The 65721-nt window shown below is 42.6% G+C and overlaps 1 protein-coding gene across 2 annotated transcripts; it reads left to right on the forward strand.

The window, feature by feature from the left end:
- The first annotated feature begins 4786 nt into the window (after positions 1-4786).
- LOC111155860 (carbohydrate sulfotransferase 10) lies at positions 4787-38291 on the forward strand. Of its 2 annotated transcripts, none has more exons than XM_022516281.1 (8): positions 4787-4986; positions 6953-7038; positions 15732-15826; positions 16374-16505; positions 24634-24725; positions 30520-30754; positions 33718-33823; positions 35330-38291. In XM_022516281.1, the coding sequence occupies exons 3-8, from the start codon at positions 15784-15786 to the stop codon at positions 35865-35867; spliced, it is 1146 nt and encodes a 381-aa protein (XP_022371989.1). In that variant the 5' UTR covers positions 4787-4986; positions 6953-7038; positions 15732-15783; the 3' UTR covers positions 35868-38291. The 2 variants fall into 2 exon arrangements, with proteins under 2 accessions (XP_022371989.1, XP_022371988.1); XM_022516280.1 differs by having other exon boundaries at positions 4827-4986; positions 6953-7022.
- Positions 38292-65721: the final 27430 nt, after the last annotated feature.

Consider the following 65721-nt stretch of genomic DNA (forward strand, 5'->3'; position numbering starts at 1 on the left):
TCACTCCACTGCCTCCTGGTAAACAGACAAACGAATGAAAAACTTTTGAATTACAGGGCCATCTATAAATTGGAAAGGGACACCAACTTCTGGGGGTCTGTATAATCCCTACCTCTCTGCAACATGTCTACTGAGAAGAACCCTCTAAGTAATTGAACATTTCGCAGTTCTAGGGCTACATAAAGATGCCTGGTTGTGGCCACTACAGCTCTTCTAAAGCCTCAGCCTGGGGGGAAAAAAATCTCACTTCGACTCCATTTTAAAACATCTCATTTTGACTCTCCTCATATACCCACCAAGGAGCCAAGTGCAATTTTTCATTGCCTTTACAGTCCAGGGTGGCTGAGAAAGAATATCCAAACACATTCTTTAAAAGAAAACCCCAGGAAGCCTGTGAGTGGCTGGTGTCAGTTGTGAACACTGAGATAAGAGCTCAGGAAGGGGACAGCCAGTATTGTGGGAACTGTCTCCTGCCTGGGCTGACATGGACAATGCCTGTGGCATAGTGAGAAGATGGGAAAGTGGTAAGAAGAAAAACAATGTACCTGACATTTGGACCCCAAGTCCACTTGTGCTTAGGCCAAAACAAAGTACTGGAGAGAAATTTATAAAATCTTATTACCATAGAATGCTTAGAGGAACTGGCAAATTCTTACTTTCATAGGATGTTTCTTCATATATAACCCGTATCCCAACAAGGACACCTAGGTTTCTCTAGATGTATCTATTTGCTTATTTCACTGATTTGATTCAAACAGATGGCAATATTTTGGGTCAGTGGTTAACGTCCCTTATTTCATAGTATCATCTCCAGCTTTGACTTTAAAGATATATACTTGGTAGTTGTGGAAGGTGAAAGAATCTGGTACATTTTTCTTTTACCATTAAGAATCTGGGTTTCTTTTAGTACAGCAGTTCTCAAATATTTTGGTCTAAGGATTCATTTACAGTCTTAAAAATTATCAAGGAATGCAAAGAGCTTTTGTTCATCTGGATATCTATCTTAACTTACAGATTCAGAAATTAAAACTGAGAAATTTAAAACATTTATTTATTAATTCACTTGAAAATAATAACATTCCCATTATATGGTACCATAAATAACATACTTTAAGGAAAAATAGCTATATTTTCTAAACCAAAAATTTAGCATTATCTTTTTGCAAATATCTTTAATGCCTTGCTTACTAGATTTCTGGATTCATATACTTTTTTCTGCATCTATCTGTTGCAATGTTATTTTGGTCAAAGCATATGAAGAAAATCCTTCTTCATGCAGATAAGTAGAAAAGGAAGAAGTATTTTAATCTTTCAGATAATTTTGAGTGTTTTTAATACTAAACCTGAACTCAGCAAGTCATAGTTTCTTAAAGTTCAGTATGATGTGGAATCTAAAACCCTGTCAATGAACTTTCACACTCTGTGACATTAAAATTCATCAGCCTAGGTGTTTTCTAACACCAAAAACCAATTCTCTGATTCTCCAGACACTAACTGAATGTCCTACAATTCAATTCTATTCAGACACTCCCTGGAGTTAGCGTCAAACTCCACAAGATTAAGGGCTCAGTCCCACAAGGATGTTCCCATTTCAGACGCTAGACACAAATATTGGGTCCCCAATTTAGGACTACAAATCAGAGGTTCCCACAACACCCTCTTCTCACTTTTGATTATACTAGAATAGCTCACAAAACACAGGGGAACTGTTTACTTATTATTACTGATTTATTATAAAGGACACAACTCAGGAACAGCCAAATGGAAGAGATTCCTAGGCCAGGTTATGGGGGGCTGTGAGCACAGAGCTTCCAGGCCCTTTCTATATATAGGGCCACTCTTCCAGCACCTCAATGAGCTTACCAATGTGGAAGCTCTCTAAATCCTGTCATTTAAGTGTTTTTATGGAGGTTTCATCACATCAGCAGGATCGATTATTAACTTATTCTCCAGCCCCTCACCTCTTCCCACAGGTTGGGAAAGGTGGGGCTGAAAGTCCTTGGCTTCTAATCAAGGTTTGGTCCTTGCAGTGACCAGTCCCCATCTGCAGCTAGCTAGAGTTGCCTCATTAGAACAAAAGATGCTCCTATCACCCAGGAAATTCCAAGAGTTTTAGGAGCTTTGCGTCAGGAACCAGAAACAAAGGCTACCTATTACAACAAAAAATGCTCCTTTCACTCCATCATTCAGGAAATTACAAAAGTTTCAGAAGCTCTGCCTCAGGAACCCTGGAAAAGGACAAATATTTCTTACTGAGCCACAATCTACCAGCATACAATATACCAAGAAAGAAAGAAAAAAAGAATGAAAGAAAAGGTTGTTAGCATCACCACTGATTTTATCAGAAAAACTGTTAAATATTGGGATGCTGTCAAACTCCTAGTGGCGGACACGGGTTTTCCAAAAGCTTGAATTTTCACTTGAAAGCCTGAATTTTTATCACTGGTAACAGATACCATCAGTTGTTTTGCTGAAGTGACAGGCTCATTTAATTCATTTTGGAGAAAATGTCTGCCAAATACCCAAGTCTGTGTAACCACAGTTTGTCTGTCAGTTCTTCTTTCAAGAAAAAATGGTGTTCCGTGGGAAAAAAAAAAAAAGGCATTGCAAACCATCACCCAAGAGCTCTGCCTCCAGACAACCACCAAACTTTTGGTATGCAGCAGGAGGCCTTGTGTGTACTTCCCATCCTGTACCAAAGGGTATGACTGCTTCATGGAGGACATTCTTCAGTGACACTTTTTTGTTTGTTTTTATTGTAAGTGTTTGGTGGTGACAAATGCAATGCCCACCAATCCCATTTTATTCCATTGCCTAGATTCATGTTAACTGTCATCAATTTCACCCACCATTAGTTTTGTGCCATCAGGACAAATGTCTAAATAGTGAAGACAACCAAGGTCATAGCATTACTGGGAAAACAGTCTTGACATTATAGACCAAAGGGTCCAAGGATCACACTTTGAGAACCACTACATTACAAACTATCCTCCGGTAATAAAGACTAAATATTAATACTTTCCTGAAGTCCATTTATAGAAACAAACAAACAAAAAACTAAAATAATTTGGGAAATACCCTAAGAAAAATACTCTGTTAGGGGTGCCTGAGTGGCTCAGTCAGTTAAGGAGCTGCCTTCCACTCAGGTCATGATCCCAGGGTCCTGAGCTCCTTGCTCAGCAGGGAGCCTGCTTCTCCCCTGCCTGCCTCTCCCCCTGCTTGTGCTTGCGCTGAGTCAAATAAACAAATAAAATCTTTTTAAAAAGAGAGAAAAATACTCAGTTACTTTAGTCACCAATGTGGAAGCCCTAAAAAGAACTGTATTTTTTAATATTTGAACAGCACCTTAGGAATGCAATAAATAAATAATAACAATAAAAGTAGTTTATCATAATATTTGCCACTGGGAGAGAACTATGCTATGCATTTTTCAATGCATTATCTCCAATATTCTCTAGTACCATATCCTCACTTCATAGCTGAAGAAAATGGGGCAAAGAACAATAAAAGAATTTGACAGGGTCACAATCTGTATGTGGTGCGGTAAAGATTTGAATCTGCAAGGCCTAATTCCCAGAGCCTGGACCCTTCAACCCTGCATTATGTTCTGTCTCATCTGAGCTCCAAACTTACTAATTATGTTTCTCCCGTGTCTGTGTGTCCATTCAAATCCTCAAGGAAAAAGGAAACGGTCTCATGTCACCATAGCGCCCAGAGAAAGGGCTGAATAAATACCGGGATGAATGAGCAAAAGACCAAGTAAACCACCTTGCCATCCTGAAGCCACAAGGGTCAGTAACCATGTTAAAAGTGAAATTCTGAAATAGGGTGCCCCATCCATAGTACGTTTAACTTCTTGAGAAGGGAACCAACAGGGTAGGCAAAGAACAACACAACACACACACACACACACACACACACACACACACACACACATACACACAGAAAACAAAAACACCTGGTACCTTGAAAGCTTGACAAGTTTTATGTGTGCATTCACATATCTATACTACTTCGTTTGCTAAATGGATACAACTAGGGAGTTAACAAGCATGCAGGTTAGATCAAAACAAAACTAGTTTACGTTTTCCAGGGCAATAACCTCTCCCCCTCCCCCCCCCGCCCCCGCACCCAGCTTTGGGACCGCCTTCTCTACCAGGCTCTAAAACCTCAACGTCTTACTTCTGCAGGTTAAGAAGGCACAGCGCTATAGGGCAGGGGACTGCTCTGGCCTCTCTCAGCTGTGCATTAACCAACTACAGACCCAGACAACAGTTAACATCCCCTAGACTGTCAGCTGAGGGGGGGTCTGCAAAGAACAGAAGGTCCTGCTTTTACTAGGAAGGGTGATCAGAAAATGCTGGGATGTACCCCAAACTCAAGCAGTTTTGTCTTTTTCAAGTTTGGATTTTTTTTTTTCCTTCATTTTTCCAAGTTTGGGCTTTTTTTTTTTTTCTTCTTCTCAAACATCATACCTGTGTTCTGAATGGAGACCCGGCGGGATCTGGTTCGGCCGCACATCTCTCTCTAATTTCCCGGGATGGAGTTTCTTTCCGACGGGGAAGACGAGAGGCACAAGGACTGGGCGCACGATCGACCGCGGATACGCGCGGGGGTAAACCGGGTCCTGGAGCCCCTGGGCCGCGTCTCCCCGCGCGGCCTCGGGCGGCGCGCGCGCGGTGGGGGGAGGGGGCGGGGGGGGGGGGCGGCGGCGCCCCCCCCCCCCCCCCCGACCCCGAGGGGACCTCGCGCGCCGGGCTTTCTCCTTCCGGCGCGCCGCCGCCACATCCCGGGCCGGGCGGGCCGCGGCGCGGAGGCCGCCGGTGGCGGCGCCGAGGCCTCCGGGCGGCGGGGCGGGCCTCCAGCGCTCCCGGGACGCCAGGACCCCGCGCGCTTCGCCCCCGGGCCCGCGAGGTCCGGGCAGAGCTTCGCCGCCAGCGGCGCGGAAGGGCTAGAGGACCCCGGCGAGCTCGGGCTCCGCAGTGGGTGAGCTCTGGGACTGGCGGGTGTGGGTTTCGTGGACCCCGGGGCCCCGGCCCCTACCCCATCCCGGGTGGATGAGAAAACGGGGCGAACCAGCGTTTCTTTGTGAGCACCATCCTTGTGTGTTTTGGTGACTTGAGCACCTCTCTAGTTGGTGGGATTAATGAGAAGAACCTCCATCACGTTAATTATGCAATAAGGCGGCGTCCTTGTTGCGGGGTGGTGTGACCGGTGAAATGATAGATACTTGGTGATCTGTAATTTACTTCTTTCATTTTTGGCTGAGAATTTGCATTTGTGATTCGGTGCAGAGAGGAAGAAAATGTTCCCCTTGGGTGCAAAGAACATGCAGAGAGAGAGAGAGGGCAGGGAAGAAGGAACATGCACACCCTTTCCTAAGTGCACTGTTAAGTATGTCTTTGGTGGGTGACAGGGGAAAGGATGGTCGGAAATGCTTGTTTCCTGCCAGATAGGCTGCAAAGTGCCCTCAGCCCTGATTTTGACAGTCGAGAGGCTGGTCAGAAGTTGGAGGTTCAAGTATAAATTTCTGCACTTCTGGCTGGGAAGATGAACCAGGTTTTCCAAAAGCTGTCGTTTTTGTTTTCCAAGTCTCTGAAGGCAGGAAAGGGCCGGGCAGTGAATAGAAAGCAGTGCAGCCAGGTTCTGTCTGGTTAGCTAAGGGGGAGGACTGTCATAAAGGGCTTTTTTGTCTGAAACACTCAGAGAGTCTGGTGCTTTGGGCCATGAAGAGTTGGGTATTGGTCAGTTTTAACTGCCAGGATGAGAAATGTCTCAGACATTCTTAAAATTAGGCAGCTCAGTTTCGGTCCCCTTGCTGATCTCCAGTATCTATTCGCTGTGAAATTTTCAGGGTCGGGGTGAAAAAGAAAAGATACAAGGAGAGAAAATAGTCTTCTCTCTTTTCTACCACTGTAATGATGAGTCCATCTTGGCTCAAAATTGGAATTTCAAGATGGAAAGAAAAATCTTTCCATCTTTGCTCTTGACCCCAAAGAAGAGAATCTCAAAGAAATACCTGAGAGAAAAATCCTTTCCTTGCCCAAGATGAAAACTGGAGGGTTTGCAAAATTGAACAAAGGAGAGAATGAATCAGGCAATCTCTCAGGCAGTTTGCAGGTATATTCAGATCAGTATTCAAATGCTTGAGGTTAGACAATAAAAAGGTGGGAGAGAGCCAGAATAGAAACGAGAGGGATGAATTCAGGACCTTCAAGACTGCAGAAATGAAGAGTCTTTTCTTCTGATACAGGTCTGGAAGAATCTGAATGTTGAGTACATAAAGCTTAATCTTTCCATTTGCATAACATGAAATTGCTTTTAGTTTTAACACTGAGCTCTTCAGAGTAAAAGGAAACACAGCTAGACTGTGCTACATGTATCCCAGGCAGTTTGGGCTATATTATGTGTTAAATGAGTTGTATGTTTATTTTGCTAGCCGACTCTATTAAATCTGTAATCTCTCTAATTCCACAAGTTCGGCTTGTTTCCAGTTATTCATTCATGATGTGTCATTTGGCTAGAATTTGCCAGGGTGTTACAGCCTAAAGAAATTCAAAATCCAGAGAACATCTTGCATTGGAAGATTTCATCATCCCATCATCCTGCACAGGAATTCTTTACCCAATGTCAAATATATTTGATTCTTTTTGCTACAAAACTTATTTTTCCTTTGAAGTTACAGGGAACAGTCTTTTAAACATTTATCTCTTTTGGCACTTTTAGAATATTTATTCATTTGCCAGGAATTCTAGGTATAACCCACCTCTGTAAGAGACCTGTTGTACAAAATGCACTTGAATAATCAAAGTGGTTAGTTAACCACTTATACTATTATAAGTGGTAAAAACCACTTATACTATCTCCCAAGTATAAACCAAGTTGTACTAAGTAGGTCAATCTTATCACTTCTAATGGTGCTTTTTTTTTTTTTTTTAATTTTCCTGTACAGTGACAGGAGGAACTAGGAATCTCAGGCAAAGCAAATTCTGCAAGCAAATGTGGATCCCAGGCCTCAGAAGGTATGTGAAGGAGAATGTGAGCTCACTAGTTATTTGAGATTCATGTCATTTACTGATCTCACTTGCTTTTAAGGAGATTTTATGAAATTTAAAGTTCTTAAATAGGAGTGTGTACACTTAGAAATGTTTTCTTAAATATAATAGTAGAAGCATCCTCCCAGGCTGGGGATTAGGTGTCTTTGGTTTGCTAAGAGCAGTGCCTGACATGTAGTTACCCCGGGAAGTTTATTATTGTTCATTATTGTTACTCATGAGAATCTTTTTTTTTTTTTTAAGATTTTATTTATTCATTTGAGAGAGAGAGCAGAAAGAGAGACAGAGAACATGAGTGGGGGGGGCAGTAGGAGAGGGACAAGGAGACTCCCCACTGAGCACGGATCCTGACCCAAGGCCCCTGAGATCACGACCTGAGCTGAAGGCAGAGGCTCAACCAACTGAGCCATCCAGGCACTTGCATGAGAATGTGTCTTAATCTCAGATACAACCTTCAGCTGGACAGAGTAAGGAGTGTGTTTCCATGCTGATAACTAAGGAGGATCAGTTATTCTAAGACAGTAAGTTGTAATGATTATGACCAAGTAGACGAAGTTCCTGAACTTAGATCGCAGAAACCCTATGAATTTAAAAATCACCACGAGTGTCATAGCACTTTACATATTTTATAAATTCACATGCAGTGTTCTATCACGTTGTAATCTAGTAATTTTATTGATTAGGTGGTAACATTTTAGTTCAAAATCCAAAGATACGGAAAGTTTGATTGTAGAATGTCTCTGGTTGCTCTAGCCCTTAACTACCGAGTTTCCCTTCTTGTTAATCCCCCACCCCAGGGCTACCAACTCCTTGTGCATTACCAGGCTTTTTTTGTGAAGTTTCCTTTAGTGCCTGGCTGTATTTTGAATGAATATTAAAAACTGAACACCAGACACGTGGTCCTTTCCCTGGGTTATGTATGTGTGGGGGTGGGGGATCCAGGAGTTTCCAGCTCAGTAAAGGACCCTTGACAGGATTCTTTATCTGGGCTACTCGGCATGAGGGTCACTGTCTCCTTGCTGCTTTTGGGACCCTGGGACACAGACCAAGCTGCTGCATGATTTCCCTCACTCTGTTCAGTCTCTTCTCAAGATTCCCCTTAACCGTGGCCCTTCTCACTTTGTGTAATCTTATATATTAACAGCTCTGTTTATTTCCCTGTCTGCTTCTATAGAAGTACCATGAGAGCAGGGCGTATATATGTTGCCATATCCCCAGGGCCTAGAACAACTCCTAGCTTAAAGTGGGCCCTTGGTCAATAATGCTGAATGAATGACAGACATTTGGAGAAAAGCTATTTAAACAGTTAAATGAGCTTATTTACCACAGAACTTTGCAGAACCTTTAATAAGTGAGTATGCATAGCAAAAGTAGAACAAGGCAGGTGGAAGTCAAGCTCTTCAGCAAAAACCCAAAAAGGTTTTGTTTTGTGCTTTTGGAGGACAGCTCAAACACAAGGAAAAGCCACTGCCAGAAATATTATTGGCAGCTGACCAATGTGGATTTACAAGCATCTTTTTGAAAATGTAGAGGAGAGAGAATTTGCACCAGAAGATGGTAACAATACCAAACCAAACCCATTGGTAGTCATTACAAACATGAAAATGTGTGCTGTCTTTCTTTTAGTTTAGAGGACAAAAAAAAAAAAAAAAAAAAAGATTTCTGGTAGGTTCAGCTATGTTTTTGCTTCCCTAACCCTGCTTTCCCCGTAAGAAGGGAAACCACCTTAACCATCATTTCTGACTTGTGGGTTTTCTAAGAGTCCAGCCCTCTGGCTTGGTTTCAGAACCTGACATCTCCAAGTGAAAAATCTCATTTAATGACTGGACATAGGAAAGCTCAGAAGACGGGTATGCTGTCTCCTGGGGGCCCCAGGGGCTCAGTTCAGGGCAGCACACCATGACCAACAGGGGGCCTGGGCACAGTCAGGTTTGCCACCATTAGCTGCAAGAGGCAACTTGGGAGTTGTCTTGGCTCCTTGAACAAAGGAGAGTTAATTACAGAAAATATCAAGCTTTTTAGAGGCCATTTGTCACTGGGCTGCAGAGAGAGCAGTGGCCCTTGGCAGAGCCATGTTGGAAGGACTGTTCATTTCAGGTCCCAGTCTCTGCACACAGAAATCATGAGCCTTGAGGGTGTCATCTTTGTATAGGAGGCAAACCCCATGGAGAACTGGTATATTCAGGCAAACAATGCAGTTAGTGGGGTGGGTTTAGAGGGGCTGGGCCTAAGGGAATTTGAAATGCCTTTCATTTTGTTCAAATAAATAGGGCAAATTATTATGATTTTTCCAAGGTCAGACCAAATCCTAATTCTACAGAATCTAGTTACCTATAGGTAGGAGGGCTAGAAAGAAGAGTAAGTAGGCATGGTGATGGAGGTCTTTGATTCTAATTAAACCTCTTTAACCTGTTTTATCATAGCATCAAAGGACGCTCCTTGACAGATATTCTTTTGCTACTAGTTTTCATTCTTATAAAGGAAGGAGGTGGAAGGAGAATGGTTCCTATGTCAGAAGGCCTAGAATCTGCATTTTAAAGGGCTGGGGGCTTGGACCAGCAGTTCTCAGCCCTGGCTGCTCATTAGAATCCTGTGCAGAGCTTATAAAACAAGCCCTGGATCCATCTCCAGCAATATGTGTTGTCTTGGGTTCAGTGTTCTTGGGGCCCAGCACATTGCTATATTTTTTTAAAGCTACGCAGGTGATTCTAATGTACACCCAGGGCTGGAACCACGGGCCTACACATAAAGTTAGCCACTGTTAGGTAGATACCTAGGTTCAGAGTACATGAATTTATAAAGCAGAAGCATGCTATGGCTAACTGGAACCCCTAGTCCTCAGGATTTGTGAAAACCCAACCTGTCAGATATTGTGGATCTTACAAGTTTACATGCTAATTTTTAGAGACCTTGATGGAGATGATGATGATGATGATGATTGTGGCAGCGGTGGTGGTGGTCGTCATCATCTAGGAGGTTAGGTCCAGGTGGTGATGTGGAACACTTAGCTGTGTTAGAACACTCCTGCTGCACTAATGGAAATGATGTTGAGGCTGGGGAATGGCCAAGTGGATAGTGCTTTACATTTTTGACTGTGCTGTTGGAAAAATACCTTCAAAATTTAAATCAGAATCATGACACTACTATCACTCTTCTCACAGAAAACTCTTCACTGGCTTTCTATTGCTCACAAGGTGAAACTAAACTCCATAAATGCTCTATAGGAATCAGTGTTTTCTGACCAGAGCTGCTTTGGCTCATCTCTGACGTTGACCTGGAAACTCCAGCCACTGGGGATTTCTTTGGTTACTCAAGGGCCCCTGACTTCTCCTGCCCAACACCCAGGCCTCCATTCCCTGCTGGTCCCCTGGTCTGGGTACCTCCTTACATAACTGCTGTCCCTGACCTCTCCACCCAGGTTCTGTCCTTTCTTCCCTCTCATAGAGCCATATGTCCGCCTCACACCACTTCTGGGATAGACTCTTTGATGCATGTGGGTTCTCTCTGTCAGACAGCAGGCTATGTAAGGACATAAACTGCATATGTGTTTGGTTTGGAACAGGGTCGTATCCCTGGCACCTGTTTTGTGTGGTGGATGAATAAAACTTTTCATGATGAATTTGGCAAATAATTATTTTTTTAATTGTGTCCTTAAAAGTATATGCAGATATACATCTACTTGTGTTTGTGTGTCATATGTTATGAACTGTAGCAATATTGGGCCTAAGGGGAGGGGTACTTGAGAGGGACCAGGCTTTATTCTTACTGGTTCTGGTTGGGGCACGTAGTATATGACTCCGTGAACAAGTCCTGGTTTATTTAAATTTTGGCCTCAGCAGCTTTTTTCTCTTAATTCTCTGTGTAATGTGTGAATTTTTTCACTATAGACCATGAGGGGGAAAAGGTAGGCACTTAAAAATAGTGCATCTCTCCACCCCAGGCTTTATTCGCCCAGCAGGAGCCTCCTAGAAAGCACCCAGGCCCTGGGTGAACATGCTTTCCCAGCTTCTGCAGCTGGCCCTGCCTTTCTCTCTGCAGGGAAGACCATCTTCCAAACCCCTGCTGCTGCTTCTGTCAGAGGACTTGAGTCTGACAAAGTGAAAAGCCTTTATGGAGGAGTAGGTCTGGGGTGCAAGGAGATTAGAGCCAGGTGGGGGGCAGAGAGGGGCTCCAACCTTCTTTTCTTAACACTTCCTTTCCTTTAAAAAAATCACTCAAGTAAGTACAGCAAAACTATTGAGCCAAGAATCTGTTTTTGTTACAGTAGTCTCTGCACTTTATGTTTTAAATGTTAGATTATTTTTAAAAGCTAAATAAAAACTAATGAAGACAGGGGTGCCTGGGTGGCTCAGTTGGTTAAGCAGCTGCCTTTGGCTCAGGTCATGATCCTGGGGATCAAGCCAGAAATCGGGCTCCCTGCTCAGTGGGGGTCTGCTTCTCCCTCAGCCTCTCACCCTGCTTATATTCTCCCTCTCTTTCCCTCTCTCTCAAATAAATAAAATCTTAAAAAAAAAAAACAACTAATGAAGACAGAGATGTGTTTACTAAATATTCAGATACATGTTGATTTTGTCACTTAACCACATTTTCTCCCAGCTAGGAAAGTATTTACCATCCTTTCCCACACTTTACCAAGTGGTAAGGAAACTGCAGTCGGTAGTGATCAGGTAGGAAAAATAAACAGCAGAAATAAAACACCAGGGGACATGTATATGAGTGGCATCTTTTATATTTTATTAGTTTCTACTATAAAATGGAAACACGTTTGTTGCAAATTTTTTTTAATATGTAAGTGTACAAAGCAAAAAATAACTGCTTTCATTGTCTCAAGATTTTATTCTGTGCATTATATGCATGTATGTGTTTGGATATGTATATAATCACATACATTCACAAATATAACTTTTACAGAGAGGCTCATACGTCCAATTTTGCAAGTTGCCCTTTTCGTTTATGGATATAAGTTGACATTTTGGATCTCTGTAATTGGCTTGCCCTTCAGCACATGGTTTTATTTAAAATTAAAAAAAAATTTTTTTTGGACTCCAGTGAGATTTCTTAACCACCCCTCCAGTCAGTATATTTTAGTTGTATATCTGTTCAAATGCATGTTAAGTGCTGTGATTTATAAAATGTAATTTTATTTCCAAGTAATGCTGAAGTCCTAGTAGCTTTTAATTGTTTTCTAGTCTCAGATAATAGGTATTAAATATGTAACTACTTTCATGTGGATACTGGAGAAATATTTTGAGGTTGTTGAAATTGGGGGCCTCATCCTTTAAAGAGTTTGGGAACTCTCAGATAGAAGGTTGGAAAAGGTGCCTTCAGAAGTACCTTTCAGCTCCCCTGAGTTTTCCTAATAAGTTTCTAGGTGGATATAGGCATTCAGCAAATAATGGTTGTTGTTTTAATGAGTTCCGGGCACTATTTTAGTCCTTGGTGTACGCGGGGGCATTTAACATTCTAGGGGGGTGGTGAGGGCACAGATGGTGAACAAGTGAAAACAGGCTGTGGTAGGTACAGTGCAGGATGTGAAACTAGGTAGGGTGATGGAGAGAGGCTTTGGGGGTTCCAACAGAGTGGGCGGTAGAGAGAGCTGCATCTTCCTGTGCTGCGCAGGGGTGGGCCCTGCTTACTTCCCATTTACAGAAGCCTGCTGGCCAGCACAGAGCGCTCCCTCCCTAGCTGCCTTTCACAGTGACCACTCTCAGGCAACAGGGCACAGAGTCATTTTCAGACTTCTGTCTAGTCTGGGCAATCCTACCCAAGACACTGGTCAGGGCCTGTGACTTTATAGTCCTCTTGTCAAGAGAACATTTTTTGGCAGGGGCTAGGGCTTATGCACATGATCCTTTCCACATCTGCTGCCCTTATCAGGGGCCCCAGATGTCTTGGGCTGTCTCTGCCCTGTCCGGGGGTGCTGTGACAGGGATGAAAGGGAGGTGGGGGCCCTTGCAGACCTCCCTTCTCCTGACTCAGTGCAGTGGCCAGGCACAGAGCAGGAAAGGGCACTCTAGATGTCCTAGTTTAGTAGGGGTTTACTTGAATTCACTTTCAAAGTTGAATGTGTTTGAAGTAAAATTCCCCATCGGAAAGAAGACATTTGCTTGATGGACTGTAAGTTGTAGAGGAGGTACTTGGGCAGGCTCTCTTTCATGGGGGCCTCACAACACACTGGTAGGTAGGTATACAGTGGTTTTATCCTTACAGATGTGAAAATTGGGCAGATTTTCTGGGAGAAGAGAATTAGACCCTCCTCACCCCCAACCCCAGGTCTGGGTGAAAGAGTAAAGCATTCCTGGCTTGAAATTAAAATCCAAGCCTTAGGAAGGCAGGCATGGCCTCAGCGTGATGCAGATCTTACATCTCAATGAGCCCAGATGTAGAAATCCTATCCCTGAGCCGCTTGGCTTCCTGAAGAGCAGTTGATATGACCCTTCATTTTCATGTAAGTCTGTTTATTCATGGTCTCCCTACTTTTATGTGGAGGTGAGCTCAGTGGGCACACTCAGATCCCTTCAGAGGACTAGCTCCCACTGGAAAGACTAGATTCTTAAGCCATAAATACCTCCCAGGTGCTGGCTTGATGCCCAGGGGGGTGCTCAAGGGCCGGATGTCTAGGTCTGAGCAGAGCAGGGCACCGTGAGCCAGCAATGCCAGGAGGCTCTCTTGCTCTGCAGAGTAAGTGGGTGTGAGGGAGGCAGCCCCAGGTGGCTCCCCTCATCTGTATTTGCTGGTCCACAGCACTTCTTGTAACAAAGCATGGGTTGCAAGCCCCAGGCCACTCAGCGCCCAGAGTGTTCCTCAGCCTCTAAGGCTTCCTGAAAACTGGTACAAGGGAACAATACCCCTGTGTTCTGGTTGCCTACCTCTTGCCTGGTACTTGCCTCCTTTCTCTTTTTTCCCATTCCAGTCCACACTGGCTCCTTTACCCCCTGCCCTTTTGTTAAGAAAAGGCCTGCATTTCGGGTTTCTCAATGGAGTGCTCCCACTGTGATCCATAGGGATAGACCCCTCTGAGTATCACTGTCTTATAGGGAAAGAACTGCAGTGCCCTATGCTGCTGGGCACAGTCTGTGCCTCACTTGTCTCTGGAAGAGAAAAATTAGGAACCTGAGTCCCCTGGAATGAGTCTGGCTTTCTTTTCCCCTCTTCTTGGGGCAAACTACACTGTCACATTAATTTCTCGCCACTACACTTAGAAGGCTGTTTTGCAGATCAAATTGGAAAGTCAGAGAGGGTCAGTTTCTGTTCCTAGTGGCACAGATACAGGTCATTTAATCCTCACAACCACCCTAGAAGGAGGAGGGCCTCGTCTCAGAGGTGGGAAATCAAGGCCTAGGGAGGTTAAGTGACTTCCTGAGTCACAGAACTGGTGAGTGGTGGGGCGCTCTAGGCGCTCTCCTTTGTGCCCTGCTGCCTCAGAGGAGCAGGACTGAGGGAGGAAGGGAGACTCAACTCAGGCAGGCTGGCCTCAGGCAGCTAGAAAGGGGTGGGCATGCCCCGTGTCGGGCACTACAGCCAGAGAGAATCTGGGACTCCCAGTAAAATTTGAAACTCAAGAGAGACAACAAGTCACTCTTTAAAGTGTAAGTATATCCCATAAATATTTGGGACATACTTCTACTAAGACATTATTCACAGTAGTCCCCCCTTATCTGCGATTTCACTCTCCATAGTTTCAGTTACCTGTGGTCAGCCACAGTCTGGAAGCAGATGATCCTCCTTCTGACGAATGGTCAGAAGGTCAGTAGTAGTAGCCTAATGCTACATCACTGTGCCCACGTCCTTCTTCTCACTGCCTCTCCTCTCATAAGCAGTTTACCACCTCACATCATCACAGGAAGAGAGTAAGTACAGCACAGTAAGATATTTAGAGAGAGTCCGCATTCATGTTACTTTCCTTATGGTATATTGATGTAATTATTCTGTTTTATTTTTGGGTATCATTGTTAAACTCTTACTGTGCCTCATTTATAAATTAAACTTTCCCATAGGCATGTATGTATAGGAAAAAAACAGAATATACAGGGTTCGGTACTATTCTGCAGTTTCAGGCATCCACTGGGGGTCTTGGAAAGTATCTCCACTGGATAAAGGGAAGCTACTGTATTTATCTGACATTCAAAGCTAACCAGTATCCTACATTTTTATGCAGTTAATCTGGCAACCCTGTTTGCAGACCCCAGGAAACACTCTGGGTCTAATGTGTGGCGCATAAGGGTGCCAGGGTGGTTCCCAAACCACCCAGTAAATGTACAGGCTGCATCTCAGGTGGTAAGCTCCCCACTACAGGATATATTCAAGTCTAGGTGGATAACCACTTGGTGGAGGGAATTCAGGTTTCAGATGCCTGGTTCCAGTGAGATTCTAGGAGGTAAATGTTGTTGAGACAAGGAGGAGAGTTGCTTGCCTGGGTCCCCACTGCGCTCTGTCCCATCTAGCATTCAGAAGCTTTCTGAAATCATATGTCATCAGCACCTCGTTGAGAGGACCAATTCTCCCTGCTGCCCAGGAGTGATGGTGGCCTCAGTTGGCTAGTGGAAACCAGCCCAGCCCAGCATGGTCTTTTTAAGTGGTTTGGTTTGACTTGGTTAAAGGTGAAATGAAACCCTTTTTTTTGTCTCTCTTGCCAAGAAATGACTGACTTCCCGGGTCTTTTTGTGTCTCCTGCAGCATGACCTGCTGAGGATTGGCGCACCGTGCCTCACTCCCGGGCAGTGACAGCATGAAAAACACCCACCCCCAGGGTTCTGCGCAGACTCTTGCAGGCAAGTGAATGGAGACAGAGATGCTCTGGTGTTGATTTTCACTGTTGTAGAGATTCTGGGTGTAGCTACATCTATCTTGTCAACATGTCAGGATTTTACACAAGGCCTGCTTATAATTGTCTCAGTATGGCTTCTGCCCTCTGCAAATTACCGCAGCAAAGGTCCGACCCTTGGCAGACTCCTGCCCTCCTGCTTCCAGGTGCTGGCTATTGCTGGGTACTAAGAGTATGCTTTGATGTCAGCTTGGGCCAGAAAGGAGTTCCAAGGCAAATCTGCAAAAGCAAAATCTTATCGTGTATTCCAAAAACAAACAGAAATGGCTCCTTTCCACTAGAGTATTTTAAATTTGCTTGAATTATCAGATCGATGGCTTCATATTATTAAGAATAAAATTTAAATACTCAGTCAAAATACCCCTGTATCAATAGAAAAATTATTTCAAATATTTGTACTGAAGCTGTTAACTAAAGTCACCTATTCTTTTTATTACTTTTTGTTTAATTGATTTATTTATAAGCACCAAGGTCATCTCACTTTTGTTTTCCAGGAAGAATTACTGAATGGCTGACATTTGACAACATGCACCACCAGTGGCTTCTGTTGGCCGCATGCTTTTGGGTGATTTTCATGTTCATGGTGGCTAGCAAATTTATCACATTGACCTTTAAAGACCCTGATGGTAGGTATGCTTCATCATGGAATGGATTTCAGCTAATCCAGACAATGCTGTGGTATTGTTCCTGGGTACAGGCACAGATGACCTTTGTCACAGAATCGAAAGAACATTAATGCCAGAAGTGACCTCGAAGGTCATGGTGTCCAAATCCTTCATGTTACAGAGGTGCAGAAGAGGAGGTGAAAAAGACAAAAGTGTCTTCCCTGCATCTCCCCTGGGGATGGGTGGAGCATGCTTTCTCTGTGGGCTTCTTTGGTGGCCTCTTCCCTGCAGTACCATTTGCCAGGTCATCTCCTGGGCCACAGGCTTGGGACTTTGCCCTGCTCGGTATCATCATGAGATGTTGCCATGATTGACCAGCATCCCCATGTTCTAGCTGGTGCTGCATGCTGGTAGTCACATGGTTGAAAGTCACCTTCGCTTCACGAAGAGGTGATTTAAATACTGTGTCTGGTAGTCTTTGAGGTAACTCCCCTTGACTTGATGATGTAGGTGGTCAGATGAAGACATCCAAAGAGCAAACCCAGGTTCAGAAGAACTTACTTTAGTTTATGCCCTTGACCTTTGCTTACCTAGGCATTAGTGGTTTTTTCCCTACAAAATGGACATGCTCTGACAGCCCCAAGACTGACCTGAGTACAGTGAGGCTCTCTGATCTATGCGGTTGCAGGTGTACCTAAGGAGATGCACCTGCCACCCCAAGGCGACTCCTTCCACGGCAGAATGAGGCAAGGCAAACAGGAGATGTTGAAAAGACTCATGAGCAGCTTCAGGCTGGCCTGACCACCTCTGCCTAGTAGGGAGGATGCTTGCGGACGTGGGTGTGCACAGCATCTTCACTCCGTACAATCTTCACACATCCTCCTGTAGGCGGTGGCCCTTAGGAAGGGGGGATCAGGAGAATATCCATCCATTCCAGCCATTTTCCCTGCTTTCTCCCAGCAGCTGCACGAACGGTGCCCTCTGAGTGGCCCTCAGGCTCTGGGCTCCACTCCAGCCCAGAGAACTCCCTTCTGTGCCGAGGCTGCCCAGCGCCCCACCCGTCCTGCTCCCATTCATTCTCTTTCTCTCTCCCTCTCTCACGCTGTTTGTAGGGGAACAACAGGGCTGGAAGGCAGATGTGTAGGCCAAAGATGGAGGCCCTAAAATTAATCACAAGAGGTGGTTCTCACCTCTAGGGTTTACACTCAGTAACTCAGCCTCTTTATGCTCAGGCCTGATAGGCCTGACCGGTATACCCCCCCACCTTCCAGGAGCTCTTGGGAGAACCTGAAAGGTTTTCACAGACTTGGAATGGGTGTGTCAACTGCAGGTATAGGGGTTGGTCAGGAGCATCGCAGAGCATTGTGGGTAATCACAGATAATGATGGCTCCCACTAGGGACCTGGGCCTTTGTTAGAACAGCAGGCACCAGATCTGCGGGGGTCATTGGACTCAGAGACCATGATCTTAGCTTGACCATTTAGATGTTTCTCCAGCTGCTTCAGTCCAGTTCCACTTACCTCTGATGGAGATCCCTCATTAAGAGTTAGAGCAGTGGTTCTCATCCCCAGGGCACTTTAGAACTATCTGCAGGACTTCGTAAAGCTTTCTGTCCTGGCTCAACCAGAGACCAAATGAGTTAGAATCTCTAGGAGTGCAGCTCTAGAGAACCGCAAATATAGAAAAAGCTGCAGCTGCTGGGACTATGAATTTGTTGTTACCCCAAGTCCACACGTTTTACTCATGATTCCCTTAAATGTCACTTCCTGGTAAGGAAGGCATTTCAGAGGCAAGTCATGAGGTCATATTGTTTATGGTTTACTTTGTTTTAAAAACTAGGAGTATAGGTATTGTATTTTATGAGACTTCCACCAAAAATAACTAAGTGAGATGTGTGCCTTTGGATTACAATGTTTTCTGGCAGAACTGCCTCTGAAGAGCATGTCATTCCTCAGTGGTATCTGAGAAGTGACATGTCATTCTGCTAGGATGTGGCAAGTTTTATGCTGACCACTTTCAGGAAAGTGTAGAAGCTCTAGAGGGTTTTGTGACGTGTGGAGCAAACAGTTAAAGGAGTAGAAGGTGAAACCTACAGGGAAGGATGAAAAGCTTCAGGATTTTAAAGCTGGAGGAAAGATCTGTGGTCATCTTGGGTGCTGCTCACCAAGTAGTTCTTGCACCCTTGGATGTTCAGTGTGGACCTGGAGTTAGTGAATGGGAGCACAGTGATGCAGACAGCTTCTGGTGGGAACCCTTGAGCCAGTGCACTCTTGCCCCACTGCCCCTCCCACCTCCAGGAAGCAGGGCGGCTACCAGTGAGGACAGTGTCAGCCCCATACTGTGCAGGAAACTTAAGAGTGAGAACCCTTTGTTGTCAGGCCCAAAACATTACCCAGCCTTTCTTGAGCACACAAAACTTATCAAATTGTCCCTGAGTTCCTGGTGGGGATCATGAAGATGGATGTTCACTGGCTGAGTTATGAATGAAGGAAATGAGCTTGCATGCAGGGTGTGTTGCCAGTCTGGGTGACCGAGCAGGGATGGAGCACCCATGAGAAGTGAAACACACAGTCTCTGAGGAGGTCGTCTGAGAGGGCATCTCCTGCCCCTCTAGGGCTGTGGTTTCAGGGGTACAGCCACTTAGCCTTAGGGGGCCCCCTTTGTCCAGGGAGGCATTTAAGCCCCCTGGTGGATCTGGGAGTTATACAGGAAACTGAAAGATGTTTGTAAACATGTGTCTGGAAGATATTTTTCTCAGGTGCTGGGATTTATTTCGCTCATGTTCACCATGTTTTGGTTTTGGACTCAAAAGCCCAATGTGAAGTGTCATCACAAAGAAGAGACTGACAACACAGCAGTCTTCCTAAATAGTGAAGTTCCATTTCCTGTAAAGCAGATGGCAGATCTTGGTCTCAGCTTCAGGGAGCCGATTGTAACTCCGGTGTCTGTGGGGCTGCTTCTTGCCTCTCTGACCTCTGGGAAGCAGGGCTCTCTTCCAGTCTGTCGCTGTGCATGTGTGTTTTCTTCTCACCTACCTGTTCCTCATGATTTTCCTGCTACTTAAACTGATAGGAAGAGATTTGTTTTGAAATGCTGTTTAAAGCCTTGCTTACCTTTTTTAATTTTTTATTTTTACGTAATGTTATGGTCTATCTTCAGCTCAGCAGTGAAGCCACAGAATTATTTGTAGCAACGACTCACCCTTGCTTAACAAACCTCAGTGTCATGTGGAACCAAGTTTCGGGTGTTATAACTAGACTGTATCACAGGGAAATAAAGCCCATTCAGTGATGGGAATTTGATGGCATGGTATAGTGAGACTAGAAATTAAAAACGACATCCAGTTGTGAATCTGGTATGTATGTGTAGACACTGATTTTTCTTCTCAGCGCAGTTCAACTTCCTCATCCAATCTTTTGCCTCCACCCAGCCCCTCACTTTGGCTGTAAGCTACTTAAGGGCAGAACCCATGCCTTGAATGTCTTTGCCTGACTTCTGCCAAGCATGTGATGGGGAGGTGACTGACACTGGGGGACTGATGCAGGCTAGATAGGGAGATTCGCAGATGTGTTCACTTCTAGAGGAACAAGGTGGTGCATCACTTGGCAAATGTAAAGACATTTTATAGAACATTGTAAATATAACGATGAGTGTAACAAAGTGATCTGAAACGTTGAGGACACCTGGCCATAACAACAGGCTGAGAATCCTTGATCCTGGAGCTGGAGGCTTGCTCCTAAGGGGTCAGGGCGGGGAAAGAGACTGCTCTTCGATCATAGCAGGGGTAACAGAATCAGCTGAAAAGAAATGGTTGTCAGCAGAGCAACAGAAACAAAACCAAATGTAAACCGTGTTACCACTTTTACTTGAAGCTACTTGAATGAGGACCCAGGGGAGGGGGGAAGCAAAGGTCAAGAAGTTCAAAATCATAAACAGTAAAAATTGGTGGGTGACTGGCTGGTGTGTGTCGTGTTGGAAGATGAGATGTTCCACAGGTTCCAAAGCCTGTTCTCTGTGCTCCCGAGTACTGGAAACAGGTTGGTTCAGAAACTCATTGATAAGTCAGCTGTTCAGAATTCAAGATACATTGTCCCATCTAAAATGTTATTAAGGAAGGTTAGGATTCTGCAAAACCCATTCAGGCCTGGGGCAGAGCTAAGCATTGCAGTGCTCGTCTTAGAAGACACTGTCAGAACACGAAGTGACCAGGCAAGCTTAGAATGTGAATTTTCTCATTAGCATGTGAGTGCTCAAAGATGACAAGGTTGCAGGGGAGGAGAATGGATAGAGGGTGGTCTCTTGGAGTCCTCAGAGTGCATTTAGGAGCTCTAGGGCCTGAGGGTACTGATGCTTTTTCTATTTCATACCGCAGATAGGGCTCTCTGACCTTGTCGCAGCTCCCGCATCCAGCTTTGGCTGGGATGGTGTTTTGAATCAGACATAGAATAGACCAGAGATTTTAGTGGCATTGCTAAAGGTGTGTGGCAAGTGTTTATATTGGAGTCCGATAACCCAAAGGTATTTAATGAGCAGGGAGATGGGATTATTATTGTTGTCGGATACTTGGAAGATGTCTTTTCCCTCCCTTAGCAGGGAGGACACCAGGCCATGGTGTGTACTTACAGCATGCAGCTGGGGCCTCGGGGAGGTGTAGCCGCCCAACCTGTGCAGGTGGAGGACTGCAGGCCAGTGTGTGTTCATGACCAAGAGGAGGAGGTTTTGATTGTTTTTTAAATGAAATAAATGTGCCTTTGTTCATGCTCTGTTACGCTGATTTTTTATGCTTTCTTTTACTACCTACTTTTTCTAATTATGTTTTTAGACATTGCAGAATTTTCAAAGTAAATGTTCCTTTGGTTGTAGAGATCTGAAAATTATCTTCAAATTCTACCCAAGTGTTTCTCCCAAAGCAATTTTTTGTAAATTATTACTCTGGACTAGAATTTTATAAGATTGGTCTGATCTCATCTCACTTTGCATGAATTTTTAAACTAATGTGTAAATACTAACTTGACTGCTAACTTGGGTTTCTGGGTTTTTTTTTTTTAAGATTTTTATGAGAGAGAGAGAGAGAGAAAAAGAAGAGTGGGGGAGGGGCAGAGGAAGAGACTCTCAAGCACAGAGCCCATCTCACAACTCAGATCATGACCTGAGCCAGAACCAAGAGTCGGACATTTAACCGACTAAGCCATCAAGGAGCCCATAACTTGGTTTTTTAAAATTACACCTTTAATTTTGAGATTACTGTAGAGTCATATGCAGTTGTGAGAATGCAGAATCCTATGTACCCTTTACTTACTTTACCCCAGCAGTAACATGTTCCAGAACTGTAGTGCAGAGTTGGAATCACAGTATTGACATTGATATAGTCAAATGTAGAATATCTCCATCGCCACAAGGAGCCCTGGGTTGCCTTTTTTTTTTTTTTTTTTTTTAAGATTTATTTATTTATTTATTTGAGAGCAAGAGAGCATGAGGAGGGAGGCAGAGAGAGGCAGGAACAGACTCCCTCTGAGCAGTGAGCCCCATGCGGGGCCTGATCCCAGGACCATGGGACCATGACCCAAGCCAACCACAGACACCCAGCAAAATGAGCCACCCAGGTGCCCTGTAGCCATATCTACCTCCCTCTCCCTGTTTCCATCCCCTAGCTCCTACCCACCTTGGAAACAACTAGTCTAGTCTCTCCCTAATATATTTTTTAAGAATGTTATATACAGGGGCACCTGGGTGGCTCAGTGGGTTAAAGCCTCTGCCTTCGGCTTGGGTCGTGATCTTGGGGTCCTGGGATCGAGCCCCGCATAGGGCTCTCTGCTCAGCAGGGAGCCTGTTTCCCTCTCTCTCTCTCTGCCTGCCCCTCTGCCTACTTGTGATTTCTGTCTGTCAAATAAATAAATAAAATCTTAAAAAAAAAAAGAATGTTATATACAGTATATGACCTTTTCGCGTTGGCTCTGTTTATTCAACATAATTTCCTGAAGATTCATCCAGCTATTACTGTGTGTCTAGATACTTTGTCCCTTTTTATTGCTGAGTAGTAGTTCATCATATGGATGTCCCACTGTTGTTTATCCATTCACCTGTTGAAGGACATTTGGGGTTTTTTTCCAGTTTGGGGCTATTACAAATGAAGTTGCTGTACATATTTGTGCATAGGTTTTTATGTGGATATAAGTTTTCATTTTTCTGGGATAGGTGCCCAGGAATGCAATTACTAAGTCATAGGGCAGTTAAAGGCTTAGGGGGTTTTTTTGGGTTTTTTTTTGTTTTGTTTTTTAAGATTTTACTTATTTATTTGACAGAGAGAGACACAATGAGAGAGGGAACACAAGCAGGGGGAGTGGGAGAGGAAGAAGCAGGCTTCCCATGGAGCAGGGAGCCTGATGTGGGGCTCGATCCCAGGACCCTGGGATTACTACCCTAGCCAAAGGCAGACTCTTAAGGACTGAGCCACCCAGGCACCCCTAAATGCTTAGTTTTTAAAGAAACTACCAAACTTTTCTAGAGCGCCTATTCCATTTTACATTTCCACCAGCCATGTAAGTTCTTCAGTTTCTCTGAATCTTCATTAGCATTTGGAGTTTTTGCTATGTTTTATTTCAGCCATTTTGATAGGTGTGTAGTAGTATCTCATTGTGGTTTTCATTTGTATTTGCCTGATGACTAATGACATTGAATATCTCTTCATGTTTTATTTGTCATCTGTAGATCCTCTTTGGTAAAATGTCAGTCCATGTCTTACCCATTTTCTTGTTTTTATTTTTTTTATTATTTTTTTAAAAGATTTTATTTATTTATTTGACAGAGAGAGAGAGATCACAAGTAGGCAGAGAGGCAGACAGAGAGAGAGGGGGAAGCAGGCTCCCTGCTGAGCAGAGAGCCCGTTGTGGGGCTCAATCCCAGGACCTTGGGATCATGACCCGAGCTGAAGGCAGAGGCTTTAACCCACTGAGCCATCCAAGTGCCCCTTTATTTATTTTTTTTATTATGTTAGTCACCATACAGTACCTCACTAGTTTTTGATGTAGTGTTCCATGATTCATTGTTTGCTTATAATACCCATTGCTCCATGCAATAGGTACCCTCCTTTGTACCCATCACCAGGCTAACCCATCCCCCCAACCCCCTCCTCTCTAAAACCCTCAGTTTGTTTCCTGGAGTCCGTGGTCTCTCATGATTCGTCTCCCCCTCTGATTCCCCCCCCCTTTATTTTTCCTTTCCTTCTCTTAATGTTCTCCATGCTATTCTTTATCTTCCACAAATAAGTGAAACCATAAGATAATTGACTTTCTCTATTTGACTTATTTCACTTAACATAATCTCCTCCAGTTCCATCCATGTTGATGCAAAAGTTGGATATTCATCCTTTCTGATGACTGAGTAGTAGTCCATTGTATATATGGACCACATCTTCTTTATCCATTCATCTGTTGAAGGGCATCTTGTCTCTTTCCACAGTTTAGTGATTGTAGCCATTGCTGCTGTGAACATTGGAGTGCATATGGCCCTTCTTTTCACTACATCTGTATCTTTGGGGTAAATACCCAGTAGTGCAATTGCTGGGTCATGGAATAGCTCTATTTTTAACTTTTTGAGGAACCTCCACGCTGTTTTCCAAAGTGGCTGCACCAACTTGGATTCCAACCAACAGTGTGAGAGGGTCTAATTAGATTGTTTGTTTTCAGTAGAGTTTGAGAATTCTTTATATATTCTAGGTATGAGACCTTTGTCAGATACTCGATTTGCAAATATTTTCCCCCAGCATGTAGCTTGTCTTTCCGTCCTCTTCATAGGGTCTTTTGCAGAGTTTAAGTTTTAGATTTTGACGAGAGCCCAGAAAAGGTGGTAATCTTTTCCAGAGATTTTCTATGTTTTAAAAAAGTTTTATTACATTGAAGTGATGATCCATTTTGAGTTTGTTCTTAAATAAAGTGTGAGGTCAAGTAAAGGTTCTTTTTTTTCTATAGATGTCTAGTTGCTGGAGCACCATTTGTTGAAAGGACTCTCCTCCACTGAACTGATTTGGCACCTTTGTCAAATGTCTGTTGGGCATATTTGTGTGGGCCTATTTCTGGGGCCTTTGTTCTGTCCTGCTGATCTGTGTGTCTGTTCCTCCATGAGAAGACGCTTTAACCTCTCTGTCTCTTAGCATACAGCACCAAACAGGAGTTCCTGTTCCTGACAGCTGTGCCAGATGCGGGGAAGTTGCCCGGAGAGAAGCACTTTCCTGAGGAACTGAAGGTGGGCACAGCAAGGCAGAGGGCACTGTCCTCTGTGACGTGGTCAGCGTTGGGGGAGGCATAGGGTTGCTGCTTCCTAAGTGAGCTGTGGTGACCCCTTCTCACCCTCTGTGGCCCCAGTGGGTACTCCCATCACATGGAACTAGCCTCCCCTCTATGCTCACATCAGCTGGTGTCCTTTGACTGTCACATTCTGCTGCTGTGGAGTTGTGCCTTGTGTCACTTCGGCACATTTCCGCTCATCTTTTTAACTTCTCTTAGGAGGTGGTATGGTCACATCTATTTTTATGTTCCTCACAGCGCTTTGTACGTCATGGATCCTCTGTAAATGTTGATTGTGTTGAATCCCTAACCAGCGGAGGAGCCTTGCGGGGGAATGGAGGATGTTGGGCTAGGTCAGGAGAAAACCAAGAGAGTGGGGAAAGGTCTGTGACCCACAATCATGGACTTTTCAAATTAGAAGGGTTCTTGGACAGAAGAGCAGCTAATCTCACCTCTGGATGTCATGGATGAGAGAACAGGGTTTGGGGAAAAGGCTAATGATTCCAAATTGTGTGGGACTTAGTGGCAGGGCCCAAGGCTGCTGACTTTTACCCAGGGCTCACCTTCCTTGGTATTCTGACTCTTTCTCCTCAGTCTCCTTTTTCACAAAAATTCCTAATTGTTCCCCAGCCGAGACGGGGGGCACACTCTTGAGATTCCCCTCTCGCTCACTACCCCCCATTCTGGGTCTGGAAAGTTTGGGTTGCAGGTATGTCTAAAGGAATGAAATGGGTAGATCGAGCTATAAGACATTTACCAGCCCAGCATTAAGCCACAGAGAAAGAGACAGTTCCCGTCCTTGATTTGCAGGGTAAGGACAACAGATTAGAACCCAACAAAGTCTAGTGAGTGTACATGTGGTCAGAGTGACATGCTGTTGGAGTTTATAGGTTGCAAGTCACTGATTGATGGGTTAAGTCTGCAGAATTCCGTGAAGCAGGCTTGGAATGTTGCTTTTAGGTTGAGGCTTTCCAGGACAAGGAAAGAGAGTGGATAAACCCCAGAGACAGGAAACCAGAAAAACCTGTAGGAAGTAGGAGGGTGGCCTTAATAGAAGGAGGTAAGGAAATAAATGTTTAGTTACTGGGATCAGTAGTGACAAGGAGGTGGGGCAAGAGTTTCACAAGAGGAATGAGGTGCTCTGAGACCAGGGTGCTGCTAGGCTGCTGAGGCTCATGAAGAACAAAAGTGACCATCCTGGGAGGTCACTCTTGAGGGACGGAGGAGCACTCTTCCTGCAAAGACTGTGGGCCTGCGGAAGTAATCGTGGTTGGAAATACTGCACCAGAACATGCCTTGCAGTCCACAGAAGACTTCACTGGGTTTTAATCTTACTGGTCCTCAAAAACAGCCCTCTGAGCTGTAAGTATTTTTTTTTAAGATTTTATTTATTTATTTGAGAGAGAGATAGCGAGAGAGAGAGAGAGAGTAAGTACGAGTAGGGAGGTGAGGGTAAAGCAGGCTCCCAGCTGAGCAAGGAGCCCATGTGGGGCTCGATTCCAGGACCGTGGGATCATGACCTGGGCAGAAGGCAGACGCTTAACTAACTGAGCCACCCAGTCACCCCTGTGCTGTAAGTATTTTACTCTCATTTTGCATTTGGAAAGTGTGAGGCTCAAGGAACAGAGCCAGTATGTCAGGGACAGCAAGTAGTGGGCTGGGACTTTCAACTAAATGTCCTCTGTCCCCTATTCTTGCTTCCCTGTCCCCTTGATGCTCACGAAACTCAGATGCAAGGTAAAGAGAGTAGGAAACAGCGGTCAGACATGATTCTCTGAAACCGGGGGTCATTAGATGTTTAAACTCAGCATCTGTCTTTCCAAAAGAAAGGAGACTTATAAATGTAATTAGGTTGTGTTGCTTGCCTTTAAAGGTCTATTTTGTGCAGCTGTCGAATCAATGTGTTTGTATACCTGAAACTAATATAATGCATTTCACTTAGTATATTTGCAAAGGAAGAAAACAAAACCATGCCAGTCTATAAGCCCAGCTGAATGAGAAATGGTTTTTCTTTATATACAATGCTTAAGCTTGAAGAACAGTTTTGAAAATGAGGGAGATTTTTCTGCAGTTTCTCAAGAGTTCTTGTTTGGAGTTGCCCTGAGATGCACAGCTCCTGAGTGTCATTCGCAATCCAGGTTAGAGCTGAGGTTTGAAGCAATTGGAATGGAGTGAGGAGAGGAGAGAAGGGAGCAAGAGTTGGGGTGAAGGAGGGAATGAGGTTAAATTAGACTCCATTTATGAAAGCAGGAAGGCAGGGGCCAGTGTGGCAGGCTTGTGCTCGTGCGCCCTGGGGAGGAAGGGAGGTCCCCGTGAAGGATCAGAGCCGGGCAAGTCTGCGGGTGCCCACCCTCACTTCCAGAATGTGTTGACCTAAGGAAGACATTTCCCTTCACCAGGGTAACCCAAGAAATTGTCATACATGTGAGAAACTATGTCAGGGAGTTTGGTTATGGCAGATCCATGAGGGAAGACCAGGGAGCTGGGGTGGAGGGGTGGAAACCTCTGTTATCCCAGCCATGCTCTTCTCCCCATTTTGTAACTGACCCAGTCCCTGGGGGAGGACTAGTTTTACAACTGCCCCATAAATGGATTGCCTAAATACACTAGTGCATTTTTTTTTTAAAACCCTAGTGCATTTTAACAGACAAAAGGGCATTTAGGTCCATTTAGTAAAGTTAAGTTAGGGGACCGTCTGGTTTGAATTCTTGGGAAGAAATTCTGTGTAACTTAAAGGGAATGAATAGACAGTAAACAGCAGCAGAAACATTTCAAGGAAAAGGGCTGAGGGAAAGGGCCATGACTGAGGTGGCCAAAGGAGTGGACTTGGAGGAACAGACTCTTATTCAGAACTACCTTTTGGGATGCTTCTTGGAAAGCCAGAAGATCTCTGTGGGCAGACATTCCACCGTAATGTGAACGGGGAGGGGTTAGTAAGTCGCTGAGGACACAGTGGCACTGAACTGCTGGCATGTCTCCCGCTGACCACTCTGTCTTCCTCACCTCCTACCCCCACTTCTGCATGTACACACACATATGTGGACAGTGCCACATGTTCTTCCTCAGCTGAGGCTTTCCCAGTGTCTCCACAGAACACTTGCAACTACATCCAAGCACAGAGTAAAGACTCGATAAATATTTGTCGAACAGTTCATTCTGCCGAGTGACAGAGCAGTAGAGTTTTGAGTCAAGTGTTAACAAAAGCCCTTTTCTGTTATAGATACTGTGTTGGGTTCTAAAGCAGTCCCAAAGTGTATCTGGCATGATTTGGAACTTGAACTTTTTCGTCTTTTTTGTTTTTTTAAGTCAACTTTCTCATAAGAAGGAAAGTCAAACCCATTTTGCGTTTCCTTTCCTTGCCAACCATACTGACTCATCTTTGATTTATGGGGCACTTCAGGAAGTGGCTAGAAATAGTGGCTGTCTTTCTGTAGAAAAGGGGAGGAAGGAAAGATGAGAAGGGGCCCATGGCTATTAAGAAAGGGACAGGTAAGCCCTGGAAGGAAATTCAGAGGGTGTTCTGGCAGAGTTGTGGCTTTTAGTTGCTGCAGATCATGCTGAAGGAAGAGAGACATAAATGTGTTTGCAGAGCCACCTTTGGATACAAAAAGTACCCAAATGTGGTAGAAATCACTCACAGAGGACTTGAAACAGTTTAATAGAACTTTGTAGAAGTCTTTATAGGTGCTCCCCCACCAGCCAATATTTTTAAACCAAGGTTTTTTTTTATGAAGAAGGAAGATATACTCATGTATTTTAAAGAAATATCCTGCATTATAAGGAAAAAACAGCAACTATGGCCCATTGCAATCCATAGCTCTCTTCAACCACCGTCAGAACTTTTTTATGTCTCCTTTTTTAAAGACATTCATTGAGGTATAACAAATATATGGTATAACAAATATATGGTATAAGACTCCCATCTCCTGAGTAAGCACACAATTATACCTCTTAAACTATTTGTAATCAGAGGGGACGGGTTATACTTAGTAGTAGTGTCCGTCGTATGTAAGCATAGCCAATGTGAGCAAATGCTGGGGCACATTGGTCCTGGTTTCTGCTCTAAAGAGTCCTCCGGGGGCGCCTGGGTGGCTCAGTGGGTTAAGCCGCTGCCTTCGGCTCGGGTCATGATCTCAGGGTCCTGGGATCGAACCCCGCATTGGGCTCTCTGCTCAGCAGGGAGCCTGCTTCCTCCTCTCTCTCTGCCTGCCTCTCTGCCTGCTTGTGATCTCTCTCTGTCAAATAAATAAATAAAATCTTAAAAAAAAAAAATAAAAATAAAGAGTCCTCCTACCAGGTGGGAAAATCTGTGTGAGCTGCAGGACACTCTGACCCAGAAGCCCCCGCCTACCTCCTAACCTCAGATGACTTCCACACACTGTCACATGTGAGCTCCACTCCTGCCTAAGCGTCCTGAGGAAAAAGGACATTTTCTGAGCCGAGGATGCAGGTAGACAGAGCTCCCTGCCTTCCAGGCAAATCCGCAGAGAAGCCCACACTGACTTATCCTGGTAAAATGTGTAATGTGCTGAAACATTATGGAGAAAATCTGACCAGCACCCAGGTATTAAAAATGGGTTGCCCACAAAGAGTGGCAGTTGAGGCAAGGGTGGGTAGGGTGGGCTGCGGACAACAGCTGCAGTGTTGGGTGCCATCTGGAGCCCACGTAGGGAGAGTGATGACTCCGTGTGTGAAGGCTGCAGAGGAACCATCCTAGCTCTACACACACACACACACACACACACACACACACACACACACGAAATTACACTGGTTTTGAGGGGAAAAGCTTCTGAGAGACCTATTTCAGATAACTCCGAGGTGATCAAACACTTCAGAATCGAGACGTCGCAGAGTAAACACAGCCCCAGTAGTGCCCCAGCAGTGCACCCCAGCAGGTGCACCCAACCTCAAACCAGCCGGAGACCACGCCCCTCACCCCCAGGCCCTGTGGTCGACGTCTGCTCACTCCCAGGCCCGCTTTCCTGGGAGACAGGGTTTCTGGATCAGAGTCTTTGCCCATTGCTCACATGGACTTCCCGCCTGGTGGGAGGACACGGCAGAAACCAGTGCCGGCATGCTCCAGCACTTGCCCACAGGGGCCATGCTTCCAGGACAGCAGACATCACTACCACACAGAGCTCTCTCCTTAAACTGCATGCCAGAGAGGCATAACCACGTGCTTGTCACTGAGGAGATGGAATAATGGCTTCAGCATTTTGAAAACCTGTACTGAATGACCTAGGGTGTGTTTCTCTAGTTAATAAACCATTCTACCGGTGTACCAGAGTCTGAAACTGCACGTGTGTAGGTGACTGGTCCTCACGTACTGTCCGCACACGTACACTCAGAATTATGTGGAGGGAAGTGCTAGGGAGAAGGAAGGGGGTGGAACCTGGCCTTCACTGAAATCCCGGAATGCAAAGTATCCTGCTGTGTCCCATTATGGTCCCTAATGCTTGCCATCAGCAAAGTGGCCAGCCGCGCCTCCTCCTCCGTCTGAGCCGCTGAGGGTGAAGGAGCCTCCTCGTGTTTCTGGCTGAGCTTTGGTCTAGCCCATCCATGTCGCCTGAATGCCAGGCCCCTGAAGGAGTCTCCCCCGTCCTCTCCACCCAGCTCTGGTTCTCGCCCTTGCGTGTCAGCAGGCAGCATGAGGTCAGGGGGCAGGGCCTCTCCAGGGGGCTCCTGCAGGCTCACTGCTGTTTGCTTTTGACTGAGCCCTTGGGCTGCTTCTGTCTCCTTGTTACCTGCAGCCCACTGGGAAGGTGCCTTCAGACAGCCGGCTTGTTCAACCCCTCGTCTATGTGGAGCGCCTGGAACTCATCAGAAACGTCTGCAGGGATGAAGCCCTGAAGAATCTCTCGCACACCGCGGTCTCCAAGTTTGTCCTGGACCGGATATTCGTCTGTGACAAGCACAAGATTCTTTTCTGCCAGACTCCTAAAGTGGGCAACACCCAGTGGAAGAAAGTGTTGATCGTGTTAAATGGTGCGTGCAGGGCTGGGTGGATGTCTGTGGTCAGTGGACAGCAGGGTTTGCCTGGCTGGGGGCATGGGGGCTGGGAGGCAGCAGCCTGGGGCTGGGCAATGGAGGCAGCAGAGCAGGGCCAAAGGCAGGGACAGTTGTGGAAGGGCTGGTAACCTTATGGATGGTTCTCTGGAGTGTTTCCCCTGTTGGTGGTGTACTTTCTGTAAAGTTTTTCCGGCGAGATAAACACAACACCAGGCAAAGTGGGTGCAAGGCAAGATTTATTAAAGGCACTCTCCGGCGGAGTTTCAGGGCTCAGGAGGAGGGGAGCCAGGAAAGTTGCGCCGGGAGGAGGTGGGCACCCTCGGGCGAGGTTCCAGGACTCTGGAAAGCAGAGTGGCGGAAGTCGTGCCTAAGGCAGGGAGGAGGGGCCTTTTAAGGAGTCTCGAGGGGAGCTCAGGGGTCTTTTGGCAAGTTTCCCTTATTTGGATATTTCACCTGCTCGTCGGGGTCCCATTGGTCCATAGGAGCCCGGGGCAGGGGTCTCAGATTCCTGCTTGGGCCTTTGTTCTCCTGTCCGAGCTCAGGTCTTGTGGCAGGAACTTTCGCCATCTTAAGTATCCCTGCCAGCCCAACACTTTCAAAGCTGGTGGCTTGAAAGTTTTAGATACTGAGGTTTTCAAAGGGCCACATCTGTGGTCAGAATCTCCTTTCCTCACTTTCCAGAGTGGAATTCCTGTCTCAAGCAGTCTGTCCATCCCCCTCCACCAGCCCCCTCCCCTGCGCTGATCGCTTTTCTTCTCTTCGGTGCACTGCCTGGGCACCTTACTGGTGGTTGGCTCTGTCCCGTTACGTTGAGGCTCCACACTCACTGGCCTCCCGGCTGCCCCTCTGTAGGGGAAGCGCCTGCACCCATGCCTGGGAAGGGAGCCCTACCAGGTGGACCTGGGGGCCCCTTCAACCACAGGTGAAGTATTCTGTGCCACATGGCTAGAAAGAAGGGTCCCCATTTTATACTGAGCTTCCATATTCAGAAGATTGAATCAACTTGCTTCAGGAAATCGGATGTTTATTTGGGAACAAATTAGGTCGTTGAAAAGTGACCTCATACTCTACTGGTTTTGATTACTCACTGCTCTTTTCAGATACCATGTTTGTTTGTTTAAACCCCAATTACCCTGCATTGGTCCAAGATAATTATGGGCTCTGTCTGTTAACTTCAGCCTCAAAAGGAACATAATTCCCTTCAGCAGCAGTTGACTCCAGGCCAGGATCAGCCCTCAGAGCTCCGTGGGAGGCAGCCCTGTGGTCTCTGTCCTCCAGCCCACCACCCCTGCTGCTGTGCTCAGAGTGGGTGGTCCACGTCCTTTTCCTGGTTGCTTCATTTGGCCTTTTTGTGGTTGTTGGGCGAGGGGGGTGGGAGATACTTGCCTCAGCTTCTGGTGTATAACTAATGTGATTCTTGAGTAATCTGACAGTGTATTGGATTTTTGATATCCAAAAAATGAGGTCACAAATCAAATTTAAAACAATGAATACACAAAAGTCTTATAAATCTGCCACCACAGTTCAAAGCATTAGACTTTAAAGAAGTAAACACCAATTTAGAAGTACAGGATAAAAATGGGGGCAGGTATACATGGAGGGTTAAGGGGGTAGGAGAAGAGTAAATGAAACAAGATGGGATTGGGAGGGAGACAAACCATAAGTGACTCTTAATCTCACAAAACAAACTGAGGGTTGATGGGGGGAGGGGGGTTGGGTGGGGGGGTGGGGGTATGGACATTGGAGGGGATGTGCTATGGTGAGTGCTGTGAAGTGTGTAAACCTGGCGATTCACAGACCTGTACCCCTGGGGATAAAAATATATGTTTATAAAAAAAAAAAATGGGGGCAGGTTTGCCAGGTCATAAAATAGAAGATGGGCCTTGTGGCTCTCTTCGGTCAGCCCTAGAGACGCCTGCATGGGGACAAGTACTTGAGCAGGTCCAGAGCTGGTTCTTCCATTACCCCTCAAGAGCAGATGTTTGTCTGGCTCATTTCGTGGCCATCCATAGCACTTAGCACAGAGTTCTGGAGCTTACATCCTTGGGAGGAGGGGTGAATCAAACAGTCAATCCAGTGGCTGCTGGTAGATGGCCCAACAGAGATCCTTCCCTGCCAGACTGCAACACGACAGGATTAACACAACGATAGACGGGAAGGTTTGTGGAGGCTTGGCTAGAACCTTCGTGGATATCGATGCTTTGTGTCTATTTGTAAGAGAATGAAAAACCCGCCCAGTCCACCAACCTGAGGATGGGGTCCACCCAAGACCCCAGCACTGACCTGGGCTCTGTGGCTTTGATCCTGTCCTGCCTTCCTAGACACTTTGTCCTCCTCGTCCCCTGCCTCAGCTATATCACACTATTCCCACAGCATTGGCCAGGTTTTCCCAGCACCAGTTGGCTTTTCCACTTGTAGTCTGGAATGTGGTGACATTGCCTAGGAACCACCTTAGGCTTAGGGATGTGGAGCTGGGAGACCCAAGCCCATTGGGGATGATGGGCCCCCAATGGGGGCATCAGCCAGCAGTATGTTTCTTGGTCCTGCTGCTCTGGCATTTCCCCCCAGTTTCAAAGTAGAATGAGTATTGCTCATTTTAGGAATCCTTTCTGCACACAGGGATCTTTTTTTTAAATGTACAATTTCACCTAATTTAGGTGTTTTGCCAGGGGTAGGTATTAGCAGTGTTTACCGCCGCCCCCCCTTGTTTCCTGCTCTCCCCACCCCAACTTGTCTGTTTCCTGTAGTTGGCTTATGGATTACCAGAAGCTTTTCTTCACTCTCTCATCCTGCTGGCAGAAGCAGTTGGAATTAAAGGACCTAAACTGGGATTTAAGGGGAGCTTGCAGGGAACATGGGGGCCAAGGTAAGAGACCAGGCATCTTCCTTTAAGGGTAGCACTGAGGCAGCCAACCTGTTCTCCCATGTTTCCTTCCCAGGAGCTTTTCCTTCCATTGAAGAGATCCCTGAAAATGTGGTTCATGACCATGAGAAGAATGGCCTCCCTCGTCTATCTTCCTTCAGTGATGCAGAAATTCAGAAGCGGTAGGAGTAGGTTCCTAAGGGGAGGGGAATTTGGGTAAAACCCGAGGCTCATGTCTGTCCTTGCCATATGCCTCAGATTGCTCCAAGGACGGCTGGGGCCTTTTGGTTTACATTTGTGAGAGGTAGCTGAGCACATGCCCCATGTTCAGTGCATTTAAATTCACAAACCTTTGTGAGAATTTCAGAAAATCTTCTCCACCCTTACCTTCATACAGTCCATTAAAACAAAGGTTATATAATTTTCTTAATAGAAATGAATAGTCATTTTTGTTCTGCTTTGATTCTGTTAAGTTTTATGGATTCTTTACTGAATATAACCTTTAGGTCACAGGGAGGGGATTTGGATTACAGGGGAACCCCACTTAATTTTTAAAATTTTCTTCCAGAGGCCTTGCATCTGCTTCCGTGGTAGCTGCCGGGAGGACAGGTGGTGGGGACTGGACCTAACACAGGCAAAGAGAGTCAGACTTCACTGATCACAGCGAGGATAGAGACTAGGCATGTTAAAAATGACTTAGCTAGGAAACTGAAAATTTCTTGTTATTAGCTGTGAAATGACACTGCAGAACAAGGCTCAGAAGGATCTGAACCCATGAGCGGCAAGTCGATGTCAGGGCACCAAAGGAACTTTGACCTCCCTTGCTTTTTGGCTATTTGATTCTCATTACTTCTAGTGCTGATTGTTTAGTCTTCCCAGTTTGTGCAAAACCTGTAGAACGCAGGTGTTAGATGCGGCATCTGAGAGGTCCCCAGCTAAGTGCGGGCCTGTCTGTCCGGGTGAGCGCTGGTGTCTTGGGGGCTCTTGTGAGAGAAGATGAGCTCAGGCGTATAGGGCCATGAGCCGTTTTCCGGCATAGAGTAGGCACCGTAATTACGGCGGTGGCCAGTGTTGTCATTATTCTGTCAGCAGCGTAACAGGCCTGTCCCACGGCTGCCTCTGCGCCACCCCCACCACTGTGGGCAGCGCCCTGGGCCACCTTCCTGCCAGCTAGAGCTACAACCTCGCCGCTCCCCCTCTCACCTGCCCCCTACTCTGGCTGGCCCTTCCCCTGGCAACTGCGAATTGTGTTTATACAGAGGTCCCTTAAAGTATCTTCCTCTGGTCTTCACCATTCCTACCTCACTCAGGGTTCCTGACCTTATCAGGTCTGTATCCCAAAACAAGTCTTTCAAACATCTTTGAAGTTTTGAAATATTTGAGTATCAGTTGAGCTAAGTAGTGTCTTCACGGTGGCCCTCTGGGGTGATGAGTCTTGTGGCCTGGGACAGTTAATGGTTTCTGAACCTCTCTTTCCTCACCATAAGGTGGGCCATTAACAGGCTCTGCTGCCGAAGGCGGCTGGGTGGATTCAGAAATGCGTGGAACTCGCTCTTCACCAGAGGGCGCGTTCTGGCCGCCGCGGCCACTGCCGCTCCAGCAGGCACTCTGCCCTCGTGCCCCCTCACCCTGGCTACCACTGGCAGCCAGTGGCCTAACTGCATGTTTCTCTTCATTTCTCTTCTTAGCTTGAAAACGTATTTTAAGTTTTTTATTGTCAGAGATCCCTTCGAAAGACTGATTTCTGCATTTAAAGATAAGTTTGTTCACAACCCCCGCTTTGAGCCATGGTACAGGCACGAGATTGCCCCGGGCATCATCAGGAAATACAGGAAGAACCGCACAGAGACCAGGGGCATCCAGTTCGAAGATTTTGTACGGTACTTGGGCGATCCAAACCACAGATGGCTGGACCTTCAGTTTGGGGACCACATCATTCACTGGGTGACGTATGTTGAACTGTGCGCACCCTGCGAGATAAAGTACAGTGTGATCGGTCACCATGAGACCCTGGAGGACGATGCCCCCTACATCTTAAAAGAAGCCGGCATAGACCACCTGGTGTCTTACCCCACCATCCCTCCAGGCATTACCGTGTACAATAAAACCAAGGTGGAGCGCTACTTCCTGGGCATCAGCAAACGGGACATCCGGCGCTTATATGCACGTTTTGAAGGGGACTTTAAACTCTTCGGGTATCAGAAGCCAGATTTTTTGTTAAACTAATGTATAGAACTGTGAATTCAAATATCTGTTAGACCAGAGGCTAACCAGGTGGGAGATGTGAGCACAGAAAAGTCCTGTCCTCCACTCCACTCTTTCTGGAGACGCCGCAGCCTCCCATGGACCTGGGCATGCCTCGGCCGATGAAGCTGGACCCTGACCGTTACAACTTAGTTTGGACATAAGGTGCACTGAAGGCTCTGGCAGATCCCCCCTCGGTCCCCTCCCCTATCAATGCCATTAGGCCTTTACTCTCCTCAGAAGGGGAATGGGACCAAACATTTGCAATCCGACAGTCTAGGAAGAAAAATTACATGGTGGAGGAGTCATTTCCCTCCTTTGTCAGACCCACTAGAGGCTCCCCTGGAGAGGGAGGTGGTCCCGCCCGTCACTGAAGGATTGCAAGAATGGCACCCAGCACTTTGAGGAGAGATGGAGAAGCTAATGGTCTGCAAAAATCACAGGGGGCTAATACAGGATCAAATCTGAGTAATAAAATTACACCTGGCTTTCATCTTGGCGCTGCTATAATCACAGAGGCAAACCATTCTTTCCATGACTCTTTTGTTCCTGTGAAACTCAGAGGTGACCCGAGGGTACTTTTCAGCAGTCCATCTTTCCAGGATCTATGCCTAGGTACCTCTAGTCCATGTTTCTAAACTGCCTGCCAAACAGTTGTCTCCCCTCAGCCCAAGAGATGCAACTTTGGAAAGGGGTGTGTATATTCTTGTGTATATTCTTTCCACCTGAGAGAGGGAACATCTTGGGGGGCCTTAAGGGACATGTAGCAGGGGGAAAGGGAATGCTGGTTGGGTTCTGGCGCTCCAGCTGCTGTGGGATTGAGCACGCCTACTCTGATTATTCTCCTCTTTGTTGCCTCTGGATGGACAATGCCTATCTGCAGGGCCCTCCGAGGCCAGAGGCAAGCCTGGGCCCCAGGCCGGCACCGCAGAATCAGTGCAGTGTACACATGCCAGTTTCCTTTCATCTCCTCAAAAGACTTACCACTGGACCCATTTCTGATAAGGCCATTGTCCTGGACTCTTAAGTTGGATAATCAAATTCACCAGCAATAAAACCCCGGGCCGAGGCGTCTTCCAGGCATGGAGGCTTCCATAGCTACTGTTTCAGATGTCTGTGACAGTGAGGGCTCCGGGGAGACCGGCCAGGCTTCCCTGTGAGAAGTCCTGAGGGCCCGAGTCCGTGTGGTGCCCACGAGCCCAGGTTTTCTTAAGGCAGCCTCAACCTCCCCCTTCTCCAAATGGCTTCCTGAGTTTGTAAATGTGAAAGTAAAAGGAAATAAAAAATATGTGCCAAACCTGCCATGTGCTGCAGTTCCAGGGAACGTGCTCTGTGGCTACATGTGGTCCTTGAGGCCCGGCGGAAGTGAGGGGCGGCTCTGGCCGCTTAGATGGCTGCTGGTGACAGGACTGTGGAGGGGAGGCAAGGCTTGAGCGTGACCGTTGGCTGCGTTGATGAAGGGCAGCCAGTGTGGTAGCCTTTTATCCTCAACTGACACGCAAAGGATGTAAAGGAGTTATTTTCTAGGAAGTTTTAGCGGAGTCTTGTTAAAATCATCTCATACCTGATGAGCTGATTACCTCTTTCTGTTTGAAACGTAAGTCTGAATAACATGTGAATTTAAGGCCTTAAAGTCAGTCCTAATTTAAAAAGATAGCACTTCCTTTTAGAAACAAAAGGTTGGACACTGGGGTGCCAGCCCCACCCCCTACTTCTGGCATTTAGATTTAGGTCATTTTTCTCTAGCATTTCGTTCATTTTCCTAACATTTTGCCAAAGGAGTAGAGACTGCCACCACAACCTCTCCTGGGCATTCCACAGTGTGTCCAAAACCTGCATTCCTGCAGCCCTCCCTACCCAGCGGGGCTCCTGACCCTGCACGGCCCCCTGGAACTATGCAGCCCCTCAGCCCTCACCATTCACTGAGGACGTCTGGCTTCCTTCCACCTCCAGAACTCACTGCCTCCCTTCGGAGCCTGAGACAGCGTCCATGCCTCTGTCTCCTGAAGCAGCTTTATCCTCCGACACTGCTCAGAGGGAGATTAATGGCAGAAACCTGGAGCAAACCTGACTGCCTCTTTCCTGGTGTCCTTACTGGCAACAGCCAGGACCTCCCTCTCCCAACAGTCCCAATCAATGGGACCCTTCTCCGCTGCCCCCCACACTCCCCCACCCCACCACTGCTGTGAGGCCAGGCCAGAGGGGTGCCCCACCTGCCAGGGAGCATGTCCTCTGCCTCTGGGTAAGGAAGAGATGGGCAGCCAGAGGGCAACCCCTGGGAAAGTCTAGATGAGAACTCAGAAGTAACATTAAGCCCGGATTTAAAAGAAGTAAGAAGCCACTCTGCGTCCCAGGAGTGGTCTTAAGATAGGAAGGGCAATCCCTATCTTAAGTTTAAAAGTTTAATGATTGTAGGCTGACTTAATAGGGTTGTATCTTAAGTTGCTTTCTCTTACTGGATTTCTCTCCTCACACATTTTAGTTTTATTGGTCTTAGCTCCAAAAACCATTACAGTGAAGGGTTGAGAGCCAAGATGAAATTTGATTTTCATAGTGGCTAACTGTACATAGAGATGCAGCAGATCACCACATGCAGGCAGCCTTTAACTCAGGGGTGTGGGAGGAAGAGCCTCTGACCAGGGAGGGGTCCCAGAAGGTTCTCAGGGATGTTGGTTTCCCATGCCCCACACTCGACCCTTCACCTTTCACCCTACTCCCCCCACACCCCTACCATACCCCTGCTTCCCCCCCCCTAAACCCCAGTATGGCCTGTTCAGCCGGAATCCCCCGAAACAGGAAACAGCAGAAACCTGGATTAGGAGAGGGGAATAATCAAGATGGTGGCTATGTGAGAAGAAGCAGGCCTTGCCACCCCACTGGATGAAATTTAACTTGTTCAAGGTACATATTCTGAGCCTTACCACCAGGGTTGTGAGGTTCCAGACCTGAACCCGGGACAACAAGCTCACAAGAGAGGAGAGGCGTGGGAAGTGGTGGAACAGGGCAGCACAGGCCCCCTGGTAAGTGGGGAAAGTTTCAGTGGAAGTGGCAGGTATATGGGAAGGATCAGGGAAGGTGTAGGGAGCAGAAAGTATAGCTTTGCTTCCTTGCCCCCAGGGCAGTCTCCCTGTCAATAGTTGTTACCCTAAAGCCATCTTAAACAAGACTTGGATGAGAATATCACATCCATAATCTTTCTTCTCCTCAGGCTGAGTCACTGTTCACCTGACAAATCTTAATGGGCCTTTGTTTCAGGTATTTTTCAATCTTATTTCCTATTGTCTGGAATCTTTAAACACTCAATTTTTATAACAAAACAGTCTATTTTCTCTTTGTCATTCTTATCCCAGGTGACAGTTTCACTCAATATTGTACCACAGTGTGACCTGAGTCTCAATCCTTCTAGTCTACAATATCTTTTTTTTTTTTTTTTTGCAACACTCAGCACCTAACTAGTAGGTCATATATATAAGTAACTAGCTCTAGTATTAAGGTATTAATTTCTTTATTAGATAGGATAACACTAGCTTTTGTAACAAACACCAAGATTTCAGTGGCTTAAGACAATAAAATGATTTTCTTGCACACATAACAACCAATAGTCTTCCTTGTAGGCAGGGATTTTTCTTCCATTATATGGTTCCATCATTTCCAGGGTCTCATCCTCTCCTTCTAGGAGAAGGGTAATGAGCATGGAGGAGCGCTGGAGACATTATTATGGACCAGTTGGGCACATGTCTCCTACTTCATTCTTTGGGAACAGAACAATTTCAAGGGAGCTAGGAAATGTTATTCCTGGCTTAATAGTTATTGCCTGGTGACAACTCCACAAATTTGTGGGGGATGTTGACAAGTTGGTAATAACCCCTATGTAACTTAGTGCTTTACCATTTATAAAGCATTGTAAAGTAAATAATAACATGAAGTAGGCCTAAAAGGTTTATTATCTCCATGTCATAAAGGGAGAAATGGATATAGAGATGTTAACTGGTGCAGGATTATACAACCAGACTGCTGGTTTCAGATCCAATGTGTAAAGAGTTTGCAAGTTATCACTCCTGCCCTTAAGACAATAATAGCAAAAAATGAAAGAAAAAAAACCCTGAAAATCAATACCTTTTCTTGTACTCATCAGAGATGTGAGGTTGCAAGACAAACTGCTGTCGTGAAATTTGTAGGGAAGGGTGAATACAGAAATTCACAGCTGAGCTCTCCTTACCTAAGGTAGAGGCTACCTGAGTCAAACTGGCAGGATCACTCAGATGGCAATTTTAACAAATTACTGGGTGCTGAGTGTGGGTTGAGTGTGAGAAACTCCTGGCGGCCACAGTCATAGGGGATTTTCCAGAGTTTCAAGGGTTTTACCTCCAGGAATTCCATCAGTTTCTTAAGGCAAAGAGTCAATAGATACTTCCTGCCCGCTCTGGCAGGTGGAGGAGAAAGATAACCATTTTGAGATATGCCCTAAACATTCTCCATGAGAAAGCCCTACTTTCTAGGGGAAGAGACTTGAGCAGAGCCTTCCCTGACTTCCTGCAGGGAAGAAGGGCTTTAATCCAATTCCAGCCCCCTCAAGCCTTCCTATCTCACCTTAATGGTAAAACAACAACATCAATAATAGTAATAATACCAAAAAACCCTTGTGAAGGTCAAAGCCCAGAGACACAGGCCCTAAAAGACAGATTTAATTATTAGAATTGTAGAATGCTTCCACTCCGCTACAGCTTGCCACCATATCAACAGGAATCAAATGTAAATGAGTTAAAACTGAAAGAGCGGAAAGAACAAGGTGTAGACTGTGAGGAGGAAGTCTTAGGGAAGACCCAAAACAACAGAGGACACACAAGCAGGGACCCTAGAGGAAGCTGAAGCCTCTGACCCCTACAGTTACAACAAAAGTTAAACACAGTCCAGCTCCTAGCCAGATTAACATAAACTCTCACAGTAAAGGCCTTTAGGGCTGGAGTTTAACAAAAAATCACAGGGCATGCTAAACAAACAAGGAAAAAAACCCACAATCTGAGGGCATTGCCACCAAACTCAGATATGACACGGATGTTGGGATTATCAAACAAGGAATTTAAAACAACTGATTAATACACTGAGGGCTCCAATGGAAAAAAGTAGACCCCATGAAAGAACAGATGGGTAATGTAAGCTTGGAGATGGAAACTAAGAAAAATATGAAGAAAATGCTAGGAATCCACAACAATGTAACAAATTAAGAATGCCTTTGAAGGGCTCACCAGTAGACCCTGAAAGGTATCTGCAGCTCTATGGTGCTGTTTAAAGGCCGACTTAGGTTATTTATTCATGTATATGCAAACAAATTTAAGGACAACTGCTAAACAGTTTAAAAAGCAAATGTAATTGATATTCTAAGAGAAGAGATAAAATAGAATAAGACTAAAGAACTAGCCGTAAGCATATTGCTCTGAGAAATTATCTGGAAACTAGAAGGATGATAAGAAAAATAGCAGTGGTGTATTCCCCAGTCTCCAGTGGGTCAGTAGATACTAGACCGTTGTGACCAAAAGCTGTGGACTTCCAGGCCAGGGACCACCCCAGAGGAAGGCGTGGTCACCGCCCTGTAGGTCAGGAAGTCGGGGGAAACCCCAGTACCTCCAATCCGCTATGGCAGAAGTGAAAACCTGTTTCACCTCCCCCAATATATACGCACGAAACCTCATGATTCCTTAATTTCCTGATGTTTCACAATTTTGGCATTCCCACTGATGGTATCTCTTACTGATCTTAAAAACAGCCAAATATGGGAACACATAAAATTTTGGATAAATCGCAAGTGGTTCCTTAGAAGGAAAAGGTCAAGAGCCTCTGACCTGCATGGTATTATTACACTCTCGAGTATAAGAAGATGAACAGGAAGACTGATGTGAAAATACCTATTTTACGGTTGGGGATATCGCAGAACAAGAGCTGCAAAAGTTAAGCGGGCTTTAGGGCCACCCCTCATTCACCAGCAGTTTCTCCGCCAGCTTTGTTTCACCATCTTCCTCCAGGGGGCGCTGTTTCCTATTCTCGATCCCCTGCGCCCCTGCCTGCCCAAAACCTAGGTTCCCTTTATGTAAGCAGGGAAGTTCCTAAGATTCTTAGCACAGTGATGACTGTTCAAAACACTACTGTACAGAAATTAGGCCCAGGATGTACATGGACATATTTCTCTCTGCTAAATTACCCGTAGAGAATAAGAGGTCAAATCAACTGAGGGATCATGGAAAATCTCTGAGCCATGGAAACAGAAATCTTATCTATTTCATTAAATGGTAAGCTCTAGAAACAAAGAGTGGAATCTTCCCTTCTCAGGAGGTTATTCTTAGTAGAAACTGCTGAAGCTTGCAGTTGTTGTTGTTGGGTGGGGGAGGCAATGGTAGTGGTTCATTTTAAATCTGGAACCCCTTGCTTTCGGTCTTCATACGATTCCCCTGTGATTTTACTCACGCTCACCCCAGGGATAGTTGGTGCAAATCAAGCTAACTGTATGTCTTGTTCAGAAAGGAATGGGGACCGACTGTGAGTCCAGAGCAGCTGTTCTGTTTGTGGAGGCTGGTCTTCAACTGCAGTGGAGAAACTGACAGTCCACTGCGGAGGGCTCAACCTGCCCCTGCCTGGGACGCCTGAGTGGCTCAGTGGGTTGAGCAGACCTGCTTTTGGCTCAAGTCATGATCCCAGAGTCCCGGGATCGACCCCCAACATGGAGCCCCGCATCGGGCTCCCTCCTCCCTGAGAAGCCTGCTTCTCCCTTTCGAACTCCCCCCGCTTGTGTTCCCTCTCTCGCTGTGCCTCTCTCTGTCAAATAAATAAATACAACCTTTAAAAAGATGCCTCTGCCCGAACAGACACTCCTCAAGGCTTTGGTGTGAGTTTCAAAAGAAATCTTTCCCCTATCTGTCAACAATTGCATACTCACTGACATTGATAAAATCCAGCTAACTGAAACCGAGCAATGAATGGTTAGGCATGTAGTTGTGAGCAGTTTTCTTATTCGACAGCTTCTCAAACTTACAGTTAAACTAACCATTTTACAGAAAGGCTTTCCTGCTTAACAAGAGCCCAGCAACCAGTAAAAATAATATATGCAGTAAAAGCTTTCTGTGTGTTTGTCTGTGTGTGCATGTGCGTCTATCTGTAAACATATGCACATATCCATCTATCTGTAGTTATGTGTAATTTAGGTTCATTTCAGTAGGCCTATAGGTTCCAGTCTTGGCAAACAGATAGGAAATGCATGCTTTACTTTCATGTGCTCACTGGGGTTTTCCTTCTGTAAAAGCTATGTGCTCCACACATTGGCTGGTGTGTTGCTTCCCCTGTTACTGCATACACACTTCACTGACAACCTTCAACCTGCACCACCTAAAATAATTGTCTCCTGCGCACGGAAGTCACAGCATCCTGTTGATTTTGCCTTCCCAGTATTAATGGAAGGTGGCTTTAAAAATGTAGGTGGGAACCTGAATGTGAATGCAGTCACCCTGAGAGGCCTGGTGGATACAATCCTTTAATGCCATAAAGTAAAGAGGAGAGAGGTGTATAGTGAGTCCAAGAAGTGGGGACATGGCTTTTTCAGAAAGAGCCGTGAATGAAGACAATATAGAATAGGTATGATGGTTTTATGCCTTTAATTTCTTCTTAGCCTACTTGCTTGTTTTTTACCAGATGATTCTGGAGAATGGAAATCAATTGCTAGGTGGCATATGAAACCGAGTTATATATTTAAAGACTATTTTGTGAAGAAGATTTGCTAGGGCATTTTGGAAAGTATTTGTGAAGAGAAATGTCCATTTTAACACTGTGCAAGCTCAGGCTCAGAGTTTCCGAAGAAGAAAAAGGCCACGGAGGTTTTGTCCAATCAATAGCCTTATTACTGCTCAGCCAATAACTCCATTAACACTGAGAGCTGGTTTCCGCTTTTGGCAACAAGTTCTAAGTTTGAAAAATGACTGATGGTCACTTTCTACAGGCATCCACACTATCTCCTGCTCACTGTGCATCTGTGTCCCAGATGGTTGCAATGTTTCCCATAGTTTATTTTTATACTCTACGAAGCCTGTAAAGTCTGTGCCTGATTTAAAAAACAAAAACAAAAACACACAAACCAAAAAACATCTGCTAAGGGCCAGTGTATAAATGAAGTGATGGGGGATGTTAACTGTGTTGACCAGCTTTCACATCACCGTCCTATAGGAATTCTTCAACCGTCATTCAACTTTAATGCATAGAGAGTCCTACTCATTTTGGCATCAGCGTGTTTTTGCAATACGATTGTAGTGTAGGTATAATTGTGAGAATAAGGAGCAAGTATACTCGGTGCTCATCAAGGGCTGGCATCAGAGTCTATTGGGTAGAATAAGGGTTTCGCCATACAAAACATCTTGTTTTGTTTCTTTCCCTCCATTAGCATATGATTAATTACCTCACCACTGTGTGTTCCTTTTGTTTTTTGTTTTTGTTTTTCAGTAAGAATAATAATGCCAGCTACAATGCTGGGATGTGATGCTATGAAACCCAATGACATTTCCTCAAGTGTTAGTATATTAGAGGAGATACAGGCTAAAAATACTTACAATCAGGAAGACCTTGGATGCTTTAGTAAATAATAAAGCTATAGAATTTATAATGAAAGCATTCTTCACTTTAAGGTTGATAAATGGACACACCAATAGGCTTTCCAAAGTACTATCAGCTCAGTGACCATATCAGAAACAGAAGGACGCATTGAATAGAGCATCCCAATATTCTTGCCATCGTTACCATCAAATAGGAATCATTTTGGAACACTCAACATAAGATCCACAAAGAACTTGTTATCTAGTGATAGAGCCTATCTTCAGGGAACATACACTCTAAATCAACTAACAGTGTCCTTTGGGTAAATGAGAAAAATGTAAAATTAAGCAAATATATTTTTGGAGAAGTCAAACCTCTTATAGGAAATAATCTCAGGATTGCTATTTAAATGCCAGCACCATAAGTCTATAGTGGGATGAAGTTAAAGTAGTTGAAATAAGAATAGACATTAAGATTGGATCAAGAGGGCTGACAGCACACACACTTACCCCTCCTTCCCACTTCTTTCATTATTTCTCTCCAACTTCCTTCTTGCCCAGCAACCCAATGAGCAAGTTTTCCTCCTTCCTCTATTAGAGGCAGAGTACCATAAACAAGAACAGCGGCTACTGACATGTAAACAGGGAACCTAACGATGAATGGGTATACAATCAAGAAACATCAGATACTTGGAAGAAAATGCACAATCAAGGGGAAACCAAATTCCCTAACAATAACAGAAAAAATTATATATTTATAGAACAAATCAATAGTAATGCCAGAGAGAGAGAGAGTATGAGTTGGGCCCGGGGGAGAGGGAGAGAAAATCTTAAGCAGGCTCCATGCCCAGCGTGGAGCCCAATGGAGGGCTCAGTCTCATGACCCTGAGATCATGACCTGAGCTGAAATCAAGAGTCATGCGCTTAACTGACTGAGCCACCCAGGCCCCCCTGACAGCTAATATTTTAAACCAATGATTGAAAGCAAGAAAGATAATTTTCTTATCTTTCTTTGTCTCATCTGAGCATAAAGCAATGTTGCCCATTATTTTCTGTGCCCTGGAATAGTTTGTATAAGATCTTTGTTCCCCAGAGATTTCAGAAACTACACCTAAACCACTAAATGTACCTTAAACCTTTGGCAGGGAGAATAGCATTTTGAATTTTATTTCATTTTTTTCCTATGGTTATTGGTCTGTACAAACTTTTCACTTTACTTTCAGCCAACTTTGATAATTTATATGATCATGTATCTCTTTCATCCAACTTTTAAAATTAATGAAGTAAAGTAATATCTATTTCTAATTTAAAAATCTTTTCTGTATCTGTACTTAAGCCTTACAGATACCTCATTCGCCAGCTTTTACTTTTAGGCTTTATGGTTAGTCTGCTGACTTCTTAGGCAGCTGTAAATTGAGCAATTGCTTCTAAATGTTTTCTACAACTGCCCATAGAGGACAGGCTTTTCTGTACTGGGTGAGCTACAAATCATGTCAAATAAAGATAACCTTGTAAGTAGGATCTTCTAGAGAACCATCAGACTATCAAATAATGACAGTTCCCTGTGAATAAGGCTTTAAAGGAACTCCCTAATCCCATTCTTCCTTCTTCAATGGCTGGCAGGTGCTAGGTTTCACTGTGATTGTGGGCTCTTGCTTTTCAAGGTTACTCTGGGGCTAACAAGAGCAGAGAGGACTAGGGACACCTTGGTGGCCCAGTCAGTTAGGCATTAGCCTTCAGCTTGGCTCATGATCTCAGGATCCTGGGATTGAACCCCAAGTCGGGCTTCCTGCTCAGCAGGGAGCCTGCTTCTCCCTTTCCCTCTGCCTCCTCCTTTGCCTGTGTGATCTCTCTCTCCCTCAAATAAAGAGGCAAAATCTTAAAAATTAATTAATTAATTAATTAAATTAAATAAAAAAGGAGGGAGGAAAGTAGACCAAGCTAAAACACCAAAGAGCTTACTGTTCTTACTGAGATTCCAACATTTATCTTAAATACATCCTGGATTGCTGCAAAACCTTGCCAAAGTTAAAAAAAAAAAAGTTGATTCTGAATTTTTTTTTTTTTGCCAGTTTTCTCATTGCTTTTATGGAGAAGATAGTGTTTGAAGGTACTTACTATATATTTCCCTTCATGTCACCCTCTTATTAGCTGTTTAATGGCTGTAGAATCTGTAGTGATAGTCCCTACCTAATTTCTGATGTGTGTCTTCCTTCTTTTTATTGTTGTCCATCTTGCTAGAGCTTTATTAATGTTAATGACTTTTTCAAATTAAACATTTTTTGTTTCATTGATTTTTCTCTTGTTTTCCTATTTTCAATTTCATCATCTTCTACTCTGATCTTTATTTTTGCCTTTCTTATACATTTTCTGAAGTTATTTTTCTCATCTTTCTTTCTTTTTTTGTCTTTGTTTTTTTGAGATAAGAACTCAAATAACTGATTTGAGACCTTTACTCTTTTCTAGTGTCACCACTTTAGTACTATGAAATTTCCTCTCAGAATTGTTTCCAGGGTGCCTGAGTGGCTCAGTTGGTTAAGCATCTGCTTTTGGCTGAGGTCGAGATCCCGGGGTCCTGGGATTGAGCCCCACATTGTGCTCCTTGCTTGCCAAGGAGCCTGCTTCTCCCTCTCCCTCTCTGCCTGCCACTCTGCTTACTTGCGCTCTCTCTGTCAAATAAATAAATAAAATCTTAAAAAAAAAAAAAAACTGTTTTCAATGCATCCCACGTATTTTGATATGTGTTTTAATTTATTTTCAGTTCTGCATATTTATTTTAAATTTTCTTTGAGACTTTCTCTTTGACCTATGGGTAATTTAAAAACAATTTTTTTTATTAACATATAATGTGTTATTTGCCCCAGGGGTACAGGTCTGTGAAACATCAGGCTTATACACTTCACAGCACCCACCATACATAGCACATACCCTTCCCAATGTCCATAACCCAACCACCCTATCCCTACCCCCGTCCGCCCAGCAATCCTCAGTTTGTTTTGTGAGATTAGGAGCCTCTTATGGTTTGTCTCCCTCCCGATCCCATCTTGTTTCATTTTTTCCTTCCCTACCCCCAAGCCCCCCACTCTGCCTCTCAAATTCCTCATATCAGGGAGCTCATATGATAATTGTCTTTCTCTGATTGACTTATTTCACTCAGCATAATACCTCTAGTTACATCCACATCATTGCAAACGGCAAGATTTCATTTCTTTTGATGGCTGCATGGTATTCCATTGTGTATATACACCACATCTTCTTTATCCATTCAACAAACCTAAAATAAATTGCAGCATAAAGAATATATTTTCTGACCATAATAGACTCGAGCTACAAATTAGAACAACAGAAAAATTAAACAACACACTTCAAAATTACCCGACCTATATTTAATTTCCTCATGTTTATAACTTTTTCTATTGTTCTAATTTGTAGCTTGATTCTATTATGGTCAGAAAATATATTCTTTATGATGCAATTTATTTTAAGTTTGTTGAAATTTGTTTTATGACCCAGGTTATGGTCTAAATTATGAATATTCATGAGGTTTTTGGGGGGGAAATGTGTATTCTGCTGTTATGGGTACAGTATGCAATACATATATCAATTAGATTCATTGGTTGATTGCATTATTCAGATTTTCTGTATCCCCGCTAATTTTTAGTCTGGCAGTTCTATTAGTTGCTGAAGAAGGATGTTAAAGTTTCTAAATATAACTGTGGATTTGTCAGTTTCTTTTTTTTTTTTTTTTTTAGCTCAGTAAGTTTTTGTCTCGTTTCTTCTAAGGCTCTGTGGTTTGGTTGACACACACTTAGGATAGTTACATCTTTTGGTGAATTGATTCTTTTATCGTTATGCAATACCTCTCTTTGTATCTGGGAATTTTCTTTGCTCCAATTCTACTTCATCACATATTAGTAAAGTCCACTGTCTAAAAAACTAAAATTCTAAATTAAAAATAAGTAAATTTTAATCATTTAAATGTAATATCAAGAATGAAATAGGAGATATCACTACACATATTTTTAATAATCTTAATTATTACACTTTAATTTTTAAATTGATGTTTCCACGGGATATATTTTTACATCCTTTTACTGTCAACCTGCTTAATGTTATTGAATTTGAAGTGAATTTCTTTTAAACAGCATATAGTTAATCTTTTTTTTCAGACATTCTGCCATTTTCTGATGTTGGATAGTATATTTGCTAGTGACAAATTCCTTTAGTTGTCCTTCATCTGACGTCTTTATTTCCCCTTTATTCTTTAGGAATATCTTACTGGTGGTAATGAACTTGCAGCTGACTTTTTTTTTTTTTTTTTCTTTCATCACTTGAAAAATATGTGTCACTTTCTTCTGGTCTCCATGGTGGCAGATGAGACCCACTGTCATTTTAATTGGTGCATCCCCGTAGGAAGTGCTTCATTTATCTGTGCTTTCAAGACTTTTTTTCTTTGCTTTTGGTTTTCAGAAGTTTAATTACAATGCCTGTGGTAGGCAAAATAACACCTCCAAAGACATCCAGGCTCTAATGCCTATTACCTGTGAATGTATTACCTTACATGGCAAAGGGACTTTGTAGATGTATTTATTAGGTTAAGGTCTCTGAAGTGGGAAGATTATCCTGGTTTATCTGGGTGAGTACAACCAAATTTTCCAAGCTATAGTCAGAGAACAACGTGACAGCTAAAGAAGGAACAGAGAAATGTGACATTGCGGGCTTTGAAGATGGAGCCAAGTAACTGGGCAGCCTCTAGAATCTGGAAAAGGCAAGGAAACACATTCTCCCCCAGTCTCCAGAATGTAGCAACCTGATTTTAGTCTGATGAAATTTATACGGGATTTCTGACTTACAGAACTATAAGGTAATAAGCTTGTTATGTTTTTAATTTGTGGTAATTTGTTATGACAGCTATGGAAAACTAATACCATATGTCTTGATTTCATTTTCTTTGGGTTTATTTTATTTGAGATTCATTATGTTTTTTGAATCTGCAAGTTTGCATCTTTCACCAAATGTGCACTGATTATTTCTTTTATTTTTTTTAGTTCCACTTCCCTTCTTGTCTCTTTGGGACTCCAGTGATAATAATGCCAGATCTTCTATTATTCATAATTCTGTAAGACTCTGTCCCTTCTTCTGAGTCACTTTTCGCTGTTTAGTTTGGGAGAGTTTTATGGATCTATCCTCACATTTATCAGTTCTACCCCCTGTCATCTATGCTATTAGAGAATATACTCTGAGCTTACCCAGGAACTTTGAGACTGCTCTGTTCTAATTCTGTAGAGACTATTCCCATTCTGTCAATTGTTTTCAGACCCACTGTACAGGTTTCCACACAAGTGGGGGTCCATTTTTGCACTCTTCTTTCCCCTCCACAAACTGCGTATCTCATGTGGGGCCTGTGAAGGCCTTCTTTTTGGCAGATGGTCTGTCCTACTTATACATACTTTAGGTCTTGTGGGATATCTTGCCACTTAGTTTTACTGAAGATGTGGTCCATAGATTTTCTTTTTGCTGGCTTCATTTTTGTATCCATTTTTAGGAGGAGATTTAAAGGAGAGAGAAAATTATGATGCCATTAGAATTTTGCATCCTTCTTTCAGAATAAGAAATCCTTCTTTTTATTTTTTTCCTCAAATTTATTATTCTGAACTTAGTCTTGAGTTGGGATTTTTGACCCTGAGATTCAAACTTTAATTCTAGCCCTTATCCCTCAAACATGGTATTTATGTTGGCCTTTCTAGAGCCTAAATGTGGCCATTTCAAGTAGATAGACTTGAGTTGCCCCTTGTTCTGAATACTTCACCACAGAACCCAGCTCTGACAGTGGGTATCCTGTCCAATTCAGCTATGCTCCCAGGTTCCCTCTGAGTCTCATGGAAGAATCGTTTTATTTATTCTCCTTCCTTTATAGATGAGGAAATTTAGGCTTAAATAAATTAGGAAAAAAATGCAGATTCCCAGAGTTTCTTCATAACAATATGAACTAACTTACTAGTTTATCTAATATGAACCAGTAATCTCTGGCAGAAATCAGTCCTGCACTACTTCCCACTGAGCCTGAATAGAATCACAAAATCCTCATGAACACAATGTACATGGCAGTCACTTTTAGAAACTCCTAACCCCTATCCAGTGCTCTTTCTAAAACGAACTGTATTCTTGTTTTTAACCACGGCAATAAATACACTTAACTTTTATCTACGTATACCATAATACTGCCTTAATTTTTTGTGTGTGAGGTTCACTATGATCCCTAGATCCTTTTCTTTTGTTATCTCAAATAGAAAGAAAGTCCCAATTGTTTTTTTTTTCACAGTTTCTCTTCCTCCCCTTCCTTCTTCCTCATTTGTGTACTTTTTTCTTTTTTTCTGAGCATTCCTCCCCCAGCCCTTTTTAAACAACAAAGTGAGTGATTTAGAAAAGGAAAACTAATTTAAAACCCTAAATGTGTACAAAATTGCCCACCAACATCTGTGAGCAGATCAGCGTATTTTTTTCCCAAGGCATTTCATAAAATCTTTTAACAATATCTTCAGCATGATTTACATGGATTTGAGTGTTTTTTCCACCCACTTGTTAAGCCATACTATTTATTAAATTGCACATTTTTATGCTTCAGCACATCTTGTACTGACTATCCAGTGAGAAGAGACTTTTAATGTTTTATTAATGACTCATTCATTTGTGGCCTGTACCTTCCTTGCTCTCACTGTTGTTGCATTATGGGCTGCACGAATGAATATTCATTTGGCTCAGCATGTAGGTTTATAAAATCTGCTACCTAAGTCTTATTTTGTAATCAGAACTTCTCTCAGTGATTTTATCTACCTCTTTTCTTCCAGTTTATTTTTTTCTTTCCTTTTCACTCAACTAAAAATAATACATATAAATTTTCTATCCACCTCATACGCTTGATTTTTTTTTCTTTTCTTTTCTGGTTTTCTGCTGAGACTTGCAATATATCAAAATACCTGAATCCCTTTTATATAATCAAGTTAGCTATAAAATAAAATTGAGAGGAGTGTATCTAGGTCCCTTTGGGTTGAGAAAAAGCAAGTTCTCCATGTTAAGCAATATTGCAAAAAACATATAAATACCTGGAGAAGAGTGAGGGAGTTTCATATTTTTCAAAATTGAAAAGATGATTTTCATTTTTGTCCTGGATCTTTCTGGCCAGTACAGGGCTGGGATGGGTCCCTACTCTTGGGCACATTAACCAGAAATCCACCCAAAGACCTGAAAATGACTCCTTTCTAAAAGAGACTGTTTGATGTTACAAGAGACAGGAGTTTGTCCTGCAGCATTCCCATGCCCAGGAGTGCTGCCAACCCTAGGCCCTGTTACGAGCAACATCATCTTGCACTGAGGAATGAAGGAATGAATTATATACTGTACACTGATGAGGGTGCCAGGTAAAGCTGGTGTTTTGCAGCTGTCCTGGCTGATTCTCACAACACCCCCTTGAGACTTGTATTTTGAGCCTATTTTATCAAAGATTGTCAACAAAGTTGAAGGCATGAAACTATTAAGTATTAAGGTGGAAACAAAATTCAAAGCCAGATCTTTTAATTCCTTATCTCAACTTTTTCCCACCATTCCTCTGTGATGACATCTTCTTGTCTGTTCTCCCTGATACCAAGACGACAAACACTTAACAATAGAGTATGTAACTGTCGTCTATTTTAATGTATTCTTATTCTTAGATTTTGACCTTTCTTGGCTTTTTGGTATAAATCCTTGCTTCATTCTGTACACTCTTGCTCATTTTGATCTTGTTTAAGTGTGTTAGATTGCTGTTTTGAAATTAAAATTATTCAGAAACCAGGGTTTATTCATATTAATATGTCTTAGAGCTTATTTGGGTAGGCAGACTGCCCTACTCAAATTGTCACTGCCCCATTATTGATAAGGGGAACTTCCTTTGCAGGTAGTTGGAACCCTCTGGTTCTGGCCTTGAGAGTGATCCACTGCCTTTCCCTCTACGTCGGTGGAAACTGTCTCCCCCTTCATTCCTCCAGTGTGGTTCATTGTGGATTTGATCTCCTTCTCACATCGTGGGAGATGCTGTCCTTGTATGCTTGCTGGTGCCTCTGGCAACTTCCCACTGCTCTCTGAGGGGTATGGCTTGGTCTAGAACAGAGCTTCTCAAACTCAAAGCACAGCAGCTCTGGTTAAAATGCATAATCTGATTCAATATATCTGAGGCAGGACCTGAGATCTTTCATTTCTAAGTCACTCCAGGTGATGCCAGTGATGCTGGTTTGTAGACCCCTCCTTCTGAGCAGTAAAGTTTGAGAAACCCCACTCTGATTTCCCTATAGTATAGGCTATTCCCAATTATCCAGACTACCAAGGGGGAGCCAATTTACAGGTAATCAAACATCATGGTGAAAACAAGGCCATAGTCAGCCCTTGATTATCCAGGAATAAATTAACTGTGACAGCTACAGCAGGAACCTGGATCAGAGGGGCCAATCTCCCTAGCAGGTGTCTTTAATTAGGTTGATAATTAGGCAGCAGTTAATTAGAGTTTCTGACTGTCACAGTCCAGAAGAATGCCAACTGGTTGGGTGGGCAGCCCAGGAATGATACTTAATGGGGGCGGAACAACAAGGAGAGGACCTGAAGCCCTGCCAGCCAAGGATGTTGTGGGAGGGAGCTGGGATGGGCCATGAGCACTAACTGGGAAGGACAGAGCTTGCTACAATAGTAGCAAAGGAGACAAAAGGAGACTTTAGAACAACATGGAGGAGGGGTGCTTGGGTGGCTCAGTTGGTTAAGCGACTGCCTTCCGCTCTGGTCATGATCCTGGAGTCCTGGGATGGAGTCCCACATCAGGCTTCCTGCTTAGCAGGGAGTCTGCTTCTCCCTCTGACCTCTCTCTTCTCATGCTCTCCCTCAAGGAAATAAATAAAAAATCTTTAAAAAATATATCACAGAGGAGATAGGATTCAATAGACTTATATCTGAAAGTTGGCTTCTGAGGGGTCCTATCATGACAAAAATAGGGGTACCTACAATCTGGCCTTGGAGTACTCGCCTACCACTCTGCTCAGACTCTGAAACCCTTGTCAAGCCTACTGACCCTTGCCATGTTCATGATGTTTAATCTGACTGGCTTCTCCTAATTGAACGTGTCACTATGGATGCCTTAAATTACTCCCAAAATGATTTAATCTTGATCATTCTAATAATCTTTCAGTCTGATAATCTTTCAGTCTGACCCTTTATAGTTTATAAGCACTTCCGTGTATACTAGCTTATTTAATCCTGAAAACAATTTGGGATTGGGCAGAACACTGGTCAATGCCTCATTTATAGATAAGAGAATTGAAGCCATAAATCACAGAGTAACAGTTTATAATTGAAACTAGAATCTAAGTTTCTTTATTCTCAGGCTGGTCATCTTCCCATCATGTTTCCTGCATTGTCATTTCACTTAACATCCATGCTACATTGAAATAGTTTTAAATTAATCTTACTGAGTGAAGATCCTGAAGAAAACTTTAAAATATCAGTTTCTTTTTTCCCTCCTTTTCTTCTGGAATGCCTGGGGGAAGAAAAGTTGTTTGCTTAAATAGCTTTCTTCTAGGGGCTTACTTCATCTACTCATCAGATTAACCTAAAGCTTAGAGAAAATTAGATTCTAAAATAGGAGAGGCGTTGTTTCTGTTTCAATAGTAAATATTGTATATATGAGGCAGCTTATTCTGTATTATTCCATTCATGCAAAAGGTATGTATATATTTATCCCCATAATATCCCAACCATCTACTTGTTTGGATCATGGAATGGGGAGAGTATCCCAAACAGAGAAGAAAACTCTCATGGAGTTTAGGAAACAGAGATAGGAGTACAGGCCACTAGAGGTTGTGGGACAGAGTACAAGAGAGAAGAGAGTAACAGAATGAAAGAGACAAAGGGCCACAGAAATTTGCGTGGATGTCTCCTTGAGTCTTTCCTGAATAACAGGATGAAACTCCATGAGGTAGGACAAAAGTCAGAGAGTAATGAGCTGAATGGTTCCCAAAATTTAGACAGTCCTAGAAATTATGCAAATTCACCATTAATAATTCAAGCCATTCAATAGAAACTTCAAAAAGAGGGGCGCCTGGGTGGCTCAGTGGGTTAAGCCTCTGCCTTCAGCTTGGGTCATCGTCTCAGGGTCCTGGGATCGAGCCCCGCATCAGGCTCTCTGCTCAGCGGGGAGCCTGCTTCCCTCTCTCTCTCTCTCTGACTGCCTCTCTGCCTACTTATGATCTCTGTCTGTCAAATAAATAAATAAATAAATAAAAAGAAACATTAAAAAGAGCCACATCTTAGAAGTAGGGCTGCCCTTAAATAAAAAAATAAATAAAAATTAAATAAATAAATAAATAAAATCTTTTAAAAAATATTTTTTAAAAAATGAGGCTGCCCTATCCCTAAAATAAAAGGCAACTCCAAATGAATCATGACAAAACTTAAAAGAAACATCAAAAAGAGTTGAAGATAACCTATCAGAAAAATGCCCTACACACATTTAAGAACAAACAAAAATCCAGATACTCATCAAAATAAAATTTATAATTTCCAGCATCCAATTAAGAATTACCAGACATGCCAGGAAACAGAAAAATGTGACCCATAACTAGGAGAAAAATTAGACAATAGAAGCAGGTCCAGAAATTATAGAAATGATGGAATTGACATTAAAGTACATTAAAAGAGCTACTATAATTCTGTTTAAGTTAATAAAATATTAATATAGATTAATATACTAAGGAAAGAAGTGAAAAATATATAAAAGAACCAAATGGAATTTCTAGACATTAAAAACAATCTTGAGATTACTAGATGGGGTGGGGGTGAGAGGTTGGGAAGATGGTGAAGTAAGAGGACCCTAAAATTACCTTGTCCCATGGATAGAACATAACTCCAAAATAGCCTCCAAAATGATCTGAAGGCTGGCAGAAAAACTCCGCAACTAAAGAGAGAAGAGGCTACATCAAGGAAAGTAGGAAGGTGAAGATATAGTTTGGGACTGAAATGGACCATGGTGGTCCGTGGTGTGTAGGGAGCAGGTAGCACGGAGAAGGGCAAAACAGACTATCACACTAGGGAGTCTGCACTGGGAAAACAAATCCCCATAACATTTGGTTTTGAAAAGTGAGAGGGGCCAAATCTCATGAGTTCTTATAATCAGCAGGACTTAAAGTCTAGAATTTTAAAAATCAGAGGGCTTGGTCTGGGTGAGTCTACAGGGCATTAAGAATCTGAGACCCCATTGTTAAGGAGACAGCATTCAAATGGCAGAGATACAGCAGGGAAGAAGCAGTTTGAAAAAATGTCATGGGCAGACTGGAGGGAGAGTGTTTACTCATCCTGGAGGGTGGCCCAGAGAGGCAGGAATCACAGGAAGACCCCTCCAGGAACAAAAGAACTGTCAGGCACCATTTCCCTCCTCTGCCCACAAGCACAAACACAGTACCACTTGTGGGAGCCAGCATGGCACCAATATTTCCTACCTGACTTGCTTACACCAAGTTAGCCCCCCATGATGCTTCAGCAGATCCCCACTTCCCAGTCATGTTTGCCTCAGTCCTGGTGCTGCAGGGTTCCTACCTGAGAAGCAGCACAAAACTTGCCAGCACCCTGACTTCCCACCTGCAATTTCGGCATGGCCTTAGTTCCAGTGGCAGTGGTAGCAGGTCTCATTTTGTAAGCAGACCAGCACAAATCTTGTTAAAATGTACTCCACTTGGCCAGGGAACAAACACTGCTCACAACAGGCAAAGAGAGCCTCTCCAGACAACTGGATTGAAGGGTAAAGATGCCAGGACTAAACAGTAGGGCATGAGCAACACACACAGGAATCACTCTGAAGTACCATGTCCTGGGGAACAGGACACACTGTGCTGCAGGGCACTACAGAACCTCTTCTTCATAAAGTTATTACTTTCAAGGGCAAGAGATGTAACATACTTTCCTAATACACGAAAAACAGACATAGAGTTAGACAAAATGAGAAGATAGAGGAATATCTCCCCAGTGAAAAAACAGGACCAAACCACAACAAAAGACCAAAGTGAAAAGGATATAAGTAATATGCTTGATAGTTATTTTAGAGTAATGATCATAAAAATACTCACTGAATTTGAGAAAAAGTGGAGGACATTAGTGGGACCCTTTATAAAGAGATAAAAAAAGAACCAGTCAGAGATGAAGATAATAAATGAACATTAAAATACACTTGATGAAATAAATAGAAAGCTAGATGAAACAGAGGAATGAATTAATGACCTGGAAGACTGAGAATTGGAAATTAATAAATCTGAGCAAATTAGAGTTATGCAAACTGAGAATAGTCTTAGGGAATTTGTAATTTCATCATACATAATAACATTCATATTATAGGAGTCCCAGAAGAAGAAGAAGAGAGAAAAGAGAGTAGAAAATTTATTTGAAGGAATAATAGCTGAAAAATTTCCTTATCTGGGGAAGGACACAGATATCCAGATCCAGGAGGCACAGAGATTCTCCCTAAAAAAATTGACCCAACAAGATCCACATGACACACAATAATTAAAAGTAGTGATAAAGAAAAAGTTTTAAAGGAAGCAAGAGAAAAGACAGTTAAATACAAGGGGAAATCCCAAAGGCTGTTAGCAGATTTTTCAGCAGAAACTTTTCAGGTCAGAAGAACTTGGCATGATATATTCAGAGTGCTGAAAGGAAAAACTCTGCAGCCAAGAATACTCTACCCAACAAGGCTATCATCAGAAGAGAAGGAGACATAAAGAGTTTCCAAGACAAACAAAAGCTAAAGGAGTTCATGACCACTAAATAAGTCCTACAAGAAATATTAAAGGGGACTTTTAAATGGAAAGGAAAGACCATAAGTGAGAGTATGAGAAGTAAAAAACACCAAAGCAGTAAAAATAAGTATTTCTGTAAAAATCAGTCAAGGAATTCATAAAACAAAAGGATGTTAACTATGACACCATACACCTAGAACATGGGGTGGGGAGAGAAGTAAGAAATGGGTTCAAACTTGAGCAACCATCAGAACTTGCAGAAGTTGTTATATATAACCTATATATAGGGTTATATATAACAATATATGACCTTTTATATGTATAACCTATATATAGGGTTATATATAACAACTTCTGCAAGATATATATATGTATGTATATATAACCTCATATAGGTTATATATATATACATACATATATATATATATATATATAAAACAGAAGCAACTTGCAGAAGATGTTATATATAAACCTAATGGTAACCACAAATAAAAAACCAGTAATAGATATGCAAAGAATAAAGAGAAAGAAATCCAAGTATATCACTAAAGAAAGCCAACAAACCATGAAAGAGAGCAAGAGGAGAAAGGATCAGAGAAAAACTATAAAACCAACCACAAATCAAGTAATAAAATGGGAATAAATACATATTATCAATAATTACTTTGGATGTAAATGGACTAAATGTTCTAATCAAAAGACATAGGATGACAGAGTAGACAAAATATAAATAAAATAAATACAAAATATAAAATATAAAATATAAAATAAATAAGACCCATCTATATGTTGCCTACAAGTGAGGAGATGAAAAGACACATATCATGCAAATGATGTCAAAAGAAAACTCGGGTAGCATTACTTATATCAGACAAAATGGACTTTAAAACAAATACTGTAACAAGAGAAAAAGAAGGATACTAAGTAGTAAGAAAGGGGACAATCCAACAAGAAGACATAGCAATTATAAATATTTATATACCCAACATAGGAGCACCCAAATACATAAAACAGTTAATAACAAACATAAAGGAACTAATATATAGTAACACAATAATAGTAGGGGACTTAAATAATCAATCTACCTGGATGGACAGATCATCCAAACAGAAAATCAATAAGGAAACAATGACTTTGAATGATATGCCAGACCAGATGGATTTAACAGATATATTCAGAACTTCTACAAAAACAGATATATTCAGAACTTCTACACATTCTTTTCAAATGCATGTGGAACATTCTCCAGAATATATCACAAATTAGGCCACAAAACAAGTCTTAACAATTCAAAAAGATTGAAGTCATATCATACCATGCATCTTTTCTGACCACAACACGATGAAACTAGAAATCAACCACAAGAAAAAATCTGGAGAGAGCACGAATACAAGGAGGTTAAATAGCATGCTACTAAACAATGAATGGGTCAACCAAGAAATCAAAGAAGAAATAAAAATTTCATGAAAATGAAAGCACAATGGTGCAAAACCTTTGGGATGCAGCAAAAGTGGTTCTAAGAAGGAATTTTATAACAATTCAGGTCTACCTCAAGAAGCAAGAAAAATCACAAAAATCACAACCTAAACTTACGCCTAAAGGAGCTAGGAAAAGAACAAACAAAACCTGAAATCAGCAGAGGGAAGGAAATAATAAAGATTAGAACAGAAATAAATGATTCAAAAACTAAAAAACCAATAGAACACATCAATGAAACCAGGAGCTGATTTTTTGAAAAGATCAACAAAATGGATAAACCTCTAGCCAGTCTCATCAAAAAGATGGGGGAAAAAAAAAAAGATAGGGGGAGGCAAATAAACAAAATCAGAAATGAAAGAGGAGATCTAGCAATAGACACCACAGAAATACAAAGTATTATAAGAGAATATTATGAAAAATTATATGCTAATAAATTGGACAGCATGGAAGAAATATGTAAATTCCTAGAAACATATAACCTACCAAAAGTGAAGTAGGAAGGAAAAGAACATTTGAACAGACTGATTACCAGCAATGAAATTGAATCAATAATCAAAAAACTCTCCACAAACAAAAGTCCAGGACCAGAAGGCTTTATAGGGGCAATGATACCAAATATTTAAAGTAGAGTTAATCTTTATTCTTCTCCCAACTATTACAAAAAATGAAAAAAGAAAAACTTCTAGATTCATTCTCCAAGGCCATTATCACCCTGATACCAAAACCAGATAAAGATACCAAAAAAGAGAAAGAGAGAGAAAGAGACAGAGAGCACACTACAAGTCAATATTTCTGATGAACAAAGATGCAAAAATCCTCAACAAAATACTAACAAACCAAATCCAATAATACGTTAAAAAAATCATCCACCACGATTAAATGGAATTTATTCCCAAGATGCAAGCATGGTTCCATATTCACAAATCAATCAATGTGATATATTGCATCAATAAGAGAAAGAATAAAAACTATGTGATCATTTCAAAAGATGCAGAAAAAGTATTTGACAAAGTCCAACATCCATTCATGATAAAAACCTTCAACAAAGTGGGCTTAGAGGGAACATGCTGTAACATAATAATGGCCTTATATGAAAAACCCACAGCTAACATCATACTCAATGAGGAAAAACAGAGCTTTTCCCCTAACATCAGGAATAAGACAGGGATTTCCACTCTCACCACTTTTATTCAACATAGTACTGGAAGTCCTAACCACAAAACTAGACAATAAAAAGAAATAAAAGTCATTCAAACTGGTAAAGAAGTAAAACTTTCACTATTTTCAGATGATATACTATATATGGGAAACCATAAAAACTCCACCAAAAAATTACTAGAACTGATAAATGAATTCAGTAAAGTCACGACATAAAAAAAATCAATGTACAGAAATCTGTTGCATTCCTAAACACTAATAGTGAGGCAGCAGAAAGGGAAAGTAAGTAAACAGTCCCATTTACAACTGCACCAAAAAGAATGAAATGTCTAGGAATAAATTTAACCAAAGAGGTAAAAGATCTACACTCTGAAAACTATAAAACATGGGCAAAAGAAATTCAAGACAATGAAAAGAAATGGAAAGACATGCCATGCTCATGGATTGGAAGAACAAATATTGTTAAAATGTCTATACTACCCAAAGCAATCTACACATTTAATGTAGTCCCTATCAAAATACTAACATCAGTTTTTCACAGAGCTAGAATAAACAACCCTAAAATTTTATAGAACCACAAAAGGCCCAAAGTAATCTTGAAAAACAGAAACAAAACTGAAGATACCAAGATTCTAGATTTCAAGTGATATTTCAAAGCTGTAGTAATTAAAATAGTAATATACTGGCATAAATATAGACACATAGATCAATAGAACAAAATAGAAAAACCCTGAAATATACCCACAATTATATGGTCAATTATTCTTTGACAAAGCAGGAAAGAATATCCAATGGAAAACAGAAAGTCTCCTCCACAGATGGTGTTAGGGAAACTGGACAGCTACATGTAAAAGAATGAAACTGGACCACTTTCTTAAAAAACACACAAAAATAAACTCAAAACAGATTAAAGACCTAAATGTGAGACATGAAATGTAAAATTCCTAGAAGAGAGCACAGGCAGTAATTTCGCTGATATCAGCTGTAGCTACTTTTTTTTTTAAAGATATGTCTCCTGAGGTAAGCCAAAATAAACTATTGGGACAATATAAAAATAAAAAGTTCCTGCACAGTATAGGAAACAACAAAACCAAAAGACAACTTACTGACTGAAAGAAGATATTTACAAATGACATATCTGATACAGGGTTAGTATCCAAAGTATATAAAGAACTTATGCAACTCAACACCCCAAAACCAAACAATCCAATTAGAAAATAGGCAGAAGACATGAACAGACACTTTCCCCCCAAAAAGACATCCCACTGTCCAACAGACACATGAAAAATGCTCAACATCACACATCATCAGGGAAATGCAAATCAAACCTACAATGAGAAATCACTTCATACCTGTCAGAATGGCTAAAATCAACATCACAAGAAACAACAGGTGTTGGTGAGGATTTGGAGAAAAAGGAACCCCTTGTAAACTGCTGGTGGCAATGCAAATGAATGTAGTCACGGTGGGAAAAGGTATGGAGGTTCCTGAAAGAGTTAAAAATAGAACTACCCTACAATCCAGTAATTGCACTAGTGCGCATTTACCCCCCAAATACAAAAATACTAATTCAAAGGGATACCTGCCCTCCTATGTTTATTGCAGCATTATTAATAATAGCCAAACTATGGAAGCATCCAAGGGTCCATCAATAAATAAATAGATAAAGAATGGTGATATGGGGCACCTGGATAGCTCAGCCATTCTGTACTGCTTTTTAAAAAAGGAATTGTTGGGGCGCCTGGGTGGCTCAGTCAGTTAAGCGTCTGCCTTCAGCTCAGGTCATAATCCCAGAGTCCTGGGATCGAGCGCTGCATCAGGCTCCCTGCTCAGTGGAGAGCCTGCTTCTCATTCTGCCTCCTGCTCCCCCTGCTTGTGTACGCTCTCTCTCTGTCTCACTCTTGTTCTATCTCAAATAAATCAAATCTTTAAATAAATAAAAAGGGATTGTCATTCTTACTTTGAACGCAATATAATGCTCTCTGTAGAAGTTTTGAAAGTAGTAACAGTATAAGTAGACCACAGAAACAGTTAGAGTACTCATATGATCCTGTTTCCTGGGAACAACACCCATTCTTAATATTTGCAATATTTTCTCTTGGTCGTTTTTCTTTGCATTTTAAATTTTGAGGTCAAATTGTATAATTTTGGTTTTATTTTTTAATTTATGCTTTTAATGAATATATTTTACTGTGTATCATCTCATAAACATTTGTCTATGTCTTAAAAAAATCCTTTGTAGGGGCGCCTGGGTGGTTCAGTGGGTTAAAGCCTTTGCCTTCGGCTCAGGTCATGATCCCAGGGTCCTGGGATCGAGCCCCACATTGGGCTCTCCACTCAGCAGGGAGCCTGCTTCCTCCTCTCTCTCTGCCTGCCTCTTAGCCTACTTGTGATCTCTGTCAAATAAATAAATAAAATCTTTAAAAAAAAAATCCTTTGTAAATCTCACTTCTAATAAGTGCATAACATTCTTTAAGGGGCAAAAAATCTCTGAAAATTAAGAAAAAAAAATCACCAGATAGGAAAAAATGTATGGATTAGATCCTGCAAAAGAATAGATTAGTGAATTTAAACACATAGCAGTAGATGGTAATAGTATCCAAAATGCATATAGAGTATCCAAAAAACTATCCAAAAGGAAGCACAGGGATACAAAAGACTGAAAATAAATGAACATGGCCTCAGTGACCCATGGGATAATATCAAGTACTGTAGTGTACTTGAACTACTAAAAGGAGAAAAGGAGGGACAGAAACATATATTTGAAGGAATAATGGCTCCCTAATTTCCCAATTTGATCTAAACTATATACATTTATTGAGTCTAAGAAGTTCAATGAACCCAAAAAGTGAAAATAACTACCCTCCAAAAAACACAGTAAGACACATCAAATTCTTGAAAACAGTGTTAAGCAAAAAACCTTAAGAGTGATCAAAAGAAAAAAAGACGTCTTACCTAAAGAGGAACAAAGAATAATCATAGATTTCTTATCAAAAACTATGTAAGCCAGAGCAATGGAAAACATTTTAAATTGCTGAAAGAAAGTAATTCTACTTAGAATTCTGTGATCACTAAAAATAATGAAAGGCAAAATGAAGGTTTTTTTTTTTTTCCAGAAAAAAAATCTAGGACAGAATAGCACAAAAGGTGGGATGGAGAGTGGAAGTATAAGTTTCTTATGTTATTATTGAGGTTGTACAATAACCTTCTATAGGTTAACATAACAGTGTGAACATTTTCAAATGTAAGTCAAATCATGTCAGCTCTCTGCTTAAAACCCTCCAATGGCATCCCACTTCACTCAAAATGAAAGCTACAGTTTACAACATCATGTGAGGTTGGGTGTAATCTGAACCTACCTTCAATTCCCACCACCACTGTGACCTCAATTAATAATACACTGGCAGACAAAATTAACAAGATAGTAAACAACAAGTGTTGGAGAGGATGGGGAGAAAAGGGAACCCTCTTACACTGTTGGTGGGAATGCAAGTTGGTGCAGCCACTTTGGAAAAGAGTGTGGAGATTCCTTAAGAAATTAAAAATAGAGCTTCCCTATGACACTGCAATTGAACTACTGGGTATTTACCCCAAAGATACAGATGTAGTGAAAAGAAGGGCCATCTGTACCCCAATGTTCATAGTGGCAATGGCCACAGTCGCCAAACTGTGGAAAGAGCCAAGATGTCCTTCAACAGAAGAATGGATAAAGAAGATAATGTCCATATATACAATGGAATATTACACCTCCATCAGAAATACCCAGCTTTTGCATCAACATGGACGGGACTAGAGGAGATTATGCTGAGTGAAATAAGTGAAGCAGAAAGAGTCAATTATATGGTTTCATTTTCTTGTGGAGCATAAGGAATAACATGGAGGACATCAGAAGGAAAGGAAAAGTGAGTTGGGGGAAATATGAGGGGGAGATGAAGCATCAGAGACTGTGGACTCTGAGAAACAAACTGAGGGTTTTAGAGGGGAGGGGAGTAGGGGGATAGGTGAGTCTGGGAGTGGGTATTAAGGAGGGCAATTATTGCATGGAGCACTGGGTGTAGTGCATAAATAATGAATCTTGGAACACTGAAAAAATAATAACAATAATACATTGGCAGAAATTAATGTTTACGAGTCTCCTTTCTGTTATAAAGTTTCATCATAATTCATGATTATCTTTTCCCTGGAAATTATGAAATATTCTTTTTAAGATTTAAGGTACATGCTAAATAATACCACTTTCTTTTTCCTTGTCTGTAATTCACTCTAACAAAGAATTTCTTGCAAGTTCACATCACTCCCACTTTGCCAAATAGTCTTTCCTCCTAGAATTGAGGTCAGAGCAAAAGTTCCTGCTTGCTGGGATTTTGGTTGAAATAGATTTGAATTCATAAATCAATTTGGGGAGAATTGACATCTTAATACTGATTCTTCAAAATATATGAAGCAAAAACTGATAAAACCGTAAGGTGAAATAAATTCATAATTATGGTTGGAGATTTCAATAACCTTCTCCCAACAATCAGTAAAATATATATACTGACCACCAGTAAGGATATAGAAGACTTGACCAGTATTACCAACCAACTGGTTAACATATATAGAACATTCCACCCAGCAACAGAATACACATTCTTTCCAAGTGCCCTTGGACAATTTACTAATATATTACATAGTTGAACGATAAAACAAGTCTCAATAAATTTTGAGCATCGTCAAGTCATAGAAAGTATGTTCTCTGACCACAGTGGATTGAAAATAGGAATCAATAATAGAAAACTACCTAGAAAATCTCAAATATTTGTAAACTAAGTAACATACCTCTAAGTAACCTATGGAATGAATAATTGGATTCTATATATTAGCAACAAGCAGAAATTGAAATTTAAAAAACAATGCTATTTACACTATTACAAAAATTATGAAAATTTTAAGGATAAGTGTGAAAAAAGTATAAGACCTGTACACTGAAAACTACAAAACATCGCTGAGACAAATCAGAGAAGACTTAAATGGAAAGATATGTTAATCTTTAGTGTATCGTCTTTGTAGTACTAACTTCTCAGCTTTTTCCTCCTAGCTTTCTGGTTGCTGGTTGTGAATTTGTTGAATAAGCAACCTTCAAGTAAGTGAATTGTTACTGTATAAAAGTAGATTTAAAAAACTCAAAAGTGATTAAAAAGAGAGTTTGGAATAATTCAGTAATGAGAAACACATCAAAACCTACTTTACTGTAACTGTTATCTGTCAAAATAGAGAGATCTTCGCTTGCTGTGACCTTTGGAAATCATTCATGGAAGGGGCGGGCAGAGGGATGGGAAGTCGTGGGATGTACCCTGCATTGGTTATAGGACTAGAAGGTTGGCCAAAATTGTCTCTTTTTTCCCTTTGTAAATTAGTCTAATTTTTCTCTCTTCACCTAAGGAGGAGGCATTTCCCCTTCCCCCAAACCAGATTTGATTAAGGTATTTTATATTTCCTTAGTCACTAGTTTTAATGTTAAGCCTCACAAATTTAGAATAAAGAAATTTCGACTTGACATAACGAACATACGGATTTTGGCATATTGCATTTAATTGCATTCAAATACATAGAATATATATGGTGGAACAACAGAGAAACAATAGGCCAGGTCTAGTGAAGAATTCTAAAAGCTGGTTAATGAGCACAGACAGGACATTTAGTCCTTGCTCATACACCAATGTAGCTTTTAACTCCTTCTTTCCAGCAACTTCTGTCTGCAGTACTCCAAGTCAGGAGACATTTTTAAAAATCCTATTTCTGCTTTTCTAAATCCAGGGCGCAGTACAATTGCCATTTCTCAGATTCCTC

Source organism: Enhydra lutris, unplaced genomic scaffold (genome assembly GCF_002288905.1).
Source record: "Enhydra lutris kenyoni isolate GAN:26980312 unplaced genomic scaffold, ASM228890v2 scaffoldscaffold44, whole genome shotgun sequence".
Taxonomy (NCBI): Eukaryota; Metazoa; Chordata; class Mammalia; order Carnivora; family Mustelidae; genus Enhydra; species Enhydra lutris.

Excerpts from the sequence above, each read along its gene's own strand:
- LOC111155860 (XM_022516281.1), top strand. The coding sequence starts at position 15,784 with ATGAAAAACACCCACCCCCAGGGTTCTGCGCAGACTCTTGCAG. Across the intron at positions 15,827-16,373 it reads TTCTGCGCAGACTCTTGCAG|GAAGAATTACTGAATGGCTG; the intron begins GCAAGTGAATGG and ends TTTGTTTTCCAG. Across the intron at positions 16,506-24,633 it reads GACCTTTAAAGACCCTGATG|CATACAGCACCAAACAGGAG; the intron begins GTAGGTATGCTT and ends TCTGTCTCTTAG.